The sequence below is a fragment of the Dermacentor albipictus genome, chromosome 10 (genome assembly GCF_038994185.2).
Source record: "Dermacentor albipictus isolate Rhodes 1998 colony chromosome 10, USDA_Dalb.pri_finalv2, whole genome shotgun sequence".
Lineage (NCBI taxonomy): Eukaryota > Metazoa > Arthropoda > Arachnida > Ixodida > Ixodidae > Dermacentor > Dermacentor albipictus.
In genome coordinates this window covers 20,547,062-20,619,150 of record NC_091830.1, presented here as the reverse complement: position 1 = coordinate 20,619,150, position 72,089 = coordinate 20,547,062, and the positions used below count along the sequence as shown (strand labels likewise).

At 46.7% G+C, this 72,089-nt stretch overlaps 2 protein-coding genes across 2 annotated transcripts in view; both read right to left on the bottom strand.

Moving 5' to 3' along the window:
- LOC135919688 (lipase lipl-1-like) overlaps positions 1-13,742 on the bottom strand; it is a 23,032-nt gene extending 9,290 nt beyond the window's left edge. Inside the window, exons 1-5 of the mRNA XM_065453536.2 lie at positions 13,540-13,742; positions 9,377-9,491; positions 7,620-7,770; positions 5,426-5,518; positions 2,361-2,513 (exon numbers count right to left, since the gene is read on the bottom strand). Coding sequence (XP_065309608.2) covers positions 2,361-2,513; positions 5,426-5,518; positions 7,620-7,770; positions 9,377-9,491; positions 13,540-13,738 — 711 coding nt within the window. The 5' untranslated portion in view covers positions 13,739-13,742. The remainder of the gene's footprint in view (positions 1-2,360; positions 2,514-5,425; positions 5,519-7,619; positions 7,771-9,376; positions 9,492-13,539) is intronic.
- A 19,297-nt stretch (positions 13,743-33,039) lies between these two features.
- Positions 33,040-71,814, bottom strand: LOC135919682 (lipase lipl-1-like). The gene is made up of 9 exons (XM_065453532.1): positions 71,682-71,814; positions 66,469-66,673; positions 60,083-60,197; positions 49,543-49,693; positions 46,320-46,412; positions 38,923-39,075; positions 35,559-35,630; positions 35,186-35,254; positions 33,040-33,292 (listed from the first exon to the last, which is right to left on the bottom strand). The coding sequence occupies exons 1-9, from the start codon at positions 71,808-71,810 to the stop codon at positions 33,044-33,046; spliced, it is 1,236 nt and encodes a 411-aa protein (XP_065309604.1). The 5' UTR covers positions 71,811-71,814; the 3' UTR covers positions 33,040-33,043.
- Positions 71,815-72,089: the final 275 nt, after the last annotated feature.

The window sequence follows — 72,089 nt, the reverse complement described above, 5'->3', positions numbered from 1 at the left end:
AAGTATGTGGACTGACGTGCGCTCCAGAAAAGTCAGAGCTCTTCGTGCTAAGGAAGCGCACAACAGGCCGACAACCGCAGCAGATACCAGACCCGGAAGTAAAGGTGGGAGGCATCATGATTCCGGAGGTAATGACGCACCGCATCCTCGAACTCCTGATTCAAAAGCAAGGGGCCGGGTGAGCAGAGTTGCAAAAAATTCGGACCACAGCGCAACGAATAACCCACCTTATCAAAAGAGTGACGAGCAAAAGGCATGGACGCAAGGAGGAAGACTGCTTGAGAATGATACAAGCGCTGCTCATAAGCGTCTTCATCTACGGGACCCCATACGTTGACATGAAGGACTGTCAACGAGACAAAGTAAACACCCTCATCAGATAATTCTACAATATTGCATTGGGCCGGTCTCCCTCCACGTCCACAGTGAAAGCACTCAAAATGGGAGCTCACAACACGTGGGAACAGCTTGTGGAAGCGCACAACGTCAACCAACTGGAGAGACTAAAGATATCAAAAACGGGAAGAGCCCTGCTCCAAGATCTGGGCTACCAAGTCGAGGATGAAAGGCACCTACCACAGCGTATCCCACACGATATCAGAGAGAAGCGAAACACATAACTACCATTCCCAGAAACATGCATCCCGAGTGCGAGAACGAAAGGAAACAGGCGAGAATACAGGCGCTCAAGCCTATACTGGAACGTACCAACAGCAAAGAAGAAAATGTCAGATATATGGACGCAGCTGCGTACAGAACTAACGACCGATTTGCAATCAGCATGGTCGACGATAAGGGCGAACAACTTACAGCGACATTCATACGTGCCAAGGGCACGAGCACAGCGGAAGAGCTGGGCATAGCCCTGGCCATCGCAACGTGCAAGAAGACCCTGGTTACCGGGGTGACGGACTCGCAAGAACCATGCAGAAGGTATGCGAACGGGAGGATCGGATAGGCAGCACTTCAGGTCTTGACCAACACCGAGATGGAAACAGTACAAACCCACTGGACACCGGGACGCGAGTCTCTCGCGGGAAACCAAGCGGCGCACGCCGCGGCTCGCGATCATGCACGCCGAGCCATCTCCGACACACAGAGAACACGGACCAACGACTGTGGCAAGGATGATGAACGGATATCCAAGAAGTACTCGGATACCCCTGCGCACTGCAGAAAGCAGAGGCGTCTCTACCCGCCCGCGCATAAGACGATGAGTAGGGAACGAGCGGTAACGTGGCGAAGACTCCAGGCTGGAACCTACCCACATTGAACACTGGTGCACGCCATGTATCCGGGTACCTACGGGCGAGACTGCAAGTTCTGCCTGCCGGACACGCCCAACGCCTTGCGCCATAAGGTGCTGGAGTGCAGGTATAACCGCGAAGTACCACAATCATCATCACCACCAGGCGATAACATGCAGGAAGAAGCGGATTCAGAGGAAGAATCGGAAGACCAGAGGCACACTCTGCGGGTGACGCAAAACCCTGACACCCAGCTACGGTTGGCAACAGGGTTTGGGGGGCGGCAGCAAGCCATGGCTACCTGGACTGAGGAGGCCGCCCACTTTTGGGTTCAAGAAGCCTGGTCTAGCAATAAAGTTTATTTCCTTCTCTCTCTCTCTGCCTTTACATCAACGAAACTTGTAATAAATGTTGAATATCGTTTCTTTTTCTCTGGCACACCCCTCCCTCGTCTCACTTTACGCTTTCGCATCCGTGGAGTCTAGTCACACTACCCAAAAGTTCCAAGCCTCTCAACGTGCGTTGGAAAAGAAATGGCTTCTAGGCTTTGTTATATTACATTTATTATCAACGCTTGTTCCGAAACTGTATTTCCTACAATATATCCTTATTCATGCGTGTGCTGACATAAACGATGGTTCGTGAACAATTTTTGAACCTTTTGAGAGTGCAATGGCGATCAGTGTGTTCACCTTGACATGCCGCGGCTCCGCAATCAGCCAATCACGAGCACTGGCGGGGGCGGGAGAGTGTGATGATGGGAGGATGACGGCTAGGTGAAATATCTCTACCTAAAAACATGTTGACGCCTAACGCCTTCTCTTGGTAGCACACTGTATGGGCACCTCCGAATGGGCGCCGCTGTTGAAACATCGAATCTCTGAAACAGAGTAGTTATCAATTACAGTTTGATTTACTTTCGAAAAAGAGCCCTTTGGGAGCTTCTTCGGGCAGTTTGAGCTATGTGGTAATAAAGCTTTAGGTTCCTGAGCAGTTCGAAAATTTCGAAGGCACCTCATTGAAGTAAACTGCCCCAACCTTCTTCAAGGCTCTCCGACACTCTCTTTGTTCCAAAAGTGTAAATTCATAATGGGAAGCACCTAGCCATCTCACCCTATTCAACTGCTCACTGCTTGCGCCCACAGCAATTTGGATGGGTAGGAAGCAAGCTCCACGTAAAGGGGTGTTGCAGAACACGCCAATGAAAGTTTTGGTAAGCAGGCTGGACGTTAGCAGTGCGCCCATTGTGAAGACATCGATGCCAGCCTGTAACGGAAGAGAAAAAATAAAAGGTTCATGAGTTTTAAAAAAAGACATTCCTGTGCTATTGTCATCACTAGATGACTAGGTTGCCGGCGCCATGGGCGGGCAGTAACAAAGCTGGTAGCGGCATCTTGTGGCGTTTTGTCTAAATTAGGCTTGTACATGTCAAAGAAAAAAAAAGTGACCGATTACACTCTCAATTGCTTATATAAAAAAATGCAATTGAATGGAGTTACCAATTACCGCCCTGCAAAGGTAATTGAACAATAAAATGTAATCGATTACATTAACGGTATTTTACAGCATAGTTTTATTAACATTGCAAAAATACAGTAACTAGAACTAGCTGGACTCGCTCTTGCAAGGCGTCCTCTATAGCCTTTCAAAAGATGTTGATCGTAAATACGAGCTCGTTTTCAAAATTCTCTTCGCTAATCTTCCCTTGTTTCTTTGTGAAGACTTGTGTGACGACACTGTAAAGTAGAGAGAGATGTATTGTAACGTACGAAAACCTTGCTCAAACGATAAAAACTGCTAATACACCGGCGTGATTATTTATGACTGGGAGTGTCAATTCTTCCAACTTTACTGTATGCGATGAGACAGGCAACGTCGAACACTATTTGTGGCCTTGCCCAAAATACTGAGATGATAGGACCGCTCTGTTTGAGAACCTGCAAAAAAAGCACCTTCTTCCGCTAACGTTTGTGCAACACCTTGTGTTCGCTGAAGGGTAGGTTAGGGCCCGAAAAGAAGCTTCCAGTATCCTCGCCTTCCCAAGATATGCTGGTGCGTGGTGACACGCTGCAGGATAATTATAAAAGAGGCTCAGGGAAAGCAACTGTCGGCCTCGATCACCATGCGAAACCTGCCTAATGCTACAACCCGCCACCAACACAACAAGATCATGGTTTCTCACTGTCAATGTTCTCGCTGTCTGGCTCCTCAGTGAAGCACAGCGCTTCATTGTTGTTGGGGTTAGGGGGAGAAGCTCCCAGTAGGCAACTGAAACTGAAAAAAGTCCTACATAGGCAATGCTCCAGCATGCACGTCCGAAGTGTCCGTCGTAATCGAGCCATCGAAGGCCCATTTCTATTGTCAGCCAATATCCACTGGGCACATTGCCGGCGCCCTTCACTCGTTCAACGACTAATTTTAACTGACGCCGGCAAACGTTCGCGTTACGTGAAAAGGTGGCCAAATCTGTAATGCAATGTAATAAAAAAGATCGATAATATTCAGCACTAAAAATACTGTTCGTGTGTTACAATCGCCAAAAATGCATTTATATGAGTCACGTATACATTTCACGTATACACTCACGTATACAACACCATAGCTTAGTGGCTATGGTGTTGGGCTGCTGAGCAGGAGGTCACGGGATCGAATCCCGGCCACGGCGGCCGCATATCGATGGAGGTGGAATGCGAAAAGACCCGTGTACTTAGATTTAGGTGCACGTTAAAGAATGCCAGGTGGTCGAAATTTCCGGGGTCCCCCAGCACGGCGTCCCTCATAATCTGGAAGTGGTTTTGGCAGTTAAAACCAAATATTTAAAGAGAAAAAAGGTAAGCGTTCAGGTGATCGAGGCGTAGGTGCAAGACGCTGATTATGAAAAGGCGGAAACCTATCTACGTGCTTTCAACACTTTGAAGACTGTAGTTTTCGTCAAATTTGAGCACTAAAAGCTGATAACTGAGCATGGGTTACATGTAACTGGTTATTGAAAAATGTGATTGAATTACAGTGAGCGTCACCGTGCAAACAAGGTAATCGCTGAAATACAAAATAAACAAAAGGTGTAATTGATTGCGAGTACTTAATTACATGTCATCCCTTAGGTACAATTCTTGTGCAAGTGCGATGTCTAAATAAAATTCTTTTTTTCTTGTATTATTGTTGTCATGAAAACAACGATTAAAGTACTGCAGATTAATAATTATGTCGCTACCAACCATTTGACCAGCAGTGAAGAATAATATTTAGGTCATTAAGGTATTAGTTTTTTTGTGTTCTCTAGAAAGACACTACGTCAATAGATGTCGCTAGTAGCGTTGGTGCTGCCGTTTACCTCTTCAAGAACCCGGAATTCCGCAAACAGCATTACATTTGCGGACGCACTAAAACTGGCAGTAGCAAAGCTGGTGGCGACAGCTTGCGACGATATGTGTAACGATTTACTAAGTTTTACCATTTGTTAAAGAGCAAATGTTAGTCACTGCAGCGGCAGTATTAGCTTCGCGTGCTATCAGGTTAGACGCCGAAATACCGACGGTCGCTACAATCGTTGTTACCACCTGCATCTTGCCGGAAACGCGGTGTTCCACTAACGCTAACAAATGTGTGGGCAAGGTAAAACTTCCTAATGCTCATCTGGTAAAACGAAGCGTGGCATTGCATACAGGCGACAGGATGAATTCAGTGTAATTGAGGAAAATAAAATATATCGCAGCGCACTGTAAATAAAGAAAAATGCGCATGCAATAAGATTCCACCATCAATGAGCTCAGCTTGGTCTGCAGTTCGATTAACTGATCGGGTGTGTTACTCAAACGCATTCCAACCGCTTATGAAACAGGAGTGTTCTAAACACATCCATGGTAAAGAAACCTTAACTTGTGGATATATATATTGAAGAGCATTTGGTGATATTCCGCCGTATACTGCAGAAATCTGTAACGCTACAGCGCTGCCATGAGTAAAACAAGACCATTACATACCGAAGTAATATAACTGCGTACTTGCAATATACCAGCATACGGTACATATTTAAATATACTTGACAACTGCTTTTGCAGGATGAACACCTACAACAGCACTTAATTAACCAAACTTCCGGTAACTACTTAATGAAGTTGGGGACATAATAATGCGATTATAAACACACTCATATAAAAAGAAGAGTTGCGTCTTACCTTAATTATCTCTGCAAACGGAGCCAATAAAGTCAGCGGCGTTTCGATGTGCGTGATATTGGCGACTGGGGCGTAACCGGCAACAACAGTGACCTGTGATGTAATATGTATATTGTACACAGAGCCCGCTTCGTTTGACAAGTGATCAAAAAGGTTTCACCGCGTCGGTGGATTAGTGGAAGCTGCATTCTATCTACATGTCGAAAGCTTTACGCCATGGCATAATAGGGCAGAGAAGGTGGGAAGTAAAAATGGCGTGCGTGTTGTAAAAGACCCGGCAGCAAGTAAACAAGCTCACTCTCTCTTATGGAATATGGCACATTCAAGAAATTCTAGCAAACCACTGTAGTTGCGTGGTCGACAGCTATATGATAAAGCAATCAACTATCTATCAATGTTTGTGATTGGGTGTAGGATTTGCATTGTTTTTAAACGATAACGAGGAAGATGTGTTGACCTACTACAGTAGCGTAATAGCAGAGCATCCCAAGCAAACTAGAAGATGGGGGAGGGGGACACCGCACCTCCTCTGTGTCTAGTGATTTTGTAAAGGTCCTGTTACCTGGTTGTGTTTTTTAAGCAGTGATAGAGACGATGTACCTAGAAGTCCACCGGGTGGACATGGACTATGTTCAAGGCCTGTCTTAGAACAACTTGCTGTTAGGCTAGTTGGTAAGTATGTCGGGGAGAGTCCGCGTGTCGATGGACGTTTTGGAGTGATTGATTTTCTGGGTGTGGATGTTTTTCAGGCGTGTTCTTTCCCTTTAATTTTCAGCATCAGCATTACGCTCCTCATTAGCTTATCTTTATGTATACTGCAGGACGGTAGACTCTCCCAGCGGTCTCCAATTACTCCAGTCTTGAGCTAGCTGATTCTAAGTTGCGTCTGCATATTTCCTAACTCCATAACACCAACTAATTTTCTGTCGTCCTCGACGACGCTTCCCTTCCCTTAGTACTCATTCTGTAATTCTAATCTTACACCGGTCATCTACAATATGCATTACATGACCTGCCCAGCTTCATTTTTTTCTGTTAATGGCAATTAGAGTGTCGGCTATACTCGCTTGCCCTCTGGTGCACACCACTTTTTTCCTGTCTCTTAACGTTATGCCAAACATTTTTCGGTGCATTGCTTTTTTAGGTCTTTAACTACTTCTCGAGCCCCTTTGTTTACCTCACAATTACTGCACCATATGTTAGCACCGGTAGAGCGCAATCATTGTACACTTTTCTTTTCAGTGGCAGTGATAAGATTCTAGTCAGAATTTGGACATGCCTGCTGGCACTGCAACTCAATTTTATCCTTCTCTAAATTAATTTCTCATAATCAGGGTCCCCAGTGGGTAACTGACCTAAATAAACGTGCTTTTGCACAGACTCTAGAAGCTAATCGGTGGTCAAGTATTCTTGTTTCCTTACCAGGTCATTGAACTTGAACAATGGCCTTACCAGGCCATTGAACTTTCCTTTCTGGCGAATTAATCTTCGCTCGAACTCACACACTATCTCGGTTAAGGTTCTCAACCAATTGTTGCAATTCATCCTCAATGTTGCTGAACAGGATGATGTCATCTGCGAACCGCAGGTAGTAGTGACATTCATCATTTATCCTCACTCCTCAGCCTTCCCAGTCCAGATACTTGAATACTTCTTCTAAGCATGCATTGAATAGCATTACAGAGATTGTACCTCCTTGCCTGACAGTTTTCTTGACAGGTAATATTCTAATTTTCTTGTGGAGAACCAAGGTAGCCGTGCAATCTTCGTAGATATTGCCGATTAGGTGTAGACTGACTTTTTTATTAAACTCAAATAAATTCCTTCTCCCCAGTAGGTTCAAGTAGTCAATGTCGGACTGATTGGTGGCGTTGATCTTTTATTTACAGAGCGGGGTAATCTTCGGTTATACCGAAAAAAAGAAGTTCAGTTCCGTTCGGCATCATAATGCGCCTTCATTGCATACACGTCACGTTGATGCAGTGAATTTTCGTGGTTTTGTGACACCGCGTGACCGACAGACAAAGTGGGCGCAGCACTAATTTTATTTTGCCATAATCCAAGTGCTGTGAACACAGATTTTTCGACCTCGTAAACAAGTGGCCCACGGCTTATTCGTGCTAATTATTCTACATTTTCCCTTCCTCTTGGTTTGCTCTCCCTTCCTTTGGAAAAAATAAGCAACCACTATTACCTTGTTATTGTATTCGGGCCGTAAGGAAAGAAGCACGAGGACTTCAGTGAAGCCCTGTGACCAGGCTAAGATGCTGAGGTTCGACCGGCCAGTATTATTCAGGACGAAGTCGACTGTGGCTGCGACGTCGTAATAGCCGATGTCTTCAAAACTATGAATACAACAAGATAGGCAAAGCGCAATGAGAACGTGTGCCCCCAAGATTGTGTTCGTGTAGATAGAACGCATCATCATCATCATCATCATCATCGTCGTCGTCGTCGTCGTCTTCGTCGTCGTAATCATCATCATCATGATCATCATCATAGAATTACCCCTGTCCTGCGCCAACCAATTCCAACTAGCACTCCCGAATTTCCTAACTTCATCGCTCCAGCTTGTCTTCTGTTGTCCTTGACTGCGCTTCCCTTCTCTTGGTACCGATTCTGTAACCCTAATGGTCCAACGGTTACCTAACCGGTGCATTACATGACCTGCCCAGCTCCATTTTTTTTCTCTTAATGTCAATTAGAATATCGGCTATACCCGTTTGTTCTCTGATCCAAACCGGTCTCTTTCTCTCTTAACTTTATACCTAGGAATCTTCGTTCCATCTCTCTTTGCGCGGCCCTTAACTTGTTCTCAAACTTTTCAAGCGCATTTCACAAGAATAAGTTATCAGGCGACTTGGAAATATTTATAAAGTAGTGCAAAAGATGGCACAGAAAGAAAAAAAAACGTATGGAATATGCGAACACTGTCTGGCACATAAATAGTACGTACTACGATTATACGTGTGAAACAAAGAAGGACTTAAATGTCAACAAAGAAGCCAGATGAAAGTGGGAAATCGATCATAGAGTGACCTTGGCGCAGTGCATACGCGTGATAATGAAGTAAAATTCAGGGTTCTCTTACATCGACAGATGCCTTATTTGCACACGACTACGACTGCTTTCTAGTGAGGAAAGCTCGTACAATCCCACGTTTCACGTCACCGCCATTATCATCATCAGACTAGTAGTTTACATTTACTGCTTGCAGGACAAAGGCGTCACCCAAAGTTCTTCGATTTGTCCCGTCATAAGGAATAACGTTACTTCCTTCAAACCCTTCAAAAGTTCGTACGGATTACAACAAAGTATGCACTGCCACACTAGGCAGTGCTTTCCCAACCTCTCCAGCAAGCCTTACAGCCTAAGAGAGCAGTACGTCTTACGTGCCTTAGGTACTCGCCTACCTGGTGCCGCGTTACATTATTTTCAATATATTTTTCAATTATGCGGAGCAATGTATTTTAGCAGTGCTTTAAGGAAGACAAATTATAATCCCAAGGAAATTGAGGCCGTTTTCAAAATAAGCGCTAAAACTTGAACAATTTGCAAGAGAAAATTCTAGACAGTCTTGCTGTTGCCCATACTAGTGAAGGTGACCAGGCCAAGAAATGACCACTTACGAGCGAAAAGCTTCGTGGATTCATCCCTTCGTGTATTACTGCCGCAAAAGGGTCTTCTACTTATCGTATACTCCTCATACAACAGCTCAGATGGAATATGCCATCGTAATTGTGAAGTAACAATTTGCTTTGTAGTGGCGCAACATGCGTCCACTCACAATGGCTGCCATCTATCTACCGGTAAAACTATGTGCACGTTGTGCAAGAAATGTTGCATCCAGTGCTCACGGTGTGTTTCTCTACTTTCTTCTTCCTGTGTGTGTGCGCGCGCACGTAATAATGTTGTTGTTAAGAGACAGCGTGATCAACTACTTCCGCTTGCCTCCAGTCCCAAAATTCGCGGTCCTTCGTAGACAGCTTCACGTTGTAGTTGGAGTAAGGTGTACCTCTGGCATTGATGAGCCAGACATCGTACCCCTGGTCAGCCATCAAGAATCCTGAGAGCAAGAAAGTTAGTGTACAGTCAGTCAGTCAGTCAGTCAATCAGTCAGTCAGTCAGTGAGCCGATCAATCAATTAAATTTTAAGTGTGGAACATTTTAGGGGCCCGGAATCTCCTCCGTCCAATCCCTTTGGGCCCCACGGCATCCAGAATGATACTGAAACTAGTCAAGAGAGGGCGCCACAGCCTCTCTGAATAGACCCTGCGAACGAAGAGCCGGTCTTTCCCGCCATGCACGCCGAACTGGTGGCACGGATCGAGAGACAGCGGGCGCTTTCTCGCGAAAGACAGCGACGCCGGAGGGGTGATTCGTCTGTGTGACAACGTGAAGCAGAAGCCATGCGTCAACGAAGGGAAAGTGCCCATCTTCGTCAGGCAGCAGTCAAGGCTCTACAACAACAAAAGAAAACGAATCCTGCAGTACTAAAATTACAAAAAGGATCAAATCTAAAGTCAACCTCAAGCAGGCAAAATCAAAGGAAATGAAACAACGGCTAAACATAAGAAAAGAAAAGAACAGACAAAGAAAAGTCAAACACAGAAAAAGAAAACCTAAACACGGAAAGAGAAAAGCAAAACACACAAAAAAAATCTAAACGCAGTAAAATTATACGAACAAGAATACTGAAAAACAAAATCAAAACACAATTAAACACAAGATAAACACAAGGTACTCACCACAGTAACACAAGAACAGCACTGGCGAATCGCTGCTTCGCACTTCCGACAGCTTTCACGTTGGGTGGAACTGCACCCATTTTTGAATCAACCAACCAGTTGGTTAACGTACTAATGAAGTGGAATGATTCCAAGTAAATGTGAAGGACTGAAGTTGGGAGTTGCTAGAGGCTGTCGATAAAATAAAAACGACTGGATGTCACCGAAGGCAAATTATCGTAGGTTCGAAGCATTACACAATCTTTCCTTATTTGCGCGTTTAGGAACTAAACGTTATTGCTTCTCTTTTTCCGTTAGATTAAGGTAGCACCGCCTATCGCTGGCTATTCTGGTTCGTGAAATAGAAGCGACGCTCACGTAGGATCCGGTAACGTCAAACTATTCCAGTCTGTTTTTATTCGGATCTCATGATGTCATATTTACGTAACCGCCCACGCAATCATCGGGTGGTGACCCGCAGCGTTGTTTGAACGGTCCAATCAAAATCTCTACACGTTTACGGCAGGTAATTTTTGTTTTCTTTATAAGCGAATGACAATCCTACCTTGACAGGTTCTATTTGTCTAACTGGATCACGAGAGGCGATGAAAACGCAGAAGCGTGCATAGCTTCAATGGGGCCGAGCTAGCGCGGTGAAAGTAGATCACCAGATGACGGATGTGGTGCCGACATCTGCGATTCGCCATTGGCCTCGTTTAGCTTGCAGTGGCTGATCGAAAATGGGAACGCGCGTAACCGAAGAACAAAAATTCCACCAAGAGGGATTCTCAGCGACGAAGAGTTGGCAGAGCGAAATCCTATGCGTGTCGAAAGGGCCCAATAACGTTCCACTGCCACGGACTTTTTTTTTAATTGAACGCAAATAAATCGACTCTCCCCGATAACTCCGAGTAGGCAGTGCCCCGAGGCATCGGCAGCGGCGATTTTTATTTCTTATGGAGCGGGGCGACCTTTGGCTATTCTCCCCCCCCCCTTAAAAAAAAATAAACAGTTCAGTTGTGTAATGCATTTTTATTGCGTAGACCAACTTTGACACTGTGAGAATACGCCGTTTTGTCACACTGCGAGATGGTCAGTGAAAGTGAGCGCATCCCGATAGATTTTTCACCATTAGCGGAGGGCTAATGGAGAAAAGGAAATAGTTGTTTTTCGCTTGTTTGGTTTAATCGCGCGTAACCGGCATGTACGCATCACAGCAGATAAGGAGTTCTGGCGGTTTCGTTGACGTCACGTGGTAGACGGGGAAGGTGGGTGGGGTCCGAAAAGTTTTTTCCGGAAATATGGACGGCTGATTGCAGAAATGCAATAGAAACAGTTTGGCATTGATTTAGATGAATTTAGCGCCCCTATTTTGGTCGAGGCATGTTTACCGTCTTTGCGAGAGCAGGAGCTGGTGGAGGTGACAGGTACGAGCCAGCTCCGAGGTATCTGCGCCTCTGGTGCGCGAAGGGAGGCGGAGCTTCGATCATTGCTGCCGCTGATGTGGCTTTCGTGTCCGAAGGACCCAGGACCCCACGCGTTATTGCATAGTCAGGCGACTTAGCTTATGTGAACCCTTGCTACTTAGAAAATAGAGAATGCCTACTTTCAAGCTTCCAGGTCATCTTATCACTTCACACTGCTCGCTTAACAATAAAGTTGTTTTATTTTGAGGTTTATTAACTAATTGATACACATATCCTCGTTAATTTCGAATAACCTAGACAATGCTTGGTTTAGTTTAAGATCGTAGCATTATTTCACCGAACTGTAAGCGAAAAATTGCTCTTTTCAAGTGAACTGAAAAATGAAACTACATTGCATGACCTCGCTGAGGGATTTCTACGTAATGTTTCGCAATAATACTAAGAACTTTTTTGTGCAAAAGAAGCATTGCGTGTAAACCGTGTACGGGGCAACGTTCAACTGCAAGTTACTATTTATTCTTTTGCTTCTTTGAGAGGAAATCACCTTATTGTTCACTGTTTCTATTGGAGCTTGTTCGTCGGCTAAGGTACGTGGAACAAGCTCTATAGCGGGCTACTCAAGACGTTCCTTGCCACTAAACGCCGTGTAAAAAGACAAAAAAAAAGTCGGACTTCAGTGTTTCGTTGGGCTCTCAGCATATTAACCCGTAATACCAATCCCTCGTCTCCTACCAACATTTCCTGGCTTGAGTTGTTCATCAAGCGAAAACAATCAGCAACGTACTAGAAAGCCTGCTGTGGGATGGCCCAAATCCCGACATAAGGCACCCTAGTCGGACGCTCATGAGAACAAATCAAGGGTGTCAGTTGCTTAAGGCAACGGGGTGGCCGCCGTAACAGTGGCACTGCGCTAATGAGTATGCAACTCACATGCCGAGACAAATAGGCCCGAAAATTGGCGGTACTATAGGATCTCACGCGTCCCTGGCCGTCGGCGGCATATTAGGTTGAAAGGTGCCGGTGCTAAGCCAGGGCGAGTAAGACAGCTCTGAACCTTTCAAGATTACGTCACAGCAGACAGGAAGTAAAGGTGCACTAATTCCCTAATTCCTGGTGCGGCCCTGTTTATTTTCGACCTAGCTGTCCATTCATCTGCTAACAGTGCTTGGTATTCGTCACAGCATGTTTACATTACAGATACTCTTGATCTTCGTCAGCCCCTTAGCTTTCGCTCCGTAGGCCAGTCTGCTCCGTAATCCTTTATTCAAATCTAACGAAAGTGCTACTGGTTGCTACGGGTTGTTGTGAAATACTTCTACTGCCTTCGTACCGTAAGGCACGTACAATGATATTCCGCATAATTGGACTTAATAGGAGCACAGAGGAGTGATGTTTTAATGAAATTTTGCCCAGGGCTGGCGTCGGAGAAGCCGTTTGTTCTGAACTGTCTTTAGCTGTGCAGTTCATCCGTGATACACTGGTGGAATAGTGAGTACAAGCTTACCTTGAGTCCAGCGTGACTAGAAGTAAATACTATAGATGCAGCTCGAAACGAACTTCTTTTTTTAACACCAGCCTAAAAGGTTTATTGTTGACCGTTAAACCTGTAGTACGTTCCAAGCACAGAAGTCTCATACGTTCCAGGTGCCTATATGTGTGTTTCCTAGTGTCAAACTCTAAGTGCGCACAAAAAGTAATAAATATAAGCCAGAGAAAACATCTCGAAAATCGAGAAAAAGCTGTTCGTACTACTAAACATTTTCCCAGAATAAAACTCACCGAAGTTACTGAACTTAGTTCCATTAGATTTTGTTGCTGCATCCCCGGGGTGACATTAGAGAAGTTAGTTCAACTAACTGCTTCGGTCAGACGGCGTTGGCTTAAAACAGTGTCTTCATTTTTTGTCATCGCAAGTCACTGAACGTCTTCTTGAGGTGAAGTTCACACATCAAACTCTTACCCGCGCTTTGGTTCGGCTTGTTCAGAACCCAGTCTGCAGCTGAGGACACCACGCCGTGGACCATGAGCACGGGAGGCCGCGAGCTGCCATTGGCGCTGGAGCTGACTGACCGACCTCGTGGCATCCTGTCCACTTCTAGGATGTAGCCGTCATCGGTGGTCACCTCATACGTCTCCACCGGGTAGCCATTCTTCTTCATAAGTTCGGCCTAAGGATCGAGACATTAGGTGAGGACATCACATAATATCTATTATCTGCAAGGAAAACTCACGTTGCGGTGCGGTTGTACGCTCGATAATGTGGGTAAGTTGTGGCATCCGGCTGGCATGTTTCTTGGAAAGCTAGGACGCAATGAGGACGCGTCTTGTGAAGAGCAGTCAATCTTTCGCGGTGATGAGGTTTCTACTTAACCGCAGTTTAAAATGCTTTTTTTGTTCTGTCTTGAATGTGACAATATGGCTTTCATAAAACAGGCATATTAAATAATCGAAGGTTGGGCTAAGTAGTTTACTAGAACTCAAAATGAAGTTACATCTTCATTAACAGGTCCCCCTTACCGTCAGTAAAGCATTCGTAAGTAGTGCGTTCTGTGTCCTGTATTCTTTCTTGCGACTGTGTGAACTGCAACTTCTTTCCTCCAGTTAAAGGATTCAGAGATTGAAGACACAGGCCGATCTTTGAATAGGCGTCTCTTTAAGTGTGTCATCGATCAGCAGTTAGAAGCCAACCCATTTGGCAACACGATGCTTTCGGTGCCAACATAACTTTGTGAAGAATAATTCAACTGTGTTAAGAGATCCAACGTGACGAGGATCACTACGTCGCTAAGGGTGCAAGTCTATGCCTGTGCGAGCCATGGAAATAAGCTGTCACCAAAGAAGTCTCTTAACAAAACTTCATAATGTTTTCGATTGCCTCTTATTTATTTGGGACGAATTTGAAGGAAAGGTTGCAGCTTTTCTTCGCATGGGCTACCCATCTATGCTGAGGTAGCAAAACTAAAAGCACCAACACTACTGAAGAACACTGAGGACAGTCAAATATCATAAACATATCCGAAGTTTCAAACTGGAGTAAAGGAAGAATTAGAAGAGAGAACAAGGACACTAAGAGACGCAGAGAGTTACGTAAGCAAGTGAAAGCACACAAGTAAGTCCGAGAACAAGCACACAGGTTGACAGTTTTGCAGACAAGACGGCTGACGTACTTGCACGTAACTATACATCAAACACAAAACTACGTGTAACAAAATCAATCCTAAAGCTCATATAGGCGGCCTCAGTTATTTGAAGAACTATAATAGTAGGGTCACACATGAACATTTTGAATGAGACAGAGAGAGAGAGAAACCTTTATTATACGAAACAGTGTCCCGAGCTAGGAACATATATAATTTGTATTTGCCGAAGAGATCTTCTTTTCAGGCATAACAGTCGACGATCTAACTAGATTATTTCAGCCTTTAGTCTCCACTTTGCAGTACCGTGCAGCGGTGCTCGAGAAGGATGCGTTGTATCATCAGCGTGACAGCGATTGCACTGATAGCTAGTAACGCGCTGAATTCTGTCTAAATAGCGGCGCCTGTATGCTGCGCCTAGCCGTAAACGGTGCAATGAATTGACGAACTTTATCTTGCCGCTGAACTCTGAGGAAGTAGCACGTTAGTCGAAAGGTCCATGAAGAATAATTCTTACAATTTCGATCTCAAATCAAACCATGAATTTCTGCTAAAGTTGGCAGAGTCATAGTCAGATTTGTTGTATATTCATTTTCGTGTGACTGTTCTGAAGCAGCGTATGCTGCACTCTTTCCAGGAATTTCGCGTTGTCCTGGTATCCACTGATACGTTAAAGCGTGGTTTTCGGCTTCTCTGGGCTCTGTGTGTTGTTTGAGGGTTTCACGTACGAAGCGTGTATTTAACGCGTTTGAGTTTTGTGTCGTGAGGGCGGCTAGAGAGTCGTTAAAGATAACCAGTTTTTGTGCAATCTCTACTGACTGTATGATTACACAAGACAGAGAGGATAGTCATTTCTCGCGGCGTAAACATTGGGTTCCTAAGTAACATTTGCTAGCCAATAGTAAGCACTGTCCTCTATTGTGTAAGCATTGTGTGTATTGTGTAAGACTGTGTAAGCACAGTCCTCTATTGTCAAGCTGTGTGCCTTTTGTTGTCTTTCCGCAATGACTGCAGTACGCGCTGAAGTTGTATATCCTACAGTTAGCAACAGCATGCACAATGACGGATCAGTGGCTCTTGAAGAGCACTAGGTCATGCATAATACTTCTAGAAGCTGTCTTAGGAGACTTCATAGTGTCTGTCTTAGGACCTCAGTTGGAAGCCTTTAAGGAGGGAGCTAGGCGAAGCTTGCGCTTCCCTTGCAAGTTTGGTAACTATTTGGGTCGCGCTCAAGTTGCTAGGTGCTTGCTGAAGCAAAGCAATGTAAACAAATCTAGCTCTTCGAAGCATTCTGGCTTGATTACGTCCTGTTTAAGATAACGAAAGAGGCAAACGTGACTAAAATAACGTTAAAGCAAGCGACCCGTAAACATAGTGCACTAGCTGAATTGTTTTAAATACGTAAGCATTTCTATGCTGACCCAACGAGGAAACCCGTTCGTCGGTCCGTCCGTATATCGTGTAAGACCAATCGCAATGAAGAAATTAACGTATCAGACAAAACAAAAAAATTGAAAGGAGAAAGGTTGAAAAGTTTCGAACATACCACCCCACGCTGAGAAGCCGAGTGTTTTACCGAGTGTCTGAGTGTCTTCTTTTCTTTATTGCACGGAATTATGAGTAGTTTCACGCGCAAATTAGTTGTGTCACATTTAGACACATGAAAACGAAATGTACATGTGCTATGCAGTACAAAGTTCAATAACTGAGCAAACACAAGCGTCCAGATGCAGAATCCACTAAGGAACGGCAACAAAGGTGCCAACCGCTCTACAAACTTGAGCAGCCTGTTCTTGAAAGGCAGGCATCGTCTACAGAAGTGGTTCGACATGTCTGTCGATAATGCGGCTACTCCATAATGAACTGAGTCCTAATGGCGTAAACAAATCACATGGTGTATTACTGATTGTCGTTTTCAAAGGAAGGAACCTGATACTGTAAGCTGTGAGAGGAAGTTATGTTTTTGATAGTTCTTGCAGAGCGCTTGCAGAGCATAAGTATAACTTAACCAATGAATGTGTTGGACCGGCGGTACAAAATAAATGTCATAGAATAGTTTCTATCAAAGTTTTGTCGAAAGACTTGGTGATGACGGAATAAAAGCCATCTCTAGCACCACATGTACAGCCGACCTGGTGCTTTGTAAACATAAGGAAAATTCTGATTTGGCGAATAATCAATGCCAAACGCGGCACATCCCCGATGTGTTTTGGTGGTCGCAAGATTCGCCTTTCATGGAAGCGTTCCTTCACCGACCGGAATGGTACTGATCTCTGCGGTCACATGCGGATCTCGTCCCGCAACACAAACAGATAAGCAGTCAATGTGGTAAGGAGTCATGAGGTGCTATATGGGTCTCATCATGATTAATAATGGTTCGACCCTGATGGATAAGGTGCTAAAGAATGATACAGATTTGTAATGGTCGGAGCAATTCTGATAAGGTTAACAAGCATCGATAAGGCTCGATAATGGATGGTCAAGTCTGGCAAGGTTGATAAAGACTGATAAGAGATTATAAGGATTGGTTTGTGTCCGATAACTGCTAAAGAGAGATTTGGGTTAGATTGATTTCGATTAGGTTGATACCGGCCGATAATAATTTATAAGGCTCGAATGGAGTCCTATAACGTTGAGAACAGCTGATAAGGGTTGATAAGAGTCGTATCTAGTCCGATGAGGTTGATAACGACCGATATTGGTTGATGACGGTTTATACTGGTCGGGTGAAGTCTCATAACATTGATGATGACGCCGGGCTGCGTGGAGATGAGCAAGTAGCAAAATGCTTAGGCATTCTTAAAAAAAAACTCCCAGAGATGTTTCTGCGTTTTTTTTCGTTTTTTTTTTGCTGCCGAATATGGCAAGAGAACGAGCCATATCCCCCTCCATGTTATTATTATTTGTCAACTTGCGTGGACCATGCATCGACATTCAGTGCCTCTTTATGTTTTGTCACTATGTGTTTCCTTTGTTAACTCGACCTCCTGCAAGGCAACCTAAGCAATCTATTTATTTCGTATTTTACGATTTTTATGAGCCATCAAAAAAATGACTTCAAAGGTGATTAACAACTAATTCTGCAGGTATACTGCATTTTCCTTCCTTACAGTAGCGTCATCGAAAAAGCAATCACTAACCACCCAAAAGGCAAAATTTGCTGCCGTGCTCTTCAAGACAGAAAGCGAAAAACGAAGTGGTGCCTGCTTACAGAATAGCCCATGCCAGATTTCTACGAAATATTGTTTTTTTTTAGATATTGTTTCTAATTATTTCTTGTCTACTGGCTTGTTTTGCTGCGTTGTGTTGATTTTAGTTTAATTTCTTCCAATCATGTTTATTTTTCATCTTCATAGTATAAATAATATCTGCTGATAAAATTTCTAAAAATTGATGTGAGCCCACTGCAGTTTTTCTATTCGCATGTCCGCTGCTTTTGATATTGTGCTAACGCGGCGGAAGTATGAAGGGGCGGTATATTCAAAAGGAATGCAAGTTATCAAATATAAGGGAATGAAATGTGAGCTTTAATTGTTGTCTAATAGTTGTATACAAATGGGTAGGTAGGGTACTACAGAGCCAGTTATCCCAGGGGAGAATTAATGAATTGAGTATTCTTTTCTATATAACACTCACACGCATCTACATAATAGGTCTTCATAAAAAGCGCGTAAGCCTATAGAAAGACAAGCAGAACGAGCTACTTAAATGCACCCGCTTCACTACCTCCCGTCCACTGAGCTGTAAAAAAATCATTAAACACGCATACAGAAATGCACTGCTGCGTAGACCTGGAAGACAGCACTCAATGTGAATAGGGTTCACGTGACTGCGCAGATCAAAACAATGAGCTTGCCGTCCATAAGGCAATCCCTCAAGGCTGTCGAAGCACATATCTATTAAGCGGGGATTGCATATAGACAAGTAACCCCTGCCAGAATGTCGATTATTGACGTTGGCTTTCATACTAGCCCATCATGCAAACACTTCTACACATTGGTCGATGTCGTACAACGCAAGTAATGCGCCAAATGTATCAAGCGCAACTTACCGGACTACGCTTCGCGTCTTCCGTGACGTCATCGCAGGCAGCAAGATTGGCGCTGCCTATGAAAACAAAAAAACAAGATCACGTTTACCACGCATCCCGCAAAGGCAGACCGAAAAATTGGCGGGATCATGTTCTTGAACTGTTTGTAGGCTTCTTTTGCGCGATGATCTTTTGGCGCTAGATTTTGTCAGTGAAGTGTACGCGCGATCGCAGTGTTTTCCTTTTATTAATTCGGATATTTAATTTCTCCCTCAACAGCTGGTATAGTGGGGCAGGAGAGTGAACCACGTATATATGTCAAACAGTTCGTAAAGTTACAATGTCTATCTTCGCGTCACTTGACTGCAGTCCTGTTTTTAGCGATGGCAAAGAGTGTTTCTACCAATCATATGAAGCCCCTTGGTTTGAAGTAAATATATGCAAGGATTTCCTCCCCGCTGCGCACTTCCATGTGGCACAAATAGCAAGTTTTTCAAAAGTAGGTCGAGCCCGCATTCGTGGCTAACATGTGGTGTCTTTCATGAACAAATAAGGGCACACGGGAAATGTGCCATTGGCCGTATGGCTGTTTATCGTGAAAGCTGAAAAAGAGATGCAGGTGTGGTTTTGAGCAGAAATACACGTGGCTTCTAGGTGATTTCGATTCATTTTTTACACGCTTATTATGACTGTCGAAGGCCCATGTTCGTGATTCAGAATATCGTGCGGGAAGACAAAAAAAAGGTATATATTTAGCAGTCTAGGGTGTCCGGCAACTTGCTATTCTACTACGTACCTTCAAAGTACAGACGAAAGTACGAGGCAGAAGGAAAATGGCGTGCACAAGCGCTAACTTCCAACTAAACTTTTTTTTTTCGATACACTACAATTTGTTTAGCAGAATGCGTTGGTGGGCAAGTTGGTTCATTGTACTTGGAAAGATCGGGTGCGCTTTGTAGACGATCACAAGGAAGAAGACGGAACAGGCGCAAACAAACAACTGAGGTTTATTCGAGGGAAACACTTAAATATCAGTTCATGTCAGTGCAGGCGCATCAGGGTATCAGCAGCAGGTAAGAGGAGAAAGAACACAAAATGAGAAAAAAAAAACCAATGGCGTGGCTCAGCTAATATTATATTCTAGGAAAGGTGCGTCCCTATTTTAAAGTATGATCGATATGTCACTGATGCATGCTTGTCCCTTCTTTTTTTATATAATATGCCTCTACAAGTTACAGCACTGAAAAAGCAAGGGAACTTCTAGAGGCATATAATATAAAAAAGAAGGGACAAGCCTGCATCAGTGACACATCGATCATACTTTACGATAGGGAGGCGCATTTATTAGAAAATATTATTAGCTGAGCCACGCCATTAGTTTTTTCTGATTTTGTGTTTTTTTCTCCTCTTATCTGCTGCTGACACCCTGATGCGCCTGCACTGGCATGAACTGATATTTAAGTGTTTCCCTCGAACTACAAAACTCACCGAAATCACCGCACCAACTGGCAGCTAGCGCCGCAACGCGCGATGCTATATATGGACCGGCCGCCCGCGCAGTCTGTGAGCACGTGACCCTTTGTACCACCTCCATCGAAAGTTCGACCACAGCAGTGCACTCAAGAACTCACCGAAATCGCCGCACCAACTGGCAATGGGCCATTGCTGGCAGCGCATATGCAGAGGGCGAGGTAGTATGGGAAAGTTCGCATGACGAGCGGCTTCGGAGTACGCTGTGGAAGATGACGACGAACGCGAGAGCAGTAGCGAGGACTCGTGCCTATGGTGATGTGAACTTTCGTACAATCTCCGGCCACACCGCTGGATTTTCATGCGCCCAGTGGCGTAGCTAGGTCGCGTGGCACCCGGGGCCCTTAGGTCTTCTGCCAACCCCCCCCCCCCCCCCGCTGGGTGTAGCCGGCGGAAAGAGGGGTGTCTCAGACGTATATGACACCCCCACATGCCCCTTGCACCCGGGGCCCACGGCCCCCCAGCCCCCCTGTTGCTACGCCACTGCATGCGCCATAAAAGGCTGTCGCATAAAAGTAGGTAGATTTATCGTTGTGCTCGAACCACTCGGACAGCGTTTTAACTACACGCGGGTGCAGCGTGTTGGCGTAAGGCAGCACGCCAGGCAACTCCTTCTGGCCGAAAGCAAAACCGCCCTTGCAGCTAGCAGGCGTCTTACAACGCTAGCGCGCTGAGGAGTTCCGCCAGCTGGCGTGACAGGCGTTGCACCTTGGTGGTGAACGAGATGAGAACGGTGGAAACCCTTCGCTGTTAGTCAGCGCGCAGAGAAATATGAGATAACGTTAGCTTGACTTTTATTGTCTGTCGCGCTCAAACCATTACATCAACACAGGAGCTCACCAGAAACGCTAGTGGACCCATGTTCTGCGTGCACGCAACGCCCACGCCAGCAGCGCAGCGCAGAATGCTGTGCAGTGCCCTCCACCGAGGTGATTGTGCAGAGTGAGACAGTGCGTCCTCTTGCGCTTCGTCGTTTTTTTTAACGCGACAGCGTTAAGGAGCTCGTGTCGCACAAAAGCCGGTGTCGTGGGCGTCGGTGTCGGCGTCAGCGGCGTTGGCCGTGAGCGATAAAGCATAGCAGACACTTCATGAATAAAAAACTTGTAAGATGGGCTGGGTGGGAATCGAACCAGGGTCTCCGTAGTGTGAGACGGAGACGCTACCACTCAGCCACGAGTTCGATGCTTCAAAGCGGTACAAAAGCGCCTCTAGTGAATGCGGTGTTGCCTTAGAAACGAGCTGTTTTTAAGGCTCAGGCGTGCGTCGCTTGCTCAGGCGCGCATTTCGTTGCCGCGCCGAACGCGGCGTTGCTTGCCGCTCACCGCGTCCGTTGTGGGGCGCGTAGTCCCTGCGCCGTAGCCCATTGTCTTACACCCCTTGGCGGGTCGACGGGAACGCTGTCGCGTTCCACTCTTGAAGGCGAAGCTTAAGCGTCCTCCAATTTTTGTTCTTTTTTTTTTGCAGCCAAACTCACTCCGCGTCCCTAGAGAAACTTTAATCCTACGCGTGTGGCAGGCGCATGCGCCGTCAATAGCAGGACAGCATGACGACTGTAGCTCCAATGGTAAGGACGCAAATCCATTTCACCCGTCCGTGTAAACGTTATCACAATAAGATGGGTCTTCATGTTTAATTTCAGTGAACGAACGCTGCAGAAGAACCTCTGGACGTACAAGCACATGGTGATGCAGGCGACCTGCTGTGTCCGTGCCTGCATGCACCTCACAATGGCATCTAAACCCTGTTTTGCCTGACTGCATCCCTGACTTGTCACACGTGATGCATTGAGTTTGTGTGTAGTCTTTTAGTGATGTAGGCCTAACAGATTAGAGGCATTACTCACGTGGAGTATCGGCGCTTTAACCTTCGGAGCTTCCCAGCCTCCAGAAAAACAGTAATGACTTTGACCTCGAAAGTAGCGTCTCGTCCGGGCTGCCAATGTCCATGAAGACGTTCCTTCTTCGTGAAGAAGCACTACGAGTCCTTCTCGAAGGTAGGGGCCTTTCAGGAGGGTTTGCTCAATTGGCCTCCACACGATTAGACACGATCTCACCGTTAATCAACTCGGTGAGAGAACTTTCTTGTTTCGAAAATTGTCGGCCGCATCCCGAATTCCACAATACACTGGGAGACGTTGAATCAGGAACATGGCGGTCATCAACAAACGCCGCCCTGGAACAGCCTGGGATTCGGCGGATATGCTTGAGATTAAGAGGTCCGCATTCTCTGCATGGAGAGGGGGCCTCGGAGCCAGGCGTCTCATTTGTGGAGCTCACCAATGATTCTGCATAATCATCCACTGGAAAGCCTTTGGTATCAATCGAGGTTAGAGGGCTACTGTTTAAGTTACTGGACTGGAATTTCTTACGCGGTAGGCTTAGCTCAGTAACTGGCGATTTGTCCACGTTGCATACCGGAGATTCGCCCGAGGCTCCACGTTACTAGCCGTGGGACAGTCAGGGATTCCGATGCTACTACTTGGAATGCGACTGGGCCCTGGTTGGGATGGCGAATCGGTTTTAAGGCTCTGCTCTTTGCTAGCCGACGTCACTGGAGAAACGGCGCTGGGAGCCTTTCGCGCCGCTTCCGGTTCGATGGTTCCTGCATGATCGATGTCCATTCCGGCAGGTCTGTGACGGGCTCGCTTTCTCCTTGATGCCCTCTGTGACGCTCTACGCTTTGCAGCCGCCTTCTTAACTGCATTCCTACACGAGCAATGCTACGCTTCCTTAGGACTGTCAAGAGGTAATTCGTTTACGAGGGCTCCCGCTTATTTTCCGTCTACTTATTCGGAACTAGACATGTTATTACCAGTGGCCTTGCGTAACACAGTTTGCTGAAATGATAGATTCTTTCTTCTTCTTCTTCCTCCTCTTCTTAAAATTGAAAGCTCTACTCTAGACATCTCCAACTGATGCTAATGATGTTATAAACCCTTTAACAATGGTACAAAGGCCGTGGAACTGTGTACTGGAATTGTCGCTGCGTCTGCTACGTTGTTTTTTTTGCGACCAGTTTGGGATCTATACACAAAAATAAACATTTCAATATCGGAAACGAATAGCGAGAAAGTTGGTTAGGCTTGTTTATAAAAAAACGCAGTCCACAGGCTTCACCTGCAGCTCTGTTAGGCAACGCTAAGCTAGAAAAACTATAACTTAGGCAACAGCGCTACACAATGAATTTTTTAAATCTCTTTTACTCCGGATAATTAGGTACGTGTATGAGGCAGGGTACATATCTAAGTGACGGGGAACCGACAACCCAGTCACTCCTATAATACCAAAAAAGTAACTGTGCTTTCTTGTAACATCAGTTTCTTCCGATATTCATTTTTCCCAAGAACTATAACCGATTGTAATTCGCTTCCAGCAGCTGTAGCCGAATGCCCGACGGTGTCATTTTCTTTACATGCTTTGTGTTCCATAACACATACCTCTGGTGTACACGGGCCTAGGTGTCAATTTTTCGCATCTTTTTGTATATAGTATATTGTTTGCTTGTAACTTGGTCGTACAGAGTTCTCATGAAGTGAGCTTCTTGAAATCTCCGAAATATTTACGTTCTTTGCTGTATGTATTGGTACGTGTTTACATTATATCTTTTCTACGTATGCAAACATTGGAACCCACCCTTGCCTACGATCTGAACCTTCACCGGCAGTACTGAAATAAAGAAAATATATTAGCGGCCCTGAAAATTGTTGAACTTTCTCTTTTTCTTACCTTTACTGAAATATGGCCTTAGTGTTGTATTATGCGCCTAGAAGCCACATAGTATTTTGCATTATCTTTTGCAATCGGTACGACTCGATTAGATGAAATATCTTTTTGTCACAATAACAGCATCATTTAAATGGGACATTCACGTCAATGACGCATGTGCGCACGCATTTAAACAACTCAAACTTCAACGTAGAAACAAATGAAGTAAATAGATCTGTTATTTAAGATATTTGTGCGACTTTCCAAAGTGACGAATTCTAGGCCGCAAACAATGATGACACAAGTTGCCATGATGAGACATTGATGAAAGAAAATTTGCATATCCGATGCGATTTATTCATAGACGCTAATAGATAATATATTCGATACGCTGCTACGAATGTTCACTTTAAAGTATTTCAATTGGCGAAGAACGCAGAGGGTGTAGCCAAATGGCCGTTTCCGTCGACACCCCCCTGACTGACGGTTAGCTATTCCTTTCCACACTTCTGGTTTGAAGCTTTAGGCTCGGGCGTCTTTTATATAGGAGCGGATATGAATGGTTTTAAGTCCTGAAAAAAAAGAAGCTCAAAGAAGAACTGCAGCTCTCTTTGATGAATTTCCACCAGCATAAGTAGTAGTTTCTGCGTCCTTGTCTTCTTTGAGGTGAAATATAAAAATAGCGAAAGGTGATGAAGACGATATTGGCAGTACCCACGCTTTTGATCATATTTTGCGCAGTACTTCTTGTCTCAGTAACGACCATAATTTCATGAGTTGTTTCTAACATTCTAAGGGGTATATGTAGGTCGTAAAGTTTTCCCTCTCATTTGCGCATAATCCGCAGCATGTCTCGATCTGCATGTCCTAAAAATTGGAAAGCACAGCTTAATGGGGGTCTAGCGCTATGCATCTGCTGAATCTAGATTGATGGTGTTGCTTATGATAGCTTCGCATTTGTATTTTTATTGTTCCAGAGATAATAAATCAGCCTGAATTGGCAAGCGTACGCAATGGCAGGGTCTCCTGTAGCGAAAGACTCTGATTGAAAGACTCAAATACGCTGACTGCCTATGGGAACGGTGCATGTAGAAGACGATGGCGATGAAGAGAAGGATGAACACCTTCATTCATGGCAGATCCCCATAGTGGTTTGAGCCATATCCATAAGCACAAAACCAAATCTAACCTTACATTTGCAGACGTGGGGAACAGCAATTGCTGCGCAGTTGGAGAGAAATACCCCCCCCCCCCTCTGTGATGAAAATAAATTCTACGAAGTACCATTAAGTATACAGAAGCCATTGAACTGCAACGACTAGCTATGGATAATAATCACAAATAATCGTTTTTTGGCCTTTCACATGCAATAACCACACTCTGATTAGCATCATGAAATATCTACAACACCTAATTGTGTCAAGGAGCTGACAGTAACCTGCGATTTCAATATACTTCATATTGCCTCAAGCCTTTGTGTCCTATATATAGGGTGTTTCACTTAACTCGAGCCACACTTTAAAAATATTCAAGTGCTACGTGGATGGACATAACCAAGGTAGTGTTTTTTGCCGTTGCTTGGAGATACTCAGAATATTTTTGGATCCCGCCTAATTAGATAATGATTTTAATTATTTATTCAGGTTCTTATTATAATTAGAATAAAGGTGTCAATGAGGAAGTTGTGGAGCAACATGAGAACTTCTCGGTAAAGCTTTCTGTTGTTCAATAAGAGCCACATAAAATTGTTTTTCCGAGCGTTAAAAAAGCCCGCGAATACACGCAAAGTGCCTCGAGCGGCCACTCGCGGGGCGATTGTGCGTGTATTCGCGAGCTTCTTACACGCTTGGAAAAACACTTTTACGCAGCGCGTACTAAGCAACAGAAAGGTACAGCAGGAATATAGAGAAGGAAGGCCTCTATCCTGACACGATGATCGGCTTCCGGCGCAGACTCAGCACACAAGATGCCATGTTACAACTCAAACAAGAAATCGTCGACAACAAGACACAAGACAGCAAAGTAATTCTGGGACTCGATTTACAAAGTGCATTCGACAAAGTTAAACACTCAGCCATATTAGGACAAGTATCAAGACTCAACATGGGGGTAACGAGCTTGTTAGATATGGAGCTGGTTCCTGAGGCTACTTCGAGTTCCCCAAACCGCTTCGAGTGGCAGCACAGCTAATTGAGGAATGCGGAAGCCGGAAAACGCATTCCAGAGAAGCGGCCGTGCCAACAAGTTCGTGCACCGCCGGGATTTGCAGGTGGGCGTCCGACAATGAAGCAGGTGCACGAGCGCCCCCCCCGCTCCTTCTCCAGCCTACAAGTGGATTGCCAGTCTGCGTGGCAAGACCGCAGAGAGCCCCGACAGGTGTGCCACGCGACACGGGCGCCTACCATTGGCTGAAAGTGGCGTCATCGGAGTGGACTCTCCTATTGGTCAAAAATGACGTGACTTACAGTGCTCGAAGGGTTGATAAGAAGCCTTCCAGAGAGACCTGAGCATTCTGGGACATGCCCTGATTCCCTGATTCACCTCTCTCGAACTTCTTGCCGCGGGCCGCAGCGTCCGAGTTGCTGCCGGCCCATAATGACAGTACGTCTGATACTTGTCGCTCACCTCTCCTGTACATAATATGTAAATAAACCCTCCCAAGTTTGTGGGTTTTCATCCTGAAGCCCGTCCTCCCAACCCCTACATCTGGTTGGCAGCGGTAGGATCGCCTCCGAATGCATCAGCTGGTGGCAGCGCTACGAATCAACCTTCGTCGAGAGAGATCGTAAAGAACCGGGAAGAGCGAAGAAGAGAGAGCCTTCGTCGAAAGAGGTCCGAAGAGACTGGGAGTATCGAAGAAGGAGCGAGCCTTCGACCCAGGGAGTCCGGAAGGAACCGGCAACAGCGGACGAACGAACCGGATGGCAGGGTGCTGCAACCGTAAGTGAGCGCGTGGTTTTTTTCCTTATGATTCGCCAGACTCAAAGGTTGTGTGTTCAATTTTGATAGTTCTGGGAATCGGGAGTTTGTTGCATTGTGTGGTTGCACAAATTAATTAAGGAAAACAGTTTTAACCACCTGTCGGGGCAGCTGCCATGGATCTTAGAAGGTTGACGAGGTTAGACTTGTTGTTGGTGTGCGACGATTTGGGAGTTGAGGCGGACGAACGGATGGAAACGCCAGCTATCATAAAGGCGATTAATGATAGTGGCAATGATCACAAAAGCATTGAGCTTGCTTGGGAAGTGATACAGGAGCCACGGGAGCGAGAGCGTCGTGTACGTTTGCGAGCGCGTCGTGAACTTAGGAGTGAGCTTAAGCGTGAAGAACGCGAGAATGAACGGAAGCAGGAGCTTCAAGAACTTACTCTTAGGTGTCAGCGTCACGAACGTGAGAAGGCACGCGAACGTGAGAATCAACGTAAGCTTGAGCAAGAGGAAAAGTATGAGAGAGAGAAGGCAGCGCTGATCAAAGAGATACAGTATTGTGATCAGTTATTGGCACAGAGACAACGGCTGTCTGTGAATTCTGTAGATAGTACAGAGCGAAAGAATGAGCAAGTGTCTCGCAGATTTTCGCCAGAAGCCGACGAAAAGAGTAGTGCCTGTGAGATTGGCTGCCGATTGATAAGTGAAGGGAGAAAGCTAGCTGCTAACGATGCCTTAGTGGCAACAGAGGCCGTTAAAGGCCGTAGTGAGAGCGACGAGGTGCTGTGCCAACAGATGACTGTAGAGACAGCTAGGCCAGCTGCGAACAAATTGGCACAGTTACCGAGCGTGTGCGTCGCTGGTAATGTTAGCGAGGTTGCTAGCGAAGAAAAGGGTACTGCTGACCCAACAGAGGCGAGCACCCATGTCGAGCCAGATCTGCGTGCAGAAGTGAAGTGCGAGCTGAGCGATGCAATTGAGAGTAGTTCTCGGGATGGCGAGCTCCGTAGTCCACGAGAGAACAACTGCATTGTTCAGGGATCGGTGCGGCTCTCCGCCAGTCTAGATAGCCTAGATAGGGATGATTCCGTTATTAATCATTCGGACTGTGCGCGTGAGACAGCGATCGATACCGACGGGCTGTGTGCCGATGCACAGCGTGAGCTGGGCAATGTAGCAGAGGGCAGTTCGCAAGAGTGCGAGTTGTCTTACTCGAGTAAAGCCTGCTGCATTGTGCCAGAGTCGGTTGAGCTGTCCGCCAGTCGAGGCAGAGAGAGAGTAGATTTAAATGTAAATCACTCAGACTGTGCGGGTAAGAGGCCGATCCGGGCCGACGAAATGTGTACCGGCCAGCACGAGGCACGAGAAGGCGACATGAAGGCGAGTGCAAAGAGAAAGCGCCGTAAAAAGAAGCGCGGTAGAGACCGAAAGTCGGTAAATAATGTAGCGCCGCCAAAGATGGCGAGAAACCCAAAAGGGCAGGGCGCGAGGAAGAAGGTGCGGTCGTCTAGGACGATGTTGACGCATCCAAAATGGTCGAGCCACCGGTCAAAGGGGGCCCGCGAAGAATGTTCTGCGCGGACGCGGACAAAGGGCACGGGGCAGTTAAGCTCCTCGTCGTTCCGTAGTTCTTTTTATAGCTCAGCGTGCAGTTCGAAGAAACGCAAGGTGGCAGGACGAGACCAGGTGGGGAGAAGCGACGCGGTCAATCGGGTTTGTGTTGAAAGCGGGGCGCGAGGACGCAAATTGGCAGGAGACCGTGACGTCTTCGGGGAGCTGATAGTTAGTCAGCCCTTTTGTTGTCTCTCGGCAGCCAGAGTAGCTTTCAAGCCGCGACCACCGCGAGGACGGCTCAGAGTATGAGTCAGACATAAGCGTTTGGAAAGGGAGGTGAAGAGCCCTTCCATAGAAATGAAATGTCTTGTTTTTATTTTTGAGCATCGGAAAGTTTTCGCGAATTGAGACTAGGATTTCTTTCAATGTGTAAGGTTTGAGCTTTGTTTGTGTTTTCGTTTGAGAAGCTCGAGATTTGAAAGATTCGAAGAGTTTGTGTAAACATGTAGTCTCGCGAGATGCTCATTAATAAGTAGATAGGTTTTTTTTGTGTGTGTGAGTAACCTGAGGGTCAAGGTTATTGTTGAGAGGCCTATCGTAACGCGCGTGTTTTATTTAACCTTCTTTCTTTTTAAGTGTTGAATTTTGCAAGGTTAAGCGCGTAGGTTTTCAGTGAGTGCATGATTTGCACGGCGAAGCGTTCTTAGTTCCATTAGCGCGTGTCCTGTGTGGACGGAAGGAAGCAGACTTTATGACTGGGTTGCTCGTGTGTGTTGAGGGCAGCCGTATTCTGACTTCTTTAGTGAGCGTGCGTGGAAAGAGTTAGTAGAAGACGCATCATTTTAAGAGTTCTGCGGAGTGTGTAAGTCCCGCAAGTTTAATTGTTCGTTTATGTCACGTGTCCTGTAGGACTTTCAGGAAAGAAACGTGAGTAAGCGTGAATGAAAAGTTTGCCTACAACGCAAGTACGCGTTTTGTTTAGTGACCACAAGGCTAGGGCGCTTGTGATTAGGTACTTGTGAGGTTGACCAGATTGTTCAGTGGCACCAATACGTGCGATAAGTACGCCACTGCGATAGATTGGAAACATGCTGTTCGTGTAGTTAGGCCACTTAAGTTATGTTCGGCTGTTTTCATTTGTTGTTTGCATCGTCAACGACCCTTTTGTTTTGCAACAACAATAGTACTCTGGTCTTGTCGGCAATCGAGGAGAAATGGATAGCTGTTTGGAAGGGTGGTTGGAACTGTTGTCAAAATTGGGGAACTAAAAGATCAGGGTTCATTTTGACTCAGTAATAGCCTGGCGAGTCAGGGGCGAAGAGCCTGCGCTTACACGTGGGGCAGCGCTGTGCTGTTTTGTTTGTTTGACGTCTGTTCTCCAGGGCCAAGGATCCCGAAGTTCGTCAAACGAGGCTCGACCCCAGTACCCTGCAGCTTCTTTCAGCGTTCCTCCTGGCCAGCGAATTGAGTTCACCGGCCATTCAGAACAACCGGGGCGAGGACGAGCTGTTAGATATGGAGCTGGTTCCTGAGGCTACTTCGAGTTCCCCAAACCGCTTCGAGTGGCAGCACAGCTAATTGAGGAATGCGGAAGCCGGAAAACGCATTCCAGAGAAGCGGCCGTGCCAACAAGTTCGTGCACCGCCGGGATTTGCAGGTGGGCGTCCGACAATGAAGCAGGTGCACGAGCGCCCCCCCCGCTCCTTCTCCAGCCTACAAGTGGATTGCCAGTCTGCGTGGCAAGACCGCAGAGAGCCCCGACAGGTGTGCCACGCGACACGGGCGCCTACCATTGGCTGAAAGTGGCGTCATCGGAGTGGACTCTCCTATTGGTCAAAAATGACGTGACTTACAGTGCTCGAAGGGTTGATAAGAAGCCTTCCAGAGAGACCTGAGCATTCTGGGACATGCCCTGATTCCCTGATTCACCTCTCTCGAACTTCTTGCCGCGGGCCGCAGCGTCCGAGTTGCTGCCGGCCCATAATGACAGTACGTCTGATACTTGTCGCTCACCTCTCCTGTACATAATATGTAAATAAACCCTCCCAAGTTTGTGGGTTTTCATCCTGAAGCCCGTCCTCCCAACCCCTACAAGCTACAATTATATTTTAGACTTCTTGACCAACCGCACGGTAGAACTGCACGCCGGAGACCTCAAGCTCCCCGAACACAAGCTCGGCAGTACGGGTACTCCACAGGGTTCGGTCATATCGCCGTTGCTCTTTAACCTCGTCATGATCGGGGTAGCGAGGGCAGTAGCGGGGACCGGCGTCCGGCATACTATCTACGCCGACGACATTACCCTGTGGGCGGTCGGTGGCACCGACGCCAGCATCGAGCAACAGCTGCAAGCGGCGGTTACCGCCATCGAGCAGCACCTTGATGGCACAGGCCTAATGTGCTCGCCCGCCAAATCCGAGCTGTTCGTCATCACACCGCTTCGACCGGGACGGAAGCGCGCTCCTCTTCGGGAGTGTGATCACATCAAAATTGGGACTGCATCGGGGCAACGCATCCCCGAGGTGCCCAAGATCAGAGTACTGGGCCTGCTGGTCAACAAGAGCGGCCGCAACGACGAGACCATCAACAAGCTTACCACCAAGGCAATGGACGCCATCCGGCTTATACATCGAGTCTCTACACGACGGGCGGGCATGCGTGAAGACAGTCTCGTGCGCCTTGTCCAGTCGTTCGTGATCAGTCGCATCGCCTACGTTGCGGCCTACCTTAATTGGCACGTCACTGACAGGACCAAGATCAACACGCTGATCAGACGGGCTTACAATACGGCGCTGGGTTTAATAGAGACCACGAATACGGCTCGGCTCTTGCAGCTCGGCGTCCTTAACACCCTAGAAGAAATAGCCGAGGCGCAGCTCACCGTGCAATTCGAGCGCCTCTCTACCACCAAGACGGGGCGCAGTATACTGACGTCCCTGGGTTACAACCCCCAAGCCAAGAACGGCGGCAGGCGCGGGCCAAGACCCTCACCGAACAACACGCCCAAGACACGCACGCCCGGTATGTGGAGGCCGCGGAATACAAGCGGGCAAGCTTCGCAGCAGTGGTCGTTGCGGCGGCTAACGCCACCAAGACAACGGCAGCGAGCGTGCGGTGCACGAACGCCACAGACGCTGAGGAGGTTGCCATCGCTCTGGCGATCACCGAGGCCGAGTGTCGCACCGTGCTCAGCGACTCGAGGAATGCCGTGCGTAATTTTGCCAAGGGGCGAATATGCGCGCCGGCGGCCACCATCATCGGCAAGCTCCAATTTCAAGACCGCGGCAACACCGTCCGTATCAAGTGGTTCCCGGTGCACACCGGCGAGTGTGCATCCTCACCGAACCACAACGAGATTCGGCGGCGCGAGCGCTTACCTTCCGCGCCCCCGAGAGTGACCGTTCCGTGTGGTGGTTCGAAACCAAGGACAGATTGACTAGTTATGCCGAAGTAACCAAGTGTTACCGCTTAGCACGACGGACAATGCCGCCTCCCCACCCGGCACTCAGTCGGGAGGAGGCCGTAACACTAAGACAAATACAGACCGCGTCACTCCTCGCCCCCGCAATGCTGCACGTGCTTCACCCAGAGCTCTATCCGAGTGGGCTGTGTGGTGTTTGTGCAGCGGGTCCGGCGGACCAATGGCACATCATGTGGGACTGTGCCAGGTTCCCGACGGCAGCTACCTCCAGGACTTACCCGCCAGAACTTCAAAGTGCACTGCAGTCTACAGACAAGGACTCACACCTATGGGCCGTCCAGCAGGCCCGGGGTGCGCTCGAAAAGCACAAGCCTCGTGACCCACTACAAACGGGCCCAACGGGGCTAGTGCAGAGTAGAGTATAACCCCGGGTCGACGCTTGGCCAGCATCATGACTCGTTAAATCGTCGTTTGCCGGCACTTTATTAAAGTTATTCCTATCCTATCCTATAGCAGGAATGTCTGATAATGTTCTACAATTTTCTCATTCACATTATTCATGTAATTGTTATATTTGAGAAGCTGATTTTATAGTTAGGTATGATTACATAACTAGGCAGAAAAAAGACAATCTGAGTATCTCAAGCGACGGAAAAGAACATTACCTTGGTTCTGTCCAGCTACATGGCATATGCATATTTTTAAGCTTTGGCTTAAGTTAGGACAGAAAATCATATTTTTTACTCTAATATAAAAAATATTTTTAGTTGCTTAGGCGGTAGTAAAGCTGTACAAAACGAAAAAGTATTCTGCTTGCTAAAGGAATTCAGAGCTGAAAGCTTTAATAGCAACCACTTTAGTGTCGTCATGATATCAGCGTGATTATGATCATCAGTGTCATCTTTGCTTCTCGATTGCAGCACAAGGATAGGCAGCTTTGTCTAGTTTTGCTGCGTTAACCAGCTCATGTAATATCCCGAAAACGCATTCAGGCGCTTTAGGTGCTGAGATATAAGAGCAGCTGTGTTGCGCATAAGGATGCAATGAAATAATAAAGTTAAGCCTATGCTCAAGTTTTCTCAAAAAAATTATGTACGCGGTACATATAAAACCTAATAATCTCGGAAAAACTCGCAGATTTTATTTATTTCCTTGGGTTTTTCAGTTTCCAGCGTACTTGGACACGAACTGTATCATTGGTTCATGCACGATGCCCGTGGCGTTGGAGCCCAGAACAAAGTCTAGGTGCTGGAAGGTCTGCTGCGGAACGTTGTAGTTGAGGGCAACCACTTTGCCTATCCGCTTCACCAGGTCGTCGATGTCCGTTGGATCGGCCAGCCTATCGGAAGGCCCTCGGAAAAGGCCTATACGAGAGCGAATGTTTTCCAGTGGAAACTGCGGAGGCGTGGCCTGTAAGATCGAGAGTGCGTGCGCGAAACAGCGGGTGAATAAGTAATGCAAACAACAATACCGTTTACCGTCAGACGGACGGACGGACGGACGGACGGACGGACGGACGGACGGACGGACGGACGGACGGACGGACGGACGGACGGACAGACGGACAGACGGACAGACAGACAGACAGACAGACAGACAGACAGACAGACAGACAGACAGACAGACAGACAGACAGACAGACAGACAGACAGACAGACAGACAGACATACATACAGACATACATACATACATACATACATACATACATACATACATACATACATACATACATACATACATACATACATACATACATACATACATACATACATACATACATACATACATACATACATACATACATACATACATACATACATACATACATACATACATACATACATACATACATACATACATACATACATACATACATACATACATACGGACGGACGGACGGACGGACGGACGGACGGACGGTTGGCATCTTGTGCCGCCAGCGGTCCTCGAACAATTTCGTTTAATACGGGCAGAGTCATACGACAATATACAGAAAAATGTAAAAAGATAATTTTTGAAGAGCGTGTCAGCTGCTGTCACTCTTGAAACACCACCATAAAGACGGCAACACTAAACGACCGACATCATAATTGAAGTAAAACTTCAAATGCGAACTTTAGTGTCTCTCATTTTTGGCATGTACAGAAATTGACTTTTAGATATCGCGGTGATCCCTTGCCACGCAACAGAATTATTTGTCGTAATATACATGGCCGCCATGGCGGTGCAATATTCTACATCCGCATACATTTATGTTGGTTTAAGAACTAACTTATTCTCTCTAGACCAACCGCCCTTTCGGCAATTCATATTTTAAGCATCTTACTGCAAGAACTTTTATCCAAACATAGTGAGAGTATGAATCTCAACCGGAACTGACTGCATCGTATTTGATCAGGCTTGTAGCATTTGGTACAAAAGAATAAAATCTACCCACTGTGCCGAACAGATTTTTTATGCAGCTAATAATTTATTTACGAGCACTGTTGGTTATAAAGCTTTAAAAACAGAAGCATGAAGTGTACAACAATAAAACTCAGTAACAAACATAAAACTCTGCAATGAGCAATTATTGAATCATTTAGAGTACGGAAAATTACTGCATTTTACACCACTCTAAAACACATCACGAATTGGCATGTAGGACTTAAACAAATCCATGTCGAGCGATGTAAATGTATTTTGTGTACTGTGAAAACTTATATAGGTTACGGGTTAACCTCCTGGCCGTGGCGGCCGCATTTCTTTGAGGCTGAAATTCAAGACCACTCGTGTGGTTATATTTAGGTGCACGTTAAAGAAACCTTCATCGGGAGCACCTGACTACGACCTGCGTCTTAGCCATATTGTGGTTGTTACACGTAAAACCACACAGCTAGCTAGCTAGCTGTCAATTTATAAGTAACATTTGTCACGTTCAGCAGCTCTGACAGGTGCAGCTGACAGCACTGCGATATCTCTTTTTAGAGCGCAGTTGCAGATTCGTAAACTTCAGGCTTCAGTTTTCGTAAACGCAGATTTCTGGCATTCATTTTAGAACCAAATCAACCCTGATCAAACTTCTGCTCCCTACAGCCTGGTGAATTCAGCTATGTCTCGTGAATGCAACAAATATCGATGAAATGGGTTGCCTAGTTATCTAATAACAGCAGTTCTGCTTTTCGCGTATGTTTGAATAGGAAAATTGCAGTTCAACCGAAGGCAAAACCTCCTTCAAATGCGTTTTGTGTGCGTTTGAAATTACACAGCGCATACTCTCGTTCAATGTTTACCATTTCCACAAGTCACAACTGGGTGTCTTACCTGGCCATAACGCTTCTGGTTTTCAAGAAAGCCGTAGTCGTAGCGGTTGAAGTTCTTGGCTCTGTAATTCTTGATATGGAACAAAAGTACGGAAAGTAATGTAAACATACGTTAGGCGAAGCTCTAATATAAGACAAACATATGCAAGAACTGAAGGTGGCTCATGTGGTGAAAATAATTTTCCGGTTAGCCGCATGGTTCTAAGGGCCATTGAGATCTATAAAGAAAGCTGAGCGATGGATCTGCACACTGTTGCCGTGAAACTTTCTCCTGCATTTTACTTTGCATATGGTGTTCCTCAAAGAAAGATGATAAGCAACTACATAAAAGCCTCTAATTTCAAAACGTACGGACTCTTCGCAGTTTTTCATACCTTGGCGTAGTGCACAATGTTTTTCGTTGACGTGCCTGCCGGTTGATGTGCAATATAGACGGGAATTCTCGTCTGAAAAAGGAAATGATTTAATGGGTGACGAAAACGAAAAATAGAAACCGTAAGCAATGGCGATACTAGATGTCTATGCATCATACGACATAACCAGAGAGAAAGAGAAGGAAAGATAGGCAGGGAGGTTTTATTGATTCATTCTTTTGTAATAACCTAAAAGTACATGTGAGCACAATATAGAGGGAGGAGGCGATGAAAAACAAATGCATATTTAGAAGCGCTAGAATATACAACAAAATGGAAAAAAATATGCGATGCATAAAAACATACAACGTAGTGAAATTATATAAACACGCCATTGCAAATTAAAAAGAACAATAATATAAACTTACGCACTAACAAACACAGAATTGCAGTGCTACATGTGTTATTCAATTTACTGTTGTTCATTACGTTGCATTTTGTGTGCGTTATATTTATGTAATGCCCGATTCTGGGACCTTAGGTTAAGTAAATGAAATGAAATGATATTTTAAACAGGAAGGGGGCCTCTAATCTTATTTATTCATGCGGGTAGATTATTTTGTTCATTGGAATCTGACTGAAAGACTGTGAACAAGTGGCGTTGCCATTCGTGGTATGTTGAGTTTAAGCTCGTGGTCCCGACGGGCTGGAAGAAATGAAGCTGGATATATACATATGGAGTGAAGAGCTATGTTGGTAAATTTTGTGGAAAAGAGAAATGCGGGATTCCTTGCGCCGAAAACAAACCAATCAAACACCAAGAGGGTCTTTAATTTGTGTGACACTCACATTTCAACTGTAATTTGACAGCATGGAGTGAATAGACCGGTTCTGTACTGCATTAAGAGAGTGTTTTAATGTGGCCTGACGTGGCTCCCATAAAGAGGAAGCATGTTCCAGTTGTGGACTGACGTATGCAGTCCATAGGTTGGCTAAACGTTGCCCACATTGTTACCCTAGACGTTAGAAAGGAGATGGGGGAGTGAAAGCATGCGGGAGAAACAGAAAACGCGAGTCTAGATTACAGTTTCACATCCACTATGCCAGGGTAGCTTATGTAAAGCCGGGCACTCAAGCCTGTCGCCTTCAGGTGCAAACCACGCGGCCATGCTCGAGTCATTTGCTATAGTGCTCCTACATCGCTGAATCAAACGAGCTTTGCATCATCTTATTTCCCGCATTGTATTGCAGCTGCGCGATTTTTTTATCTGGGAACACTTAAACGCACCTGGAAAGGTGTCGGGCTTTATCTATGCATAAGAAAAGCACCTTTAGACGTTTCCTTTTGCACACTCTTTATTTAGCGACTTCAAGATTTGATGAACATTAAGTTTTGCGCTTTTTCATACTGCAATAGCATCTTTGACACGTTCGTGCGGACACATAGTGCTTGTGTGCATACATAGTGTGTGCAGTAGTGCGTCAACTTGTCATCTTGTCACGGGTATTGCGCATGCGTGACTTGCCAGAGAAATAAAAGCAAAAGGAAAGGCCAGGACATCAATCAGGCCTACGTCCTGTTTGCTACCATACGAAAGAGAAGCTGGAGTGAGGGATGGGAAAAAGAAAGCTAACAACGAGGGCACATCTATGCGGAGTTGCGCATAATAGCTAGTCTACACAAAGGTCTGCCGACTAGTCTTCAATGAGAACTGTTGAATGTAGTCTGTAAACTACACTAAGGACTTTCGACTTCACAAACTGCAGCGATGAGCACAACGCTTTCTGAGCATCCGACGCCTCTGGCCACGCTTTGAGGGCCTTTGCCACCGAGAATGATATTGAGTCTATAGGTGTTCTAACGCTAATATACAGACGCTGGTGCTCGTAGGAATGTCAGACGCAGAGGAGATGCTTCTACAGACTGTACACACCCCCGGCTATTGCATGGAAGTGTACTCGCATGCACAGAAATTCAGTGCATTAGGCGCCTAACTTCCCTAGGTAAGTTTCAAGGTAGCGCCACTCTCCCTTTTCCGGTCCCTTCGTCATCTAATGCTCCTCCTATTGAGCACCGCAAGCACCTCCAGAGGTGAGTTAACCACAAGTGCCAATTCAGACGGGAAACATCCGACTTTTATCTCCGTGCTCCCGCTGTGCCACGGCTTATGTGTGGGACGGTGTTCTGTTCCGATTTAGCGCATCCGGACAACGCGTTATTCTAAAATGCCTTTCCCGTGGCACTTAATCGGCTGTCCACTTTCTAGGGTATGTTGGCACCACTAGACACTCTCGAAAGTAACGCAGCAGCACCTACGGTGCGATCTCATAATGGCTTGGGGAGCAAACTGTTCGATTACCGTGGAGTGATTGCTCCGAATGGCCTTAAATTTTGTTAGCGAGAGCAAGCGAACGGCTCGCTTTCGGAATCGTTATAAGGACACGTGTACGATCACTTGCGGCTCTTAACTTTCTCCATCCAGCTAATATGGACTTCAGAATGCGTTGGCTAACTAGGCACAGTCAGGCCAAAGCGATCAGACCGCGCCGTCTTCAACTCGTTTTGCTTGTCACGGATGTGTTGCGGGAACTTCTTAGCGTAATGCCGAAACGCAAGTGGACATGAGCTCAAGAGTTTGGAAAAGAGCTTCCCTTCACAACAAGAAAACTTATAATGAATGTTGAATATCGTTTCTCTGGCACACCTCCCCCCCCCCCCCATCTCACGTCATGCTTTGCCATCCTTGGAGTCTGGTCACACTACCCAAAATGTTACAAACCTCCCAGCATGCGTTTGAGAAGAAATAGCTTCTAGGCTTTGTCATTCTACACTTATTACCAAAGCTTGCTCAGAAACTGTATTTCCTACAGTATATCCTTATTCGCGCATGTGCTGACGCAAACCATGCTTCATGAAAAATGTTCGGACCTTTCGAGGGCGCAATATTGAATAGTGTGGTCACCTTGAAACGCCACGGCACCGCACTCAGCCAATCACTGGCACTGGCGGGGGCGGGAGAGCACAATGACGCGGAGTGTGGCGGCTAGGTGAAATTGCGCTACCTAAAAACTTGTGGACGCCTAGCGCCTTCTCTTGGTATCACGCTCCATAGGCACCGCTGAATGGGTGCCACGGTTTAAACATCGAATCTCTCAAATGCACGCAGGTTACATTTATAACTTGAATTATATTTGAAAAAGAGCTCCTTGGGAGCATCTTCGGGCAGTTTGAGCTGTGTGGCGATAAACTTTAGGTTCCTCAGCAGTTGGAAAATTTCAATAGGACCTCATTGAAGTAAACTGCCCCAACCTTCTTCATAAGTCTCCGAGACTGTCTTTGTTCCTCAAGTGTAAACTCATTATGGGAAGCACCTAGCCATCTCACCCTGTTCAACTGCTCACTGCTCGCGCCCACGGCAATTTGGATGGGTAGGAAGCAAGCTCCACGTAAACGGGTGTTGCAGAACTCGCCGATGAAAGTTTGGGTAAGCACGCTGGACGTTAGCAGTGCGCCCCTTGTAAGGACATCGATGCCAGCCTGTAACGGAAGAGAAAAATATACAAGGTTCATGAGTTTAAAAAAGGGCATCACCGTGTTATTGTCATCACTAGATGACTATGTTGCCGGCATCGTGGGCGGTCAGTAACAAAGCTGGTAGCGGCATCTGGTGGCGTGTTCTCGAAATCAGGCTTGTACACGTTAAAGAAACAAAGTAACCGATCACACTTACAAATGCTTATAACAAAAATGCAACAGACTGCAGTTACCAACTACAGCCCTACAGAAGTATTTGAAGAATAAAATGTAATCGATTACATTACTGTTACTCTATATCATACTCTTATTAGCATTGCAGAAATACAGTAAATAGAGTGAGCTGGACTGGTTCGTTCAAAGCGGCCTCTGTGGCCCTTCAAAAGATGATTATTTTCACTAAGGGTTCATTATCAAAATTATCTTCGCTAATCTACTTTCGTTTCGTTGTAACGACTTAGGTAACGACACTGCAAACTAGCTCGCGCGCTAGAGAGAAGAGCTGTATTGTAACGTACGAAAACCTTGATAAAAAGATAAAAACTGCTAATAATGTGGGGTGATTATTTAGGCCGGGGCGTGTCAATTCTTCCAACTTTACTCCATACGAAGAAGCAGGCAACATCGAACGCTATCAGCGGCCTTGCCCAAAATACTGAGATGAACGGGCCGCTCTGTTTGGGAACCCGAAAAAGAAGCATCTTCTTCCGCATGCGTGTCTGCAACACTTTGTGTTCCGAGAAGGGTCAGTTGGGACCCTCGAAGAAGCCTCAGTATCCTTGTATTCCCAAGATATGCTGGTGCGGGGTGACACGCTGCAGGATAATGATAAAAGACGCTCAGGGAAAGCAACTGCCGGCCTCGATCACCAGGCTGAACCTGCGTAATGCTACAACCCACCACCAACACAACAAGATCATGGTTTCTCACTGTCACTCTGCTCACGGTCTGGCTCCGCAATGAAGCACAGCGCTTCATTGTTGCTGGGGTTAGGGGCAGGCACTCCCAATAGGGCCATTGAAAAACTGGAGAAACTCGTACATAGGTAATCCCCCAGCATCCACGTCGGAAGTGCCCGTCGTAATCGACCCATTGAAGCCCCATTTCTATTGTCAGCCAATATCTCCTGGACATATTACCGCTGCCCTTCATTCGTTGAACGACTGATTTTGACGGACGCCAGCAAATGTTGGCGTTGCTTGAAAAGGTGGCGAAATCTGTAATGCAATTATTTAAAAAGCTAGATCATATCCAGCACCAAAAATACTGATCGTTTGTTACAATTGCCAAAAAATGGTTTTATATATATTGCTACGGCACAATATGTGCGATCACGAAAGGCCAGCAGTGTGAAGACGACGACGACGTTTTAGAAGCTAGCGCGGGCTGTTGCCTCTTGGCCAAGCGCAGCGTATTTTCCTTGTAAATATATTTGTACATAGCTTGTCGTCTGCGTCTTTCTACGTAACATATTTGGTGGAGGTGGACGTTCCCTGTACCTCGTCACGGAGCTTCGCAGTGGACGGTACGTCGAGCCTACCTTCATGGCTCCCGGCGACGCCAACCCGACTCCACCGGCTCCGACACCTGCTGCCACTTCGACGACCTACATCACCCTCTCCGCTCCCCGTGTTCCTGGCGTATTCTCGGCAAAAGATGGGGAAGACGTCGAGGACTGGATCAGCCTTTACGAACACGTCAGCCGCAATAACCGGTGGGACCCAACTATCATGCTCGCCAACGTCGTCTTTTACCTCGGTGGCACACCTCGAGTTTGGTATCGGACGCACGAGGATGAGCTGACCAGTTGGGATTCGCTTAAGCAAAAGCTTCGAGACTTGTTCGGCAACCCCTACGGTCACCAACTTGCCGCGCAGAAGGCGCTTTCCGGTCGTGTGCAGACGTCAACGGAGCCCTACGTCACGTACATTCAGGACGTCTTGGCTCTGTGCCGCAAAGTTGACACCCACATGACTGAGTCAGACAAGGTTTCCCACATCCTCAAAGGCATTGCCGATGACGCCTTCAACTTGCTCGTTTGCAACAACGTAGCCACGGTGGATGCTGTTATAAAAGAGTGCCGCCGCCTGGAACTCGCCAAAAGCCGACGTATTGACCAGCAGTTTGCCCGTCTGCCCAACACCCCTGCGACATCTTCATGTGCCGACGCTCCTCGTCCGAACAACACTGCCGATGTTACCAGGATCGTCCGGCGTGAGATCGAGGCCGCCTATCCGGCTGCCTTTGACTCCAGTCCCACCACCGCATCTGCCGTTACGGTCTCACTGATCCAGGCTGTTGTCCGCCAGGAGTTTGAAAACATGGGTCTTCACACCATCTGCTCGGCCCATCGCCCTGATACCCGCCCGGCTTCTTCGATTTCGCCCCGTCCCGCATCTTCTTACCCACCTCGTTTCCGCAACCCATCTGAATGGCGCACTGCTGACGACAGGCCTATTTGTTTCCACTGCCATCGCATCGGACACATTTCTCGGCACTGTCGTAGTCGCTGGAGTTCCCCGATCCGGTCTCCCTCTACTGCCTACTCTCGCCCCTCAGGTGGCCCTTCTCGTCCCTATGCCGCACGCTCCGATAATGCCGCCACTGATTCTCCTGCAACGAACCGCCCCTATTCTCGTTCGCCTTCGCCCCAACGACGACAATCTCGCTCTCCCCAGCCCCGTCGCTCCTATTCGCCGACTCCCTTCGGACGCCGCTCCCAGCCGGAAAACTAGACGATGCAGCGCCTCGAGGTGACGCTGCATTGCCCCCTACGCCGCCAAATCCTCTACTGACTTTGCCCACTCATCTGAACCTTCTTGACGTGCAAGTCGACGGTGTTTCTGTGTCTGCTCTCATAGACACTGGGGCGCATTTGTCCGTCATGAGCGCTGACCTTCGTAACCGGCTCAGGAAAATTATCACGCCCGCCACGACGCCTGTTGTCCGTGTCGCCGATGGCGGAACAGCCCCCGTCATTGGTATGTGTACCGCCCGCGTCTCCTTCGCCGATCGCTCAACAATCGTGCTATTCACAGTCATCGCCCACTGTCCCCACGACATCATCCTCGGCTTAGACTTCCTCTCCGCACATTCTGCTCTCATCGATTGTTCCGCCAGTACTCTCCGCCTTGACCTGCCTGTTCTGGATCCTGCTGAACCACACCCCAGTCGCCTCAGTTCCGCCGACTTCGTTCGCTTGCCACCTTCGGCACTGACCTACGTTGACCTAGTGTCATCCCCACCAGTCCCCGACGGTCACTACATCGCGGCTCCTATGCCAGACGTCCTCCTTACACACGGGATCACAGTACCCCATACAGTTTTATCTATTACGGCGAATTGCGTCTGCCTGCCAGTGGTCAACTTTGGCTTGACGACACAAGTGCTGCCACGTGGGATGTCTTTGGCCCAGCTTTGTTCATTCGAGGATCACTCAGTAGCATCCATTGCAGTAGAAGACACTTCATCCGATCCTCCTCTCCCATCGCAGTCGACAAATTGTACCATCGCTGACTTACGGAAAATGATTGCCCCCGACTTGCCCTCCGAGCACGCTCGTGACCTCTACCGCGTTCTGTTTTCCTACCACGATATTTTTGACTTTAACGATCGTCCTTTAGCCCAAACTACAGCTGTCAAACATCGCATTAATACCGGCGATGCCCCTCCCATTCATCGCCGCCCGTATCGAGTGTCACCAGCTGAGCGTCAAGTTATTCACGCAGAAGTTCGCCAAATGCTTGCCAAGAACATTATTGAACCGTCATGTAGTCCTTGGGCGTCACCGGTTGTGCTGGTAAAAAAGAAGGATGGTTCATGGCGCTTTTGCGTGGATTATCGGCACCTTAACAGGGTTACCAAAAAGGACGTGTATCCCCTACCTCGGATTGATGACGCCCTTGACTGCCTCCACGGTGCTCGCTATTTCTCCTCTATTGACCTTCGCTCCGGCTATTGGCAGATTGCCGTAGACGATCTCGACCGCGAGAAGACTGCCTTTGTAACACCCGACGGTCTTTATCAATTCAAGGTGATGCCGTTCGGCCTATGTAACGCTCCTGCCACTTTTGAACGCATGATGGACTCCCTTCTTCACGGTTTCAAATGGTCCACGTGCTTGTGCTACTTGGACGACGTTATCGTATTCTCCCCAACGTTCGCTACGCACCTCGAGCGCCTCTCAGCAGTCCTGGACGTTTTTCGGCGAGCCGGTCTGCAACTCAACGCATCGAAGTGCCAATTCGGCCGTCGCCAGATTACCGTCCTTGGACATCTCGTTGACGCGAACGGAGTGCAACCGGACCCAGGCGAGATCCATGCTGTTACGCACTTCCCTGTTCCGAAGTGTGTCAAGCATGTGCGCAGCTTCATCGGCCTTTGTTCGTACTTCCGCCGTTTCGTGAGGAATTTCGCCGCCATAGCACGACCACTAACCGACCTTTGGAAAACGACGCTCCTTTCCAGTGGGGCGATAACGAGGCCTCTGCATTCTCTCATCTAATCGACATTCTCACAACGCCCCCCGTTCTGGCCCATTTCGATCCTTCTGCGCCTACCGAAGTCCGTACTGATGCCAGCGGTCACGGAATTGGAGCAGTACTGGCACAACGCCAGCGTGGCCACGACCGTGTTATCGCTTACGCCAGCAGGCTCCTCTCACCCGCGGAGCGCAACTATTCCATCACTGAGCGTGAGTGTCTGGCCCTAGTTTGGGCGGTTGCGAAATTCCGCCCATACTTATATGGCCGATCCTTTTCCGTTGTCACAGACCATCACGCGCTTTGTTGGTTATGCTCATTGAAAGACCCTTCAAGAAGACTTGGTCGCTGGGCCTTACGCCTCCAAGAATATTCGTTCTCTGTCACCTACAAATCTGGCCGACTCCACAAGGACGCTGACTGCCTGTCTCGCTACCCGGTAGACGAGCCTGACGACGCCGACAGTAGTACCGCCGACGGCATTTTCTCTGTGTCTGCCTTCGCTAACATCGCCGATGAGCAGTACCGAGACCTATCGCTCCGAGTACTCATCGAGCGTCTGCGCTCTACACCTACCGACGCGTCCGTTCGCCGATATGTCCTCCAGGGCGGCATTCTGTACCGAAGGAGCTTCCTCCCTGATGGCCCTGATCTTCTTCTTGTGCCAAAACATCTACGACAGACTGTGCTCTTTGAGATGCATGACGCACCCACTGCAGGACATCTTGGGGTAACCCGCACGTACGACCGCGTCCGCCGCCGCTTCTATTGGCCTGGTCTCGCTCGCTCCGTTCGACGCTATGTTGCTGCCTGTGATCCCTGCCAGCGTCGGAAGACACCTCAGGTGCTACCTGCCGGTCATCTGCAGCCGATCACCGTCCCTGTGGAACCGTTCTTTCGTGTTGGATTAGACCTGCTCGGTCCCTTTCCCACGTCATCCTCTGGGAACAAATGGGTAGCCGTCGCGACTGATTACGCCACCCGATACGCTATCACTCGGGCTCTCCCTACCAGCTGCGCCACTGACGTCGCGGACTTTCTCTTGCGTGACATTATCTTGCTTCATGGCGCCCCGCGACAGCTGCTTACTGACCGTGGTCGAAACTTCCTCTCGAAAGTTATCGCTGACATTGTGCATTCCTGCTCAATTCAACACAAACTGACTACTTCATACCATCCTCAAACCAATGGCCTGACAGAGCGGTTAAACCGTACTCTTACCGATATGCTGGCCAAGTACGTCTCCAAGGACCACCTCGACTGGGACATTGCCCTTCCTTACGTAACATTTGCGTACAATTCTTCCCGGCACGACACCGCCGGAGTTTCTCCCTTTTATCTACTGTACGGTCGCGAACCTACCTTACCCTTAGACACGGCACTTCCTCCTGCTGCGGTCTCAACAAGCGAGTATGCGCGCGACGCCATCGCCCTCGCTGACCATGCACGCCAGCTTGCCCGTGCTCGACTTACGGCCTCACAGACCACTCAGCAGTGTCAGTATAACACCCGTCATCGTGACGTACAGTTTTCACCTGGTGCGCTCGTGCTCCTGTGGTCGCCCTCTCGTCACGTCGGACTTTCAGAGAAGCTTCTTTCGCGATACACAGGGCCCTACCGCGTGCTGCGCCAGGTGACGCCTGTGACTTACGAAATTGCTCCTGTGGGCTCAAGCTCGTCCTCTCCTGTGGCATCTAGTGATGTCGTACACGTCAGTAGGCTCAAGGCCTACTACACTGCTTCCGAGTCCGATCTTTAGTCGCTCCGGGACGGCGCTTTTGCAGCCGGGGGTAGTGCTACGGCACAATATGTGCGATCACGAAAGGCCAGCAGTGTGAAGACGACGACGACGTTTTAGAAGCTAGCGCGGGCTGTTGCCTCTTGGCCAAGCGCAGCGTATTTTCCTTGTAAATATATTTGTACATAGCTTGTCGTCTGCGTCTTTCTACGTAACAATATTTTTTGTTATTCAGATACCCTAAATGCCCTTATCAGCATTACATGGGGGGGTGGGGGAGGGTTAACAACAGGATATTTCAAACACAATTAGGGGGGGAAAGGCAATATAGAACACTGTCAGAGTCAGAGGCTATGTCAGAGCCTATGATACCTGAAACAATAATGCGTGCGCAGCGAACAGTCGGCTGCAAATAATATGAGTTACGTATAAGTATTGCCGCCTATCACGTGGTCCGGCAATGTAGAACTTTCTAATGCTCATCTTGTAAAATGAAGCATGGTACTACTCACTGTCGACGGGATCAATTTAGAGTAACGGAGGAAATTAAAATACACCGCAGTGTACTGTAAATGGAGCAAAACACGTACGCAATAAGATTCCACCATCAATAAGAACAGCTTGGTCCGCTGTTCGATTAGCTCATCAGGTGCGTAACTCAAACGCATTCCATCCGCTTACGAAACAGGATAGCTTTGAACGTATTCGCGGGAAAAAAAACCTTAGCTTGCGGATATTTATATTGAAGAGCACTTGGTGATATTTAGCCGCATACTGCAGAAATCTGTAACGCTGCGGCGCTGCCATGAGTAAAACAAAAAGACAATTACATACCGAAGTAAAATAACTGCGCATTTGCAATATACCAGCATACGGTACACACTTAAATATAGTTAACAACTGCTTTTGCAGGAAGAACACCTACAACAGCACTTAACTGACCAAACTTCCGGTAACTACTTTATGAGGTGGGTACATATTAGTGCGATTATAAGCACGGTCATATAAAAAGAAGAGTTGCGTCTTACCTTAATTAGCTCTGCAGGCAGAGCGACTAAAGTCAGCGGCGTTTCGATGTGCGTGATATTGGCGACTGGGGCGTAACCGGCAACAACAGTGACCTGTGATGTAATATGTATATTGTACACAGAACCCGCTTCGTTTGACAAGTGATCAAAAAGGTTTCACCGCGTAGGTGGATTAGTGGAAGCTGCATTGCTATCTAGTTGTCGAAAGCTTTAGACCATGGACATATTAGGGCAGAGAAGGTGGGAAGTAAAACGGCGTGCGTGTTGTAAAAGACGCGGCAGCAAGTAAACAAGCTCACTCTCTCCTCTGGAATATGGCACATTCAAGAAATTCTGGCAAACCACTGTAGTTATATACGTGGTCGACAGCTATATGATAAAGCAATAAACTATCTATCCCTGTTTCTGATGTGCTGTACGCTTTGCAGTGTTTTTAAACGATACTGAGGAAGATGTGTTGAGCTACTACAGTAGCGTGAAAGCAGAGAATCCCCAGTAAACTAGAGGATGGGTGAGGGGGGAAGCGATGCAGACTTGCACCTTATCTGTGTCTAGTGGTTTTGTAAAGGTTTCCTTGTAAAGGCCTGTTACCTGATAGTGTTTCTTAAACAGTAATAGAGACAATTTACCTAGAAGTCCACTACGTTCAAGGCCTGTCTTAGAACAACTTGCTGTTGGGCTATCTAGTAACTTTGTCGGGGAGAGTCTTTGTCTGGATGGACGTTTTCGAATGATTGATTTTTTGGGTGTGGATGCATTTCGGGTATGTTTTTTCGCTTTGATTTTCAGCGTCATCATTATCCTCCTCATCAATCTATATGTATACTGCAGGATGATAGCGCCTCCCAGTGGTCTCTAATTACTCCTGTCTTGCGCTAGCTGATTCAATTAGAATGTCGGCTATCACCGTTTGCTCTATGGTCTACACCGCTCTCTTCCTGTCTTAAAATTCTGACAAATATAATTCGTTCCATCGCTCTTTCATCGGTCTTCAACTTCTCGAGCCCCTTTGTTAACCTTCAAGTTACTGCACCACATTTTAGCACCGGGAGAATGCAATGAGTGCATACTTTTGTTCTCTACGACAGCGGTAAGTTTCTAGTCAGGTTTTGGTCATGCCTGCTGGCACCGCAACTCATTTTTATCCTCCGCTAAATTTATTCCTCATGATCAGGGTCCCCTGTGGGTAACTGATCGAGATAAACCTGCTCCTGCACAGACTCTAGAGGCTAACTGGCGATCAAATATTCTTGTTTCCCTACCAGGCCATTGAACATTACCTTTCTGTCCTGTGAAATAATCTTCAATAAAACGCGTATACTATCTTGGCTAAAGTTCTGAACCAATTGTTTCAATTCATCCTCATTGTTGCTGAAGAGGACGATGTCATCTTCGAACCGAAATTGTTGTTGTGATATTCGCCATTTATCCTCGAGTTTCCCAGCCTTCCCAGACTAGAAACTTGAATACTTCTTCTAAGCGTTCATTGAATAGCATTAGAGAATCTGCGTCTCCTTGCCTGACTGCTTTCCCGACAGGTAATTTTCTACTTTTCTTGTGGAGAACCAAGGTAGCCGTGGAATTTTCGTAGATATTGTCGATTAGATGTAGATTGATTTGGTTATATAACCCTTTAAGGGTCGGTGATGTAAATATATGGCGCGGCGAACAAGTCAAAAGACGGTCGATTCCGTATATTTACGGCACCCTTTGTACGTTTAAAAAGCGCGCCAATTTCCTCAGTTTTTCTTTTTTGTCACGTGCTGCTGCTATGTGGGAGGAGGAGGAATAAACTTTTATTGTAGTACCAGCACTTTATGATGGCCGGGCCTAAGCCTCCCACGAAGGGACGTCGAGGGCTTGCCTCGCCGCCGCCTCGCGGGCGTGCTGGGTCGCCCAGGTTTGGTCGTCGAGGGCGGAGCTCCGCAGAGCCTCATGCAACCTCGACGAGAGAGTCGTGGTGTTAGTCTGGGTGTACTGTGCTGGGCACTCCCATAGCATATGCGGAAGCGTAGCCGGGTGAATTCCACAGCACCGGCAGTTGGGGGTAGTGTAGACGTCCGGAAATATAAGGTGGAGGCGGGCGGGAATACATGAATTTTTTTTGCACGCCTCCCTTTCTCGGTTTTCGTTGCATGGTTTGTTTTACAGCTAGTTTGTTCCTGCGCGTCTATATACTACCGCTCGCGCATTGGCGCGCGCAAGCGGCCGGTCGGGCGGCGGTTTGGGTTCTGTTGCATGGGCGGTTTCGGCTTCTTGCGCTTAGAAAACTGATGGCTATCTCGTTGCTAATCGCTCAAAAGGTGACCGCCTGTCTCTCGCTAGTTTAGTGCTCACAGGGGTGCGCATAGGAAGGATGCCGCCGTTCGGGCGTATCAACACGCACGGCGGAAATTGCCTCTGGTTGGCGATAAGATGAAGATTAGCGGAAGTATGTCACACGTTTTGCTTTTTTGACGGGCACACAACCACAGTTTTCTTGAGTGGCGTGCCTGCGCAGTTCTATTACGCTATGGATGTACATATTAGTGTAAGAGCAGCAACATTTGAGACTTGCGAAATATTCTCGTATGCGCATTTTCAAAGCCTTGAACTATCTGTATAACAATGCATCAAATTTTTAATTCTTATAAGTTTATTTCTTTTTTATTGTTGTTGATCGTGAATGAAGAGTACATACATATATACCAACCCAAAATATTTTTTCTCACTTTACGGTCACCCTTGAATATTACGGTTAATTTTTTTCGAGATAAGTCGCTTATAATTCGAATCTGTATAAAAAAATCGGCCCTGGGCGGTCACATATGGCAAAAAAATCGACCCTCAAAAAGATAACCCAAATAAATTCCTTTTCCCCGGTACATCCGAGTAGTCAGTGCCGGAATGATTGGTGGTAGCCATGTTTAAACCTTACAGAACGGGTCAGTCTTCGGCTATACAAAAAAAAAAAGCTCAGTTCCGTTTGGCATATTATTGCGTCTTTGATGCGTACACGTCACCGTGACGTCGCGAGTTTTGGCGGTTTTGTGACACCGAGTGACGTACAGACAAAGTGGGCGCAGTTTTAATTTTATTTGACCCTAAAGCGTGTCCTTTGAACGCAGACTTTTGGACCTTGTATACTAGGTGCGGCCGGCTTAGTCGTGCTATTTATTCCCCCTTTTTCGTTGCCCTTGGCTTGCTCTCCCTTCCTATACTGGAAATAAGCAACCACTATTACCTTGTCGTTGTATTCGGGCCGTAAGGAAAGAAGCACGAGGACTTCAGTGAAGCCCTGTGACCAGGCAAGGATGCTCAGGTTCGACCGGCCGGTATTATTCAGGACGAGGTCGACTGCAACTGCAACGTCGTAACAGCCGATGTCTTCAAAACTATGAATGCAACAAGATAGACAAGGCGCAATAAGAATTGGGCCGGCCAAGATTTTAGTCATGTAGATAGATCGCATTTCACAAGGGTACATTACCGGGTGAGTTGGAAAAGTTTATCAAGTAGTGCACAAAAAGGCAGAGAGAGAAAAAAAATATAGGGAAGATGCGAACGCTGCCTGCATGGCAGCTAAATGCTAGAGCACACGCAACGATTACATAGAGTGCAAAACACAGAAGGACCTAAATGTCAACAAAGGTGCCAGGTGGTGGTGGTGGCGCAACTTTATTTCCGAAAAGGGTCCTCAAGGACACCCGACTGTTCCTCAAGGTGTAGAGGGCACCTCCCAGGTCAGGACGGGGAACCCTAGATTCTCCACCGCTTTGCGGGCCTTCTGAACCGCCCAAAGTTGGTCTTGCGGCTCGCTCTCCTTAGAGCGTCGTCCCACTGTACTTGTTCTCAAGATAGGAGGCCTGCATCACGCATGCCCACAACATGTGTTCCAAGTTCGCATGTCCACCGCACTGTGCACAATCGAATGATTCGTCCGGGTCAATTCGGCGCATACGCCAAGGATTGGGATACGAGTTCGTCTGTTGCAAGCGGAGAGCGACTGACCGCACCCTGTTCAGTCCCTTGCTTGGAAGAGAGCATTCTCGACGTCCTAAATTCAAGTACTTGGTAAGCTCATTATACGTCTGGAGTTGATCTTTAAAGCCCTTAGGGGGAGATTAGGGGGTCTGAAGGGGATCGCGGCTGGCAAGTCCTCGCGCGGCCCTACAGAGCGGATTCATTAAGGTTCTGCTTTCCTCGTACGAAATCGCCCATATGGTTTGGGAACCAAACTATAGAGTGGAGACTGATAGACTAATGGCTACCTTCGAGTAACTTGGAAACCTTCGCATCTACCACTCCCACAGCAAAGGCGCGAGTGGCTGCCCTGGAATCACTATAGATTACCGAGCGCTGTGGATCTAGCACAGAAAGTGCAATGGGCATTTGTTCGGTCACCTGCGGTTTATTGGTGTAAACAGAGAGTGCGTTGCAGGCTCGTTCGTGGCCGTCTATTACGCCTACCGAAAATCAAATCAAATCAAATGAAATCTTTATTCAGCATTCTTCCGCGTATGAAAAAAAAAGAATGCTAGGACAAGAGCAAAAAAGCTGCTACAAGCAGCTTGACGAGGCCCTTGCCCCTGTTTGACTGGCAGCGAGAAGGTTTTACACTCATTGTAAATACATATTGTTTACATATATGTGTTGCATCTCACAGAAAAAAAAACAAGACAAATGTATTCGCGTACAATAGAGTCCCACGTACAGGCCAACATGTCTGAAAACATATGCAGGAAAAGGAATGTATGACAAATGTATTCACGTACAATAGCACCCCACGTACAGGCAAACATGTCTGAAAACATATAAAGGAAATGGAAGGAGAAAAAAAACGCATTTCTGGTCCAATTTAGCCCATTTTCACTCAGGTTGAACAGACAATTAAGGATCATACAAAGGTAATACGAAAACAAAAACAAGTGACTGCAATATAACAGAAAACGTTTACATTACATTTTTCCCTTAGCCTTTTTCCCCTTTCTTTCTTTTTTTTTTAAATTTGAAGACCGTCATTCGCCATTAAAAATTCTTTCCATTGTTTTCTAGTGATGGTCCTCGGGTCTATATGCCTCCTTTCAAGGCTATTTAGCAGGAATGGTACACGATATTGTAACCTGTTAAAACCATTATTGGTTCGGGAAAATGGCAAATCCCATATTTCTCTTTGCCTTACGCTGTACGGCAGCTGCAATGATTTTTTGAGGCAGCTCATTCGAAGAAAATGCTCATTTGTGCGTCTTAAGCTGCTCTGGTATTTTAAGAACAGGTTAAATATGTATGCATGCTTGACAGAAAGGACATTAAGTGACTGAAACAAATCCCGCGTATGGGAATCGTATGGGGCATTTGCGATATGGCGAATAATTTTTTTCTGTATTACAAGCTTCGCAACTGATGACCTCGGCGGCGTCTACGCAGACAGCACCCGTAACAGCCTCGGCAAGAACAGCCTTCGCGTGGGCGAGTCTTCTTCCTTGGTTAAAGATGGAGTGGACATTATTTGGAAAGAGACAAATCATAAGCGCGTCCCTGATTGCTTCGCTAAAATATCTGACGTTATCCTTTCCGCGTTCAGTGAAAATTCCCAGGTTGATCAGAATGTCCCTGCCCGCTCCTGTGCCTGACAACCGGACGACATGCGCTGTGCGCTGAGCCTCAGCTATTTCAGGAAGAGTATTGTGTACTCCTAGTTTAGAAGAGACCTCGGCGCATACGTTGAACTATAGCCCCAGGGCTACCTTGAAGACTCGGTAAATGGTGGTATCGAGGCGTTTTTCTTGTGTTTTCTTGCAACCAAGCATAGCCGCAACATTTGTAATATGACAAAGGACGAACGCGTGAATGAGCCTAATCGCACATTCCTCGCTCATGCCTCTACTTCTATTGACAATGCGTCCAAACATTCGTAGAGCATTCTCTACTTTGCCAGTTATTTTTTGTACCATGAAGCCATTGGATCTGTTATCTTGAATAGTTAGTCCTAGCACTCTGATCGACCCTACTTCAGTAATGCGGTTACCATTCATGTCAAATAGCACAATATGACGTCTACTATCTTGATTCCAGCACTTGGGTTTTCGTCCTGGCCTGGAAGGTCGGTAAAAGAGCAATTCCGACTTCCTGGACGAACATTTGAGGTCCGTTGGAGGGAGGCAGAGTTCCGGGACCCTAATAGCCTTCTGCATTCGAGCCTCCAACTCTTCATCGCTGCCCCCAGCGCTCCCTAGAGTAACATCAGTGGCATAAATGGTGCGTTCAACCGCCTCAATGTCCCACAATGTTTTAGCCAGCATGACCATGACCAGATTGAACAGGAAGGGAAACAATACCGAACCTTGTGGAGTGCCCCTGTCACCTAGCTCATAAAGTTCTTATTTTAAGTCGCCAATGTGCAAGGAAGCGGTTCTGCCGCTCAGAAAATATTATATCTAGAGGAAAAAGCATTCACCAAGATTAAGATCCCAAATGGCCTGAAGAACTGCCGTGTGGCTTACAGTATCGAAAGCTTTCTCTACATCACGAGCGAGTATGACCCTTGTATCGCGAGTGACCCTTTCTATGAGCCTCTTCTTAATTCTAGGTATAGCATCCTGGTCGAAAGTCCTGGCCGGAATCCAATCTTGGCTTACGGAATGGAATGGAAAAACTTTATTGCTTTATATCTCAGAGAGATTGGCGGTGGGCCGGTGTCTTGATGCTATGAGTCCTGGCCGCTTCACAAGGTCGGCGCCCTTATTCCAGGGCACCGCTAAGTCTTGCTGCATCGCAGGCATGCTGCACAATTTCCCGTTGGGCTGCGAGCTCGCTGCTGGTGAACAGACCCTACCATTTTTCCGCACTTGGGTTATTTACTTTTACGGAAAAAGTTTGCTCTCCTCCGCATGGTTTGAGAGATGTTGAGCACTACACGTTCCGCGACCTTACCGAGGCATAACGTCTGAGGTTTTCAAGGCCAAGAGGTTTGTCTGGCTTGGGAATGAGTGCCGTACGTGCGTATTTCAATTCTTTCGGAGCGTGGCCCTCTTTCCAGATTCTACTGATTTGCCTGTTTACGTAACTGAGAGAATTATTTTTGAGGTTGCGCAGAACTCTGTTGGCCATCCCATCGTGGCCAGCGGCAGATGTACTGCTAAGTTACTGAATCACATGGCGACTTTCACCCTCCGAGAAATGTCCATCTAGGGCGTGATTGAGAGACCCCGAGCATCCGACCGAAAGAGGGGTGAACGATTGTGTCTTCTTTAGTGGAAGGTACTGACTAGCTAGGTCATCCAACAGCTTATCATCCACCATATCTTTCCTTGCCTTGTGAATAATTTTGCATAGTAGCGACCATTGGGTGGGTTTGACTTGGAGCTGTTCTCATCTAAGAGATGTTTCAGGAGGCCCCAGCCACCGCCTCTGCGGAGTCTGCCATCCAGGGGGAGACACACCTCGTCACACTGCTGTCCACATTGAATTCTACGGTGTTCCTCAATTTCCTTATTCACTATTGCTATTCTCTTCCTAAGTCTCCTGTTCAACCGCCGACCTTTCGACCATGCTAATATCGTTTGCTTAGCCTCGAGGAGGTGAGGGAGCCTGCAGTCTATCTTATCCGTTTGGACATACGTGACAATAACCCTCTCCGATGCCCTGCTGTCAGATCCAAGTTTCTCTACCCAGCTTTCGAGTGGCGGATCAGCCGAGTGAATGAAACCACGTCTATTCCACATTAAAATGCGTCGAAGACGCTGCGGTGGAAAGAGGAGGGGCGTGATGGAAAAAGGGGAAGGGTAAGGCTGCCTCCGGTGTGAGCTTGCGGGGTTCTCAATTTGCGGAATTTGTCCCAATTAATAAGCTCATTTTCCCTTCGGTTAATAGTGGCTATCTCGAGCTTGATTGTTACTATGTAATGGCCGCTGCCCAGATCGATGTTGGTATTTTCCCAAATTTACTCCGCGATCTCCATGACAAAAGTTCAGTCGGCAGCAGAGTCGCTGCTCGAGGAGGTACCGCATCCAGTTGGATTTTCAGGGTCTGTAATAAGAGTTGCTCTAAGGTCCGAAGCGTACGTCCACAGCCTCTTCCCTTTTGCCGTTGGAGAAAGGGTATCCCCACGCTTGATGAGGTGCATTGAAGTCCCCTCCCCCCCAACAAGTAGAGGAGCCTCCCTAGCAAGTTTAGTGACCTTGGTTACGATGGATTTCAAGCATTGTCTAAAATCTTTAGGGCTGCTGTACAAATCTAGGAGAAATATGCTGTTGCTATTGCCTACGTGACTGTTGGGAACAATCTCAACCGCAATAAATTCAACATGTCGGAGTTCATGTCGGACATCAGGAATCTTCTTGTTTATCAGAATGGCGGCACCCCTGCTTCTATCTCCTCGAAAAGACTCCACCTTGTAGCCAGTGAAGAAAACATCGATCGTCAGTGTGGAGGATAATTACATGTGGCTTCTCAGCCTCCGAGTTAAGTAACTGCTGGAGGGCAGCCTCTTTAGGACTGACTTTCCCTTGCAGTTGCATTGCCAAATTCTGAAATCCTTATTAGCCGGTGCCATCCTGATTATTTGGAGATATCTTATTCAATTGAGAGTTGCTGAAACAACTTCGCTGCATTTGTAGCGTTTTAGGACCGATTTTCTGCGTGACGGTCACTGCTTACTCATTAAGATACGTCTCAATATTCTGCAGCCTGATTACGGATTCCTCCGTACTACACTCAATACAACTAAGTCAGTGGTTGATTTGTTTGATGCTATCGTTAATGGCAAAGGTAGCCTCCTTATTCCCAGACATCGCCTTGGTTTGCAACTGGTTCGGTTGATCGAACAAGTTGGGGCCCACGAGCCTGACACTCGTGGGCCCCTGTAGCGTTACCACCTCCATAGACCTCGGAACCTCATTACCAGCTGGACGCTCCGACGAAGCGGACTTGTTACGAGCAATTTCTCTGCGGAGCTCAACTTGTTCTAGTGCAAGCCTATCGACTGCCGCCCTGAGGCTGGTATTCTCCTTTTCTAACGATGCAATGTTATCTCTCTCTGGACTGCGAATCTCCCATTCCGACAGCTGCTATCGACTGCCGCCCTGAGGCTGGTATTCTCCTTTTCTAACGATAGAATGTTATCTATCTCTGGTCTGCGAATCTCCCGTTCCGACAGCTGCGCCGCGCTCTTTGCCTTCGACCTTGGTAGCCCACGAGTCGGCACCTACGACAGACGAGAAGCACCTGCGGGCCCTTGGTGTGGTAGTGGCTCCTGCTTCTGCTTGATCTCGCTGTCTTGATGACGCACGTTGCCGGGAGCGGCTGTGCGAGTGAGAGCGCCTCCCGGATGTGAGGCGACTGCTCGCCACCTGCGGCTTCTATTCAGCCATCTGTGTCTTTGTGCGCTCCTCTCGCGCGCGCTCTTGACGTGTCACACGTACCAGGTATGGAATTCGGTACCGCTTTTTGCACACATTGTGAGCCGTCTGATACAAGCCATGACACAATTTCCATGTCGGCTAACCCACATGCGATTCACTTGGGTTACGCAAACCACAGCCCCTACATTCCATAGTTCAGGCTGCGGGCAGACGTCTGCTCTATGACTAATCCTGCCACAGGTGTAGCATACATCAACTTGTTTGCGGTAAAAAAAAATAACAGCACACCAAGGCAGGTCCGTATCTCACAAAGTTCGGCAGATGAAGTCTGTCAAACACTATAATACCTGATCCAGAATCTTTTTATTCTCCAGACCCCGAGCGCTGGCTCGTTGCGGTCATTCAAAATGTTTCTCTCAAGGGCTGCCGGCCCATCGGCAATGCCCACATTTCTAATAACCCCTTTGCACATATCGCTAGGAGCAGTTTCATAATCGTTACCTCATAGGCTTCAACAGCCATGGTAATAGGTTAGATGTGCACATAACTTTTTGCATTTTTTCCAGGTGGGGTGCTGGGCACTAGGATGTTTCTTTATAACGCTTGGACAAATTACATCATCCATTGTTTGCTCCACACTTAGGCCTGCCGCCTCGGTGACTGCTTTGCCAACTGAAGTGGGACCGATATTCTCCTAATTCAAGTCGCCTCCGGGGCGCAGTAGAATTTTGATATGCTCCTAGGACATGGGAGGCATGGGCGAAAATTTTACAACCCGATTCATAATGTTAGAAAACGGGCAACGTGCGCTTGCCTGCCCCGCGCCAGCGTGGCCTCCTTGCTTAGGGGCCGGGTGAAGAGAAAACACCCGGCCAGCCTGTTTCACTCTTCTGCCGGAGGCAGTCTTCCAGTCCACTTCCTCGTCGAAATCTTTCACTTGCATAGAAGCCACCGCCATAGCAGGCGTCAAGGGCGCTCCACACCATGGGCGAAGGAGTCATCGTCACTTCGCCGCGCTAGGCCTGTCAGCCATTAGGCCGAGCAGCCGACAAGGTGTCGCACAGACAAACACAAGAATACGTCGGCTAAAAGTCAACCCACTGACAAAAATTTGGTGTCCACAAAAGCGTCACAATTTCCCGCGTCGATTGAGACCATAGCCACAGCGATACGAGCAGATTGTCCACTCGAAAGCATTGATGAAGCTGATCTTTCCCCGTCCCAAAACCTCTTCGTCTTTAAGATGCCAGGTGAAAGAGGCAAATAAATCATCAAGGAACCTAGGGGCAGTGCATGCGCGGGGTGAAAAAGTAAAATTTGTGGTTTTCTTACGCGGATAGATGTCTGATTTGCATGTGACTGCGACTGCTTTGTAGTGTGTAAAGCTCCTACTATCCCACGTCTTATGTCATCATCATTACCATCATCAGACAGGCAATTTATATTTGCCGCTCGCAGGACAAAGGCATCGGCCAAAGTTCTTCTATTAGTCCCGGTATCAGTAATAACATTACTCCATTCAAACCCTTCAAAAGTTCGTTCTGATTGCAACAAAGTATGCACTGTCACACTTCGGCAGCGTTTTCCTAACCTCTCCACCAAGCCTTTCACAATAAGAAGACAGTGACTTACTTGCCTTACGGCCTCACCTACGCCGTGCCACAATATGTTAATTTCTATATATGTTCAAATTGCGAAGAGCGACATATTCTGAGAGTGCAAAGGGAACAAAAGCAAGAAAGACGGGCTTTAAGCAAGATATAAATTATGTTAAAGGAGATTGAGGCCGCATTTAGAATAAGTGCTTAAGCTAGAACACTTTGCAAGAAAAAATTCTAGACAATCATGATGCTGGACATGTAAGTGAAGGTGGCCAGGCCGTGAACAAGAGCACTTACGAGCGAAAAGCTTTGTAAATTCAGCCTCTCACCTTTTACTGTCACAAAAAGTCTGGTACATATAATATCCTACAGATACAGCAGCTCTGGTTTAAGATGCCATCGTCATAGTGAAATAACGGTTGGCTTTGTAGTGGCGCATCGAGCCTTCACACACAATGGCTGCCAAGGAAAATAATTACTGTCGGCTGGGTGCCGCGTTGCGAGTCAGAGCTCGGGTTTCATCTCTCTTTGTTCCTGTTTTTAATGCTAATCAATATTTGTGCTAGTGATAATCATCACCATCATAATCGCCGCTATCAACAAAACATAGACAAGCTGCATCTACTGGCCTCTTAAAATTCATTGGCCCTCCACATGCCGCAGCAATGGCAGGCTGGCCGATGCCGCACTTCAGCCCATCGCTTCCATCTAATCCGAAGATGTCAGTAGCTGGTTAGTCAAAGTGGAGGCTGTCACGGCTCAGAGCGTCATCCCAATCCAACCTTTAAAACATGAGGTTCTGTTGTATGTCCTATCAACCGACGTCCTTTGCCACCTGCCCCTGCGGTCACATAACTCAGCTACAGGCAACGATCTGAAACGAGGCGTCACGAACTACTTCAGCGAACTGAGTGAACTCCCGCCGCAGCCCTCCGACACCTTCTGCATTTGTCGAGGTACCGGCTGCTCCCTGTAACATTGGGATGTGCGCCAGCCGTCGGAGAGCAAGCACCTGTCCGTCTCACGATTGTGTCTCGTCGTCCATGCGCCGGCGTCCGAGCATTACATGTGCACGTTCGTATAGACCACAGGCAGCAGCCGGAGCAAATCATCGCCACCTCACATTCCACGTACAGTCAGCGACGCTGCCACCACGTTGACGACGTCTCGAACAAGCACGACTTGTCTCCCAGCAGAGCTGGCATTGCCCGCACACGCGCATGGCACGCTGGCCAAAGAAACAGACAACCTCCATGCCGCTTCGCATGCATGTTCTGCGGCGCTGGCCACTGACAGAGCTTTGACGACTTCGCGCATGCCGACAGCTCCTCGAGAACAGCCGAGATCACTTTTTGTCGGCCCCACCGCGCGCCCACATGAGCCCAAACGGAAGGCTGCCGAAGTGGCGGTTGCAATGGCCACCAGGAAAGATGAAGATCTGCCAAGTGCGCGTGCAGAAGCATTACCTGCCAATTCTCCTGAATTTTCGTACAGCTTACGAACTGGGGCTGTTCTTACAATTTTATTTATGCTGTGTCAAATTTTACACAAATTCTGTTCGCAAATGTTATTCGCTCGTGCGTCTCCGAATCTTCCGACTCCAGTCTTCTCAAGTCTTACACACCTACAGACCGCCTGGGCATAAATGTTTTCTCGGGCATCTGCGCAATATACTTGCGAATGGCTGATTTGTCTCTTTACTGGTTGAACATGTGCCAAGAAAGGCAAGCAACACTGAAATCACGACGGCAATGACCACTGTTTTCTGTTGTCGAATCCAAATCCAAGGGGTCACGTTTGTCCGCAGTTTACACTGCAAATGTCTTTCCATTCATTCCAGCATAATCGCTGGTGCTTGCGTGCACTTCAGAGCGCACATACTCACGCGCAATCACATACCACGTGCCTCCTTTGCTGTATAAGTGACAGCGTTCAAGAAATATTGGTTCATGCAGGTGCGCCTTCCGTCTAATGATAAATAACAACAATAACTCGATGAAAGCTAAAACCGGCTAAATTTAAAACAACAATGCTTGGAAAAGCAGCACTCACTTGTAAACAGATGCTTCCTTAAGCTCTCCAGCGAAATTTCGAAGCAACGTGGCTTGTCAAGTAGAGCGCATTGAAAAGCAGCGCATCGCGAACAAATAGTATTTGATATGCACGAAAACAACTACATGGATGTTGACTTAATATGTGTTTGTGATGCAACATATAAGAAATCGTATATGTGAGATATTGAAACTGCTACTTCCAAGTTCGGGTGAGTGCCCTTTAGGCGCCTGGAGTTAAAGAAACGGATGCATTTATTCGAACACGCTAAAATTCAACGATGAAACAGAAAAGTTTTCACCATTATTTTTGCGAAAAGCGGGTGGGTTCTCTCGCGTGAGGTTCCGTCATAGCCTTCGTAATTAAAGAAGATATAGTTCTCAGCCACTTTCAGCAGAAAGATTAAAAATAATGACCTGCTCAAGCTCATTTATGTGGAATTTACATTGCTGAAAGCCATGCAAGAATAGTCTAGTATTTTTCTTGTTTCTTTCTTTTTAAATAGTGTCCTGCAATAGTGAACTGGCTTCCGCATCAACACTCTTCCAACTACTAAGCACTTTGGCAAGTCGTCATTTCAAATTCACTGAATGAAACTAAGATACATCTTAAGCTACCTGCACTTTACTATCTAGCTGCAAAACTATCGGCGCGTTATGCAAAATATTTTGCCGCCAATTCTCACGGTGTGTTTCCCTACTTTCTTCTGGTTGTGTGTTATGAGTAATATCATTTTTAAGAGACCATGTGATCAACTACTTCCACTTGCCTCCAGTCCCAAAATTCACGGTCGTTCGTAGTCAGGTTCACGTGGTAGTTGGAATACGGTACACCTCTGGCATTGATGAGCCAGACGTCGTACCCCTGGTCAGCCATCAAGAAACCTGAGAGAAAAAAGGTTAGTATGCACTGTGTCAGTCAGTCAGTCAGTCAGTCAGTCCAGTCAGTCAGTCAGTCAGTCCAGTCAGTCCAGTCGGTCGGTCGGTCGGTCGGTCGGTCGGTTCAATTTTAAGTGCAGAACACTTTAGAGGCCGGGGATGTCGTTTGTCCAATGTCTTTAGGCGTCACGCACCCTGACTGATCCCGAAACTAGTCAAGAGAGGGCACCACAGCACCCAGGCAACCCACCACCCAGTTCCAAAGGGGACGCTCATAACATCCATCCATCAATCCATGATACCCAAGCAATTCAAGAGAGGGCGCCACAGCACCCAGGTTGATATCAAAACTAGTCAAGAGAGGGCGCCACAATACCCAGGCAGATAGGGAGCTCTTGCGGCTTTTGTGAGGTCACGTGGCATATTGGGGAGGTGGGTGTGGTCCGAAATTTTTTTCACGAATTGCGAATGGCTGATTGCCGAAATGCAATAGGAACAGTTTGGAATAGCTTTAGGTTTAGCGCCCTTATCTTGGTCGAGGCATGTTTGCCGTCCTCACAAGAGCAGGAGCAGCTGTGAAGAGTGGTGAGCCGCACCCGCTCTCCAATCATTTGCACCGAGGTCGCGGGATCGAATCCCGGCCACGGCGGCCGCATTTCGATGGGGGCGAAATGCGAAAACACCCGTGTACTTAGATTTAGGTGCACGTTAAAGAACCCCAGGTGGTCAAAATTTCCGGAGTCCCCCACTACGGCGTGCCTCATAATCAGAAAGTGGTTTTGGCACGTAAAACCCCATATATTACTAATCATTTGCACCAATCAGTGCACCTCAGTGGCAGGTACAAGCCAGTTCCGCGACAGCTGCGCCTCTAGTGAGCGAAGGGGGTGGAACTTCGGGCTTTGCTGGCGCTGATGTGACCTTCGTGCCCGAAGGACCCAGGACACCCAAGAAGAAGAAGAATAGAATTTGTTGATAGGAAAGAAAGAGAGGTCGACCTGAGCTAGTGCGCTCTAGTCTGCTACTCTGCACAGGGGAAGAGGGAAGGGGAGTGAAAGTACTCGGATAGATGATGGTGATAAGAGAAGTGGTGAGGGCTTATGTACATGAGGCAGTTGCCTTGCTGGAGCCGCTCGCGAGCTTGGTGTTTTGCGGAAACTTCAACAACACTTTAGCTGCACGCATTGAGGTTGCAGTGTCAAGCCAAGGGCTGAGGATAGCTTCCTCCGACAGTGGTTGCCTGCCAACGCTGGCTAGGAGACTTTCTATCCTCCTTCGCTACAACATATATGCTGGGCAATCCCACTGTATGTATTCCAGTGTTTCAGACATCTGGCAGTGTTCACAATCTGGGCTGTTGGATTGTCCGATAAGGTGCACGTAGTGACGGGTGAAAGCAACGCCGAGCCGAATCCTGTGCGGCAACGACGTTTTGCTCCGTGTAAGCTTCGGGGGCGTCTGTGAATGTAGTCATCATGGGCTCTGTATGCCTTTGTAAGGTCCTGCATAAGTGCCTTGATCATGGAGTTGGTGTCAGGTCGCGAGTAGGCAACCCATACTTCATCAGAGGAAGAGAAGGCCGATCTTGCCTCATTGTCAGCGAGTTCATTGCCACTCACACCACAATGACTAGGCACCTATTCAATGATGATCACGTGGCCGCCTAATTCGGCACTGTGATGTAGTTTGGCTGTTTCCAGCACGAGCAGGTAGATGGTTCTTTCTTTAAAAAGCATTTTAGCACCTTTAGCGCTGATTTGGCATCGCACAATACCGTCCACTTATGAGGTGTCTGCGTTCTCATAAAACGGACAGCCTCCCGTATTCCCGTAAGTTCCGCAGCCGTACATGCCGATTTGTGATCTAGTCGAAATCTTAGAGTAATTCCAAGTTGTGGCATGACAATTGCGTCCGTTGTGACAGATGGCGTGACCGAACCATCGGTATATACTCATAGAGTCCCAGCATATAATGTAAATATATGGGACAGGGTGAGCTGTTTCAAGCCAATGGAAGAAACGTGGGATTTCTTCGTAATTTCGGGTATCTGAAGCCTCACTAGTGGTCTTGGCAATGTCCATGGAGGTGTCTCGGGGATGTTGGTGGCCTGGAACCTTGCAGGTATAATGCTTGCGTGACATGCAATTGCTTTAGAAAAACCGCAGTCAAGGCTGGTGATTGGAAGTGTTGACAGAGGATGACCTGAGTGTCTGGTCAGCAGGCGAAGTTCACACAGGTTTGCAAGACCTGTATATGTCGATTAGATAAGTCCGTGCTTCCACTATTGTACTCTAAGTTGACGTGTAACGTGGCAAGCCAAGACATATCCGCAGTGCTTGTGCCTGACGGCTCTGCAGCGTGCGTATACACAATGATCCCATGTTAGATAGCAGAGGCATGCTGTAGCGTATGTATCCCACAAAAAGTGCCTGCTACACTTGTAGCAAATTTCGCCCAGAGGGGCCCCATCTCAGTTCAGATATTACACGAAGAACGTGTATGAAATTGGTATGTTTAGCCCTAAGTGCAGTAACGTGTTTGTTCCAGTAAAGACTGCGGTCTATTATAACGCCAATAAATCTCTGGTAGTTGACTAAAGGGAGCGCCGTTTCGTCGACAACGATTGTATATTGTGACATTTATTTGCGCGTGGATGCCAACACTGCACATTTAGTTGCTGAGAGTTGCAGACCTCTACGGCGCAAGTACTTCGCAGTGATGGTAGCCGCACGTTGAAGCCTTGCACGCACTTGTGGACGTGTGACCCCAGTTGACCAAATACAGATATCATCCGCTACGTACTGATATGCGTTGTTTCAGGTAGCTCGTCTGCACGTCCCACCAGTATGATATTGAACAATATTGGGCTAAGGGCGTCACCCTGCGGCACACCTTTGCGAACGTCACGTCTATCAGGTTCACCATCCGAAGTGGACACGAAAATGGTGCGGATACTGAGTTAACTTTGCAGCCATGCATACATCCAGCCACCAACTCCAATGTCCTCAAGCGCCCGAAGAATTGAATGGTGGAAGACGTTGTCCTAGGCACTTTTGATATCTAGAAATAGTGCATGTACCAGGCGATGGCGTCTCTTTTCCTCTCGAACAGAAGGTACTAAGTCGATCGCACCGTCAATGGACAATCGGCGTCTTCTGAATCCGTAGATAAAATCAGAAAATCCACTACTTTTCTTGAGTATCCGTTGCTCAGTACCATCCCCTCCATCACTTTACAAACACAGCTTGCCAAGGCTATTGGCCGATAATGTGCGAGATCATGTGGGAATTTCCAAGGTTTTAGCAAAGCCACAAGACGACTGCACTTCTAGTGATTAGGCACAGTTGCTGTGTCCCACGTGGAGTTGTAGAGCGCCAGGAGAATTTCTCGAGCTTCTACTCCAAGATGACAAATCGCGGAGTATGTGATTCCATCTGGTCCTGGACAAGATGGCCGGCGGGAAGTAGATATCGCAGCGTCGAGCCCGTGCATAGTAAAAGGCGCATCCAGACGGTCATCACTAGATGCTGGAAAAGTCCATCGTGATTGCGTTGTTATACCGTTAGAGGAACTCACAAGTAATTTGCAGAAGTCATCGGCGACCTCAGCATCACGTCGGCCTTGCCGTATGGCCACAGCGCTGAGCGGGTGCAGTTGTTGTGGAGGTAAACGAAGGCTTCGCGCAATTTTCCAAATTTTAGAGCGGAGTTTTTACGGATCCAGAGAGCCACAGAATTATCTCCAGCGTTGTTTGCCAAGCTTGTCAAGGTGGCGCAGGACATGACGCTGAGCCCGGTGTGATGTAGTGACGTCTAATGGTGATTGATTTGGTCCTTCTGCATTTCCGTTCTGCTGGACGCCGTATCGCGCGAAGTCGCTTGTACTTGTCATAAATAGGAGGTCTAGGTTAAGGTGCGATGAGGTGTTTCGCTGTGTTGCGTAATGTTGTTGCGATGACATCTTGAAGATTGGATGGTGATTCGATGGCTTGATATGCGGTGTTCACAGATTCTCAAAATGTTGGCCAATAGATAGAAGGCACAGTGTGCGGAGCTGGGGGATGTAACCATTTCAACTGACTATATGTTGGTAGATGGTCACTTCCATCGGTGTCGAAATCGGTACGCCATAGAATCGTTGCCTGCCTGGGCAACGATTCACTGTCTGTGCATGTCCTCCCGAGTTTTCTCTTCAAGCGGTGACCCGCGGGAAGTGTCAAATGGTTGTCCGATTCCATTTTTTCAACCGTTGAGCTGTCGGAAGATTCAAGGGCGACACTGGAAGGGCCATTGTGGTCGCTTGTCTTCGATGCAGCCAGTGGTGGACGACCAGGCTCAAACGCTTGGTTGGGATTCCTATACCCCATCCCGGAGGATGACGTTGTACCCTTAACACAGTCGCTGATGACGAAAAACATCCGGGACACAGGAAAATGAAGAGGCCACAGCTATAGGCATTCTTCTTACGAGGCACTTCTTCCTCCCCTTCGCGTAACCCAGGACACCCAAAGTTATTGTACTGTCAGTTGACTCATCTTCAGTGAACTCTTACTACATAGATAACATAGAATGCCCACTTTCAAACTCCTAAGTTACGTTGTCACTCCACACTCCTCGCAAAACAAAAATATTGCTTTGTTTTAAAGTTTATTAGTTGACTACTTCATATATCCTCTTAATTTTTGGATATTATAGACAATGTTTCGTCTAGTTTAGGATCGTAGCATTATTTTGCCGAATTTTTAAGCGAGAAGTGCTGTTTTCATGCGTACCTCAGAAAAGTAAAAATTACCTTGCATGACCTTTCTCACGAATTTCTATATACTCCTTCGCAATGATACTAAGGACATTTTAGTGTAAAACGAGCATTCCCTGTAAACCATGCGCTCGGCAAGGTTTACCTGCGGGTTATAGTTGATTGATTCTTTTTTTCTTTTTATGGTACATTGTTTCTATTTAAAGCTTGTCGGTCGGCAAAAGTACTTGAAACATGCTCGATGGTAGGCTACCCATGCATTCATTGCCGTTAAACGCAGTGTAAAAAAGCGCCATAGTTCAGCGTTTACTTTTGCCCTGAACATTCACCCGTAATACCAATCCCTTGTCTCCTACAAACATTTCCTGGCTTCAGTTGTTCATCACGCGAAAACAATCAGCAATGTACTAGCAAGCCTGCTATGGGATGAACTGAATCCCAATGTAAGGCACCCTATAGTCGGATGCTCATGAGAACCAATGAAGAATGTTAGTTGCTTTATACAGTACGACGGCTGTCATAAACGTCAGACTCCGCTACGGAGTATATACTCACCCGCCGAGATAACTAGCCCCGAAAATGGGAAACATGCCAGTACTGAATCCACGGCGAATAAGACAGCTCTGGATCATTCAAGACTACCTCCCTGGAGACAGGAGATAAAGGTGCACTAATCCCTTAATTCTTTGTATGGCCCTCTTTGTTTTCGACCTAGCTGTTCATTCAGCCTGCTGGCACTGCTTGGTATTCGCCCAGCATGTTTACATTACAGGTGCCCCTAAACTTTGTCAGACTCCTTTCTTTCGCTGCGTACGCCAGTCTGCTCCGTAGTCCTTTATTCAAATCTGACGAAAGTGCACCCTTGCTACGGGTTTTTGTAAAATACTTCCACTACCATCGTACCATAAGGAAAACGGAGTGAAATTCCGCATAATTGGAATTTGTATGAGCACAGAGTATTGACGGTTAAATGAAATTTTGCCCATGGCTGGTGTCGGAGAAGCCGTTCATACTGAACTGGCTCTAGCTGTGCAGTTCGTCCGCGATATACCGGTGTAATACTGAGTACATGCTTACCTTGAGTCCATCGTCCCTACAAGTAAATATGAAATATGCAGCTCGAAACCAGTACATTTTGCAACACCAACCTAAGAGTTTTTTTTTTTTTTGTAAGCCAAACCTGTAGTGCGTCCTGAGTACATGCCACGTTCCAATGCGTGCAGTTCTGAGTGTGAGACTCTAAGTGCGCCCAAAAAGTAATAAATATAGGTTGCAGAAAACATCTCGAAAGTCGCGAGAAAGATGTTCGTACTACTGAACTCTATCCAACGCTGAAATTCACCGAAGTGATTTAACTCAGTTCCATTAAATTTTGTTGCTGCATCCACGGTCGGACATCATAACAGTTCGTTCAAGTGAACACTTCGGTAAGACGGCGTTAGCTCAAAACAGCTTTTTCTGTTTTTGCATGGCACGTCATTGAACGTCTTCTTGAGGTGGACTTCAGACATCAGACTCTTACCCGCACTAAGGTTAGGCTTGTTTATAACCCAGTCTGCAGCTGAGGACACGACGCCGTGGACCATGAGCACGGGTGGCCGCGAGCTGCCATTGGTGCTGCTGTCTGACCACCCCCGTGGCATCCTGTCCACTTCAAGGATGTAGCCGTCGTCGGTGGTCACCTTATGCACCTCCACCGGGTAGCCATTCTTCTTCATCAGCCCGACCTAAGGATCGGGACACCAGGTGAGGATACCACAGAATGTCTAGTGTGTCCAAGGAAAACTCACGTTACGGTGTGGTTGTGTGCGCGATAATGCGGGTAAGTTGGGGCATCTGACTGGCATGCAACTTGGAAAGCTAGGACACATTGAGGACGCGTCTTGTAAACAGCAGTCACAATTTCACAGTGATCGGGTTTCTACTTAACCACAGCGTAAAATGTTTTTTTCTATCTTAAATATGATAATACGTCTTTAATAGAACAAGTATTTTAAGAAATCGAAGGTTGGGCTAAGTAGTTTAATAGAGCCCAAAATGAAGTTACGTCTTTATTAACAGGTCCTCCTTTCCGTCAGTAAAGCACTCGTAAGTAGCGCCTTCTGTGTCCTGTATTCTTTCTTGTGACTGTGTTAACTGGAGCTTCTTTCTTCCAATTAAGGAATCCAAAGATTGACGACACAGGCCGATCTTTGAATAGGCGTCTCTCTGAGTGTGAGTCACCGACCAGCAGTTAGGAGTTATCTCATTCGGCAACCCAAAGCTTTCGGTGCCAACATAACTTTGTGAAGATTAATTCGACTGTATTAAGAGATCCTACGTGAGGAGGATCACAACGTCGCTAAGGGTGGCAGTCTATCCCTGTGCGAGTCCTCGAAATAAGCTGTTACCAAGGGCGGCTCTTAGGAAAACTTAATAATGTATTCGAGTGGCTCTCCTTTACTTGGGACGAATGTGAAGGAGAGGTTGCAGCTTTCCTTCGCGTCGGCTATCCACCTTTGCAGAGATAACAAAACTAAAATCACGAACACAAGTGGAAAACACTGAGGAGAGTCAAATATCGTAAACATTTCCGAAGTTTCAAACGGGAGTAAAGTAATACATACAAAATAGTAAAATTACACTACGAGACGCACATATCTGCGTAAAGAAGTGGAAGCACACAAGCAAGTCCGGGAACAAACACACAGGTTGACAGCTTTGCAAATAAGGAGGCTGACGTACTTACACAGCTATATAGCAGACACAGAACTACGTATGACAAAATCAGTCCTGAAGCACAGATATGCGGCCTGAGTTAGTTAAAGAATTGCAATAGTAGCTCACACATGAACATTTTGTACGAACATATATAATTTGTACTGGCTGAAGAGACATTTAAAGCTACGAGTGCTCATTGGTTTAGCTCTGTTGGTGCCCAAGGGCCAAGTATCTTTTTTTTTTTTGCAGGAATAACAGTCGACGGTGTAACAAGGTTGTTTCAGCCTTTAGTCTTCACTTCGCAGTTCCCTGTATCAGCGCTCGAGAAGGATCGGTTGTAAATCTTCATTAGCGTGATCTCGATTGCCTTGCAGGCTAGTAACGCGTTGAATTATGCCTAAACAGTGACGGCTATGCGTTACGCTAAGTCGTAAACGACGCGATGATTTGACGAATTTTTCTTGTCGTTGAACTTTGAGCAATCGCCACTTTAGTCGAAGGGTCTATGAAGAAGAATTTTGACAATTTCTATCTCTGATAAAACAATGTATTTTGATAAAGTTGCCAGCATATCTGTCGCATCAACAGGTGGGCTTCCTTACGAGTCATAGTCAGGTTTATTGTACATTCATTTTCTCGTGACTGTTTGGAAGCAGCGTCTGCTGCACTGTCTACATTGATTTTCGCGTTGCCCTGGTATCCACTTTTAAAGTGTGGTTTTTGGTTTCTATGGGTTCTGTTTGTTCTTTGAGGGTTTCGCATACTAAATGTGTAATTAACGTGCTTCAGTTTTGTGTCGTGAGAGTGGCTAGAGAGTCACTAAATATAACCCAAGTTTGAGCAATTTATACTGACCAAATGAAACACAAGGCAGAAAGGATGGTGATTTCCTGTACCGTATATATCGCGTTCCTCAATACAAGTTCGTAGTCGATAGTCGGCATTGCGTCCTCTACTACCAAGATGTGTGCGTTTTGCCGTCCTTCCGCAACGACTGCAGTACGCATTGAAGTTGTATATCCAATAGTTAACAACGGCACGCACTATGATTGATCCATGGTTCATGAAGGACAGTAGGTCTTGTATATTACTAGAAGTAGCCTTAGCATGCCTCATAGCACCTGCCTTAAAACCTTGATTGGAAGCCTTTAAGGAACGAGCTAGGCGAAGTTTGCGCTGCCCTTGCAAGTTTGGTAATTGTTGTGCCGTGCTCAATTTGTTAAGTGTTTGCGGAAGCAATGTGATGTAAACAAATATGACTGCTCCGGAGCATTCTCACTTGATTACTCTCTGTTTACAATAGCGAAAGAGGCAAAGGTGACCAAAATACAATTAAAGTAAGCGACCAAGAAATATAATGCACTACGCTGAATTGTTTTAAATGCGTAAGCATTTTTATTCCGACCCAACAAGGACAATCGTCCATCCGTCCGTCTGTCCATCCTTCTGTCACGTAAGAAGAATGGCTATATCAAAAAAATTACGGATACAACATAACAAAAATTGAGAGAAAAGAAGCTGGAGAGTTTTGAAAATACCACTCCACACTTAGAAGCCGAGTGCCTTTCCCACCTGACTAAACACCCTTTTGTTTTCTTTATTGCATGAATTGATGAATAGTTTCATGTGAACATTAGTTTATTTACATTTAGACACGCGTAAAGAACAAATGCACACATGCTGTGCAGTCCAATGAAAGTTCAAAAATTGGGCAAACAAACACAAGCGTCCAGATGCGAAGTCCACTCAAGAACGGAATCAAAGGTTACAACCACACTACGCACTTGAGCAGCCTGTTCTTGAAAAGCAGACCTTCGCGAGAGACGTGGCTTGGCATGTCTGTAGATCATGTGTCTTCTCTATAATCAATTAAGTCCTAATAACGTAAAAAAATCATATGGTGTATAAATGATTGTCTTTTTGAAAGGAAGGAACTGTACACCGTAAGATATGAGAGGAAGTTCTTTTTGGTAGTTGTTGCAGAGCGCTTGCAGAACATAAAAATAACTGAATCATATGAATACGCTGGACCAGTGGTTCAAAACAAATGTCATAGAACAGTCTCTATGAAGGCTTTGTTGAAAGATTTGATGATGACGGAATAAAAGCCATCTCTAGGACCCTAGGTAGAAACGACTTGGAGCATTGCAGACAGCGAAAATTCAGATTTTGCGAATATTTACTGTCAAACACGCCACATCCCCGATGCGCTTCAGCGGTCGCAGGATATGCCTTCTGTGGGGTCGGTCCTTCCCCGACCCAAATGCCACCAATCTCTGAGGCCTCATATGCGTCATGTAGCGCAACACACACAAATAAGCAGCCAATGAATTGGTAAAGAGTTATGAAGTGTTATATGGTTCTTATGATTGATAATGGTTCGACACCTATGGACGAGGTGTTAAAGAGCGATAAAGGCTTATAATGCTCGGAGCAAGTCTGATTATAAGGTTAGTAAGCACCGATGAGGGTTGATAGGCGTCTGTCAAGCCCTACAAGGTTGGTAGACTGTCAAGCGTCGATAAGAGTAGGTTCACATCTGATAAGATTTAGAGAGAGAGATAAGGATTAGATTGATTCCGATCAGGTTGATACCGGTCGATTATGGTTAATAAGGCTCGAATCGAGTTCAGTAACCTTCATAACAACCCATAAGGGTCGGATCTAGTCCGATAACATTGATAACGATCGATGAGCGTTGATAACGGTTTATACTGGCCGCATCAAGTTTCATAACATTGATAATGACAAGGGGCTGCATGGAGACAAGCAAGGTCCCCAATGCTTACGCATTCTTAATCAACTCCCAGAAGAGTTTCTGTGTGAACTTTGTGGTGTCGTGTATGATAACAGAACTAGCCATATTCCCTCTCCCTGTTATTAGCATATGACGATTTGCAAGGGTTGTGCATCGACATTCCCTGCCTTGTTATGTTTTATAAAAGTGTATTTCCTTTATTAAGTCAATCTTCTGCAAGGTAATGTAAACAATCTATTTCTTTTTAAGTTGACAATTTTTATAAGCCATCAACTAAACAACATCAAAGGTGGTTAACAAATGATTGTGCAGGTATAGTGCATCTTCCTTCCATAAATTGCGTCCTAGAAACGAAGCAGCACTAACCACCCGAAAGGCAAAATTTACTTACACGCTCTTCAAGACAGAAAGCCAAAAAAGAAGTAGTGCCTGCTCCACACAATAGCTCCACCCAGATTTCTAGGAAATATTGTTTTTAGATACTATTTCTAAATAGTTCTTGTCTATTTCCTTGTTTTGCTGCGTTATGTTTATTTTCTTTCCATTTATTCCAATCATCATTACTTTTCCTGTTGAGTTACTCCAATTTATGTCGGCCGATAAAATTTCTAAAAAGGGACGTGAGACCACTGAAATTTTTTTTCGCTGTTACATTATTATCTTTCGATATTGTGCTTAAGCAGCGGAAGTATGAAGGGGCGCATTATTCAAGAGTAAAGGTAGCTATCAAATATAAGGGAATAAATGTGAGCTGTAATTGTTGTTGTTGAATAGTTGTATTTAGATTTGTAGGCAGGCTACTACACAGCCTGTTATCCCAAGGCAGAGTTATTGAATTGAGAATTCTTCTTTCCTATATAACACTCCCGCGCAGGCATAGGTCTGCATAAGAACACGTAGCCTTATAGATAAACATGAACAACGAGCGACTTAAATGCGCCCGCTTCACTACCTTCTGTCCACTGTGCTATAAAACCTCATTAAACACGTACACAGGAATGCATTGTCGGAGTAGTCTTGGAAGTCAGCAATCAATGTGAATAGGATTCACATTACTGCGCAGATCAAAACAATGAGCGTGGTATCCATAAGGAAATCACTCAAGGCTATCGAAGCACATATCTATTAAGCGGGGCTTGCATATAGACAAGTTTTCATTGCCAGAATGTCGATTATTGGCGTTTGGTTTCATACTAGCCCATCATGCAAACATTTCTACACATTTGTCGCTCTCGTACAACGCAAGTAACATGCCAAGCGTATCAAGCGCAACTTACCGGACTAAGCTTCGCGTCTTCCGTAACGTCATCGCCGGCAGCAAGATAGGCGCTGCCTATGAGAACGAAAAATAAGACCACGTTTGCCACGCATGTCGCAAGGACTGAATGAAAAATTGGCGAGATCATGTTCTTGAACTGCTTGTAGGCTTCTTTGGCGCGACGATCTTTTGCCGCTAGATTTTATTGTCAGTGAAGTGTACGCGCGATTGGAGTGTTTTCTTCTTTTTAATGTGCATATTTTATTTCTACCTCAACAGCTGCAATAGTAAGCCAGGAGAGTCAAGCAAGCGAACATGTAAAACAGCTGGTAAAGTTGCAGTCGCTTCCTACGCGCCACTTGACTACAATCCTGTATATAGCGATGGCAAGAGGGAGTGTTTCTACCAATCATATGAAGCCCCTAGG

Bases quoted from the DNA above. Each gene is read 5' to 3' on its own strand.
- LOC135919682 (XM_065453532.1), bottom strand. From the start codon at position 71,810: ATGATCTCGCCAATTTTTCATTCAGTCCTTGCGACATGCGTGGCAAAC. The intron at 46,413-49,542 runs GTAATAGTGGTT...ATTACATCACAG, and splicing joins GGCCCGAATACAACGACAAG to GTCACTGTTGTTGCCGGTTA. The intron at 35,631-38,922 runs GTGAGATGGCTA...TTCCTTTTTCAG, and splicing joins GCAGTGAGCAGTTGAACAGG to ACGAGAATTCCCGTCTATAT.